At 41.4% G+C, this 72,089-nt stretch overlaps 1 protein-coding gene across 1 annotated transcript; it reads right to left on the reverse strand.

The window, feature by feature from the left end:
- Nucleotides 1-23,634: 23,634 nt before the first annotated feature.
- Nucleotides 23,635-58,948, reverse strand: Txlnb (taxilin beta). The gene is made up of 9 exons (XM_036169264.1): nt 58,516-58,948; nt 51,275-51,366; nt 45,807-45,977; nt 37,967-38,161; nt 35,328-35,447; nt 32,394-32,468; nt 27,302-27,394; nt 25,838-25,933; nt 23,635-24,473 (listed from the first exon to the last, which is right to left on the reverse strand). Exons 1-9 carry the CDS (start codon nt 58,946-58,948, stop codon nt 23,700-23,702), a joined length of 2,049 nt encoding a protein of 682 aa, XP_036025157.1. The 3' UTR covers nt 23,635-23,699.
- Nucleotides 58,949-72,089: the final 13,141 nt, after the last annotated feature.

The following is a 72,089-nucleotide window of genomic DNA, read 5'->3' on the forward strand; positions in this document are numbered from 1 at the left end:
AGTTCTTCTATCTTAAATTAACCCATTTCTATTAATCTATACTTTGCCACGTGGCTCGTGGCTTACCAGTACATTACATCTTGTCATGGCAGCGGCTGGCCATATCTCCCTGCCTCCCCTTCCCAGAATTCTCCTCTCTCCTTGTCCCGCCCATACTTCCTGCCTGGCTACTGGCCAATCAGCATTTTATTTATACAGATCAATATCCACAGCATGTCTGTGTATTAAAGATGTGGTTTGTCTTTCTGAGTCTGGCTTGTTTCATTTAACATAATGATCTCCAGTTGTATCCATTTTCTCGCAAATGTCATGATCTCATTTTTACTTATAATTGAACAAAATTTTTGTGTCTATGTACCACTTTTCCCTTCGTTTTGATTCGTTTCCTTCTCTTAGTCCTCACAGTCTGTTTTGTCTCTGTTTTTAACTCCTTTCTGTGCACTTTAAACATAGCCTGGCAGTCCCTCCACTCATTCACTGGAGAGAACCTTCAGTAAATGGAAATCCTGTGACTCATCACCACAAATGACTACATGCCATAGTATCTGGAGCCCTGGAATCTCATTCTGGCTTTTTTTTTTTTTTTTTTTTTAAATCTTTGAAGAATTGTTTGCTTTCTTCTGTTAGTGAAATATAGGGAGGTCATTGTTTTGGACTGGATGTTCACAATACATCCTAACAGAGTAGATCTATCTAACTGGGGTCACTTATCACTAAACTCCAAGTTACCATTTGGAAACTGTCTGAGCTTCCAAGAAATCAAAGGAGATGACAGCCAAGTTTCCAAATAGCCATTTCATCCAGCAGGAAATGACGTCTTCTGTGCTGTAACTCTTATGCAGAAGGTAACCCAGTGTCAACCAGTCTGTTCTCTGTACAGTGCTTTGCTTTAGTTCCTTTGCAGATACCTCCGAGTTTCCTTTCTTTCAAATTGGAGGACAACTGAATCACATAAGTCTACTGGCTTCATTTTTCCAATAGCATATGTTTACTTTATGCCTCTGTGTCACATCTGATATTTTTAAAGTAAAGTACGTCCATTTTTTAAAATATTTATTTATTACGTATACTGTATTCTGCCTGCATGTGTCCCTGCAGGCCAGAAGAGGGCACCAGATCTCATTACAGATGGTTGTGAGTCACCATGTGGTTGCTGGGAATTGAACTCAGGACCTCTGGAAGAGCAGTCAGTGCTCCTAACCACTGAGCCATCTCTCTAGCCCTTTTTTCTTCTTCTTGTTGTTGTTCTTGTTGTTTGGAGTTGAGGATCGAACCCCGGGCCTTGCCCTTGCTAGGCAAGCGCTCCACCACTGAGCTAAATCCCCAACCCTCCATTTTTTAATATACAAAGTTATTGCACACTTAATAGTAAATATAACTGTTGTATAGATTGGGAAACCAAGAAATCCATGTGACTCCCTTCCTCACACTATGCACCTTACCGAAGTTGTCTGAACCTGGAACTGCAGTACCTCTGAGGAATGCTTCTTCTAGTGCTCTGCTTTCTTGCTCACACTCAAGCTCCTTTATAAAGGCTGCTGTCTGCCCTGCCCAGCACTTTTCTGTTTTTAAATGAGACACTGCCCGCTTCATATGTTGTAAACAAAAGTCAATCAGTTCACCTAACCAAATTTGTTAAAATGTTTTTTCTCTAGAGTGAATACCCATTTTTGTGTCCTTCTGATGAACCACGTTGTATTTGTCTGGATTCTCCCATAGTTCTCTTTACTGGGCTTGGATTGTTTGTTTGGTTTTGCTTACTTATTTGCTTGTTTACCTGCTCACTTAACTAGTTATCTAATGTGTGAGAGAAGACAGAAAGTTTGACTCCCTGCTTATACTGGCAAACTCAAATACATTGGGGTTAATGCAGGATAGCCATATTAGAAAGAACCATCATCCTCATCTTATATCTGAGGCTTCCAAAGCAAGTTTGTCTTCCTCAGTGTAACCTGCCATTTCCAATAGTGCCCACATCATAGCTGCTGTTTTAAACTCCAATAGTGACATGCTTTATTTGTTTCATTTTTGGTTATAAAATGACATCACAGAATATAAAATTTCCATTTGAAAGTTTCTCAGTTATAGCCAATTTATGTCAGTATAAAACTTGACCAACACTTCCTGGGTCAAAGAGCAGATTAGAAACTGTCTGTGTTGTGATAGGGTAAATGACAAGAGTTAGGATAACAAAGAATGAATTCTTCCAGAGGCCGAAAGAATCAAAGAATATTTTAAGTCACAAGGAGGGTGATTGAACAGCTGAAAACATGAAATAGAAAGGGAATCCTAAGAAACCCAGCAAGCAGCACCTAGCCTCAGCCTCTGCTTCCTTCTGGTGGGAGAGGAAACTAAAGTCTCATCTAAAAGGTAAGCCGAGGGCTCTAATGAAAGAGAAAGCCTGCCAATGGGGTAAGCCCAAAGTCCTTTAAGGTTAGAATCATGTCAGGAATCCTGGTTAGACACTGGGTCCTTCAAAGATGGACAGCAGTGGATAGGAGGTTTGTTTTGGTCATATGTGGAAGGGCTATGGCTTCATGCCATTTGGGAGGGAACCCATTGTTTATGACTGGGCTATTCTGGGGACCTGGTGACAAGGAGCAATCACAACTCGGGAGTCTGAAATTAATTGACACAACCCCTGGTTGAGAGGCAACTTCATGACACATTCACTACTTGGGGAAGGGCTGGATGTAAATACTTGGCAAGTTCAGATGACAGGAAGGATGGGTAGTAAGGGATCATCAGTCGGTCAGTAGCTTCTCCCTCTTTCATAGGAGAGGAGAACAGTTGTTTTGAAAACTGATATCCCCGGGCCAGTGGATAGCAAACTGCTTGAGGCTGTTTGAATGATAATGCCCCCCCCCATAGTCTCTGTATGTTTGAATACGAGATCTCCAGTTGGTGGAACTATTTGGGAAGGATTAGGAGGTGTGGCCTTGTTGGAGGAAGTGTGTCCCTGGAGGTGGGCTCTGAGGTTTCCGAACACATTCTCATTGTGCTCTCTTAACCTCCTCTGTGCAGTTTAAGATGTGAGTTCTCAGCTGGCATTCCTTTGCTCTGCCAGCACAGATGCTGACCTCTGAAACTGCAAGCCCAATTAAACACTTTCTTCTCTGAGTTGCGTCGGCCATGATGCTATATCACAGCAAAAGAAAAGTAACTAGAACACTGCTTGAACTCCCCAGTGAGCCATCTGGTTTTCTACTAAGAGGACCAAAAACTCTAAAGCTCCAGTTTATGATATAGTCCCTACAGCATCCTTCCTCCTGTAGAATAAGGATCAGAAAGCATTGAGGCATATCCTCCAGGAACAGATCTCAGCATTCACCTGCCCCTCCCAAACCCCTACACACTGGAGAGAGACCTTGACTTCAACCTCAGACTTCTTAAGTTATGCAAATCGGGTAGCCTCTGGTGTGAATGGGAGCCTGCTTGGTCCATAGGCTAAAAAGCTAAGGGCAGTCAGAAGCGGGCCCTGCTATACTGCATCAGGTACCTTTCTCATCACTACGACCAAATACCCAACATAAAGGAGAAGGATTTTACTTTGGTTCATGGTTTGATTGCATAGTCCATTATGGAGGGAGGGTACGGCTGCAGGTGTGGGAGGCTGCTTGCTTAAATCTGGGTAGAGGAGGATACATAATGAGGAAAATGCAGGCATGCCGCTGGATTTCTCACTTTCCCCTTTTCATTCCAGTCCAGGGTGTTTGCACCCATCAAGGATACCTCTTTTCATTATTCTCTTTTTCTCACATGCAGGCTACAGGTGATTAACAGACTTCTGATAGTCATTTAAGGACACCCAAGAAAGTTCCATGAAAATAATGTAACTCTTTAAAATGTGGGGGTTTGGACTTCAGTGCATGTGAAACTCAGCTTTGAGATTTTAGTTGAAATTGGGGCAATAAAAAAAAGTTCTCAGCCAGGCGGCGGCGCACACCTTTAATCCCAGCACTCAGGAGGCAGAGGCAGGCGGATCTCTGTGAGTTCGAGGCCAGCCTGGGCTACCAAGTGAGTTCCAGGAAAGGCGCAAAGCTACACAGAGAAACTCTGTCTCGAAAAACCAAAAAAAAAAAAAGTTCTCATTTGTTGTCCTCTTTTACAAATGAATCTTTAAAAAAAATTCTGACTCAAAGTCTTGCTTTTTATTACAAGCTGTTCTCTGCTCTAATGCTTCTCTCTTCCTGTGGGAAATAGAATTGCCATTAATATGTCAGCTTTTACAATCTCCTGGATGAACATAGAAAGGTATCCTTGCCTGAGTGAATTACTAAAAGAGATTGAATATTTGATAATTCCAATAGTCAGGAAGAATTCAAGAAGAAATAATGGAAAGTTGATCTCATTCTATTTCCTTCTAAAAAGATTTTATTTTAAATTATGTATATGTATCTGTGTGTGGGCATGAGTATGCGAGTCCTCTACAAGAGCAGTATGCACGCTTAACTACTGAGCCATCTCTCCAGCCCCATTGTTCTATTTCTCTTGTTATTACTTTATTTATGCATTTATTTATTTATTGTTGGTCCTGAGAACTTAGCCTAGAGTCTCATGCATGCTGGGCAGGTACTCACCACTAAGCTTCTTTTCATATTCTAGTTCCAAACAAGAGTCTTTCTATGTGCACCAGACTGGCCTCAACAGAGAACTGCCTGCCACTCCCTGGTGACCAAACATTCAAACACTTGAGTCTATGGGGTCATACCTATTCAAACCACCTGAACAATGAATGTGTTTGTTGTGGTGGTTTGAAGGAAAATGGTCCCCCTAAAGGGAATGGCACTATTGGAAGGTGTGGCCTTGTTGGAGTATGTGTGGTCTTATTGGAGGAAGTGTGTCACTGTGGAGGCAGGCTTTGAGGTCTCATACATGCTCAAGCCACTCCCAATGAGACTGACCACTTCCTGTTGCCTGTAAGATGTAGGACTCTCAGCTACTTCTCCAGCACCATGTCTACCTGCATGCTGCCATGTCTCACCACAATGATAATGGACTGAACCTCTGAACTATAAATGAGCCACCATAATTAAATATTTTCCTTTATAGGAGTTGCCATGGTCATGGTGTCTCTTCACAGCAACAGAAACCCTAAGACATGGCTGCTTTGGAGTCAGCAGGTCCCTTCATCTCCAGGGAATGGTCACCAAAGTGTGGAGTAGGAGTATGAAGTTTGCTTCTCATATTAGAAGATATGATTGTTTTGACTTCGTTTTATGTTGATTTTTATAAAGATGGCTCTCAAGCCTTCCACATTTTTTACTTGGTCAGATGATAACCAAACCATTCCTTGAGGGAAGAGACAGGGGGACAAAAATGGATGGAAGAGAGATGTGCATGGAAGAGGAGACTCAGCCTGATTCCTAGTCAGTCCTTATCAGCCTTGAACACCTCAAAAAGAGAACAAGGTGAGCCACAGGCCTATTCTCAGAACAATTCAGAACAATATATATTCTGGCAAGAATGAGGGCTGTAGTCACTTCACATTTTTCTGATTTGGTGTTTGGAGAAACACGTTGTGTGTGTCGGAGGGGGGGGGAGAAGGAGAGAGAGGGGGAGGGAGAGATCTTTCCAGCTGCACAGCTAATACTTAAATGTGACTTTGTAGCAGCTGACACTGCCTGTCACTTACACACTTAGGGCTCTAAATGCCCCTTCTCTAACTGAATCACGAGAATTAAGCAATAGTACATGTAAGAAAAGCTATCACATCAGCAGCTGGGAGATCAAATATGAACACATTGTCAAAATGACTTCGAACAAAAGTCTTTGCGGGAAGAAGGGAGCAGGAGGGAATGGGAAACCTATGAAGGCCCACAGGTGGGAATACGAGCTAACAAAACTAGTTAATACACACCCCTGAGATTGATGATTACTGAGGCCACTTTTGTATGCTGTGATAAAATACCACAACCAGACAACTTATAGAAGATGGTTTATTTGGGCTTAGAGTTCCAGAGGGACAAGAGGCCATCATGGTGAGTAGGCATGGTGGTAAGCTGCAGGCATGGTGCCAGGAGCAGGAGAGATCTTTTCTAGCAACTAGGAAACCAGGAGAACAAACTGAAGTGGGTCACGGTTATGAACCCTCAAAGCCTACCCTCAGTAATATACTTCCTTATACGCAAAACCCTATGTCCTACACTTCCTCAAACAGTGCCACCCACTGGGGGAGCACATGTGAAATACCTGAGCCTACGGGGGACATTTCTCACTAAACTCACCTCACTATTTTAAAATAAAATAGAGGCGGGACTTGAGTAGGAGTAGTGGCAGCCTTGTCCTGCCTTCTGCCTAATTCACAAAGAAGTACTTTAAAATGGTCCAGTTTGTTCATACTGCAATCCACTTTAAATCTATGAATCTGCATTCTGGGGTTACCCTGGTTGTGCTGTTTTTCTCCCCATGTGCCTTTACCTGGTCTTCTCCTAGAGGAGAATCCCATGCAGGGAATTTATTTGTATGTTTGAATGACAGTGTGTGGAGAGGCTTGAAGTCCTATATCCATCTCCTGAGTAGCGGGTGGTGGTGGTGGTTGTTCATGCATTCAGATTCTGCTGTTGAGCTGCAAAAATGTGAACAATCATTGTGAGGTAGCTCCTTGGCTTAACTGGGCATTTACTTACTTATGGAAGCATGCAGGCATGTATATATGTGCATATTCAGGTAAGGGTTTTTTATATTAACTACTCAAAACAGTAACATGTATTCTGTTAACCATTGTCAGAAATGAGCTACTAGGAGTTTGTGAATACAGGAAAACTTTTGTACTTTGAACATCACCCTAGTAAAGTTTTCCAAAACTCAAACTGAGTGGATGCACAGGGTGTCTACTATTTTGAGAATAAAATTATAAATATGTTATTTGTTAATTGACGATTTAAAAACAAAACGAAATGTAACAAACCATCGAGGAACTCACCATGACATCTTCTTAATCTAAACTTGGTGACAGGGGCGATATAACCCTGGGGAAAAAAGAAAATGCAGATCCTTCACATTCTGTCCTGGGAGGCATATGTTTGGCCCCAGGACAGCTGCAAACTTACTTAAAACATTGAGGCGGGTGAGTGTGTGTGTGTGTGTGTGTGTGTGTGTGTGTGTGTGTGTGTGTGTGTGTGTCTATTGTGCAGTTCTCCGTCATAAACTCTAGATGACATGGGTCATATTCAATGTCAAAAGTTTGGACATGCCTGCATGCAGCTGAGTTCTGTGAGGGTAGCCTATCAGCGTGGGGCAGAGATGTCTGCCTGTTAACTTCCTCTAGCCTCTCTGGTGCGGGCATTTCTACTTGTACTTTTGTGCCTCACAGTGTCTAGCACAGAGTAAGTACTTAATGAGTCCATTCACTGTTTGACACTGCCTTGGCTGACTTGCCCAAGCTCGCACCTGGGATACAGCCTGGGTCCTAACTACCACGGGGTTTCATTTGTCCAGAGCAGAATACACTTCCTGCGAGCCTCCTCAGTGTGGCAGTAGCCAGCAATTCCTGACACGGCCGGAGGGAAGACCTACTTCATTGCTGTACAAGGATGGTTCTGGGTCCTGTTGCTGGGTACGGCTGTCCGGCCGGATCAAGTGACAATCTTAAGTCTGGAGCTGGCTGCAAACCCGGTTCTGCCTCTGGTGGTTCGGCAGGTGGCAGTGTGGCTCTCTCTGTGGGCTGAAGGTGGCTGCAGGGCAGAGGCTGTGTCTGGGCAGACAGGAATGCAGGCAAGCGACGACGACGCGCAGAGCAGCCTTCTGAGTTCAGTGGCAGCGCAAACCCACCATCAGGGCGATGGCAGCAGCCACCGTTATCTGCCCCTGCTTGTAGAATGGTTTAGAGGGTGGCCCTTGGAGTCCGACCGTGAGACTGGAGATGTCAAAACAGGGAGGGACCTGAGGCATCTAAAATAAGCAGGTTACACATCAGATGCCTGATTTCCTGCAGACACATGGTGGGTAGCTAGCTGGGAAGCTGAGCTAGCAGGCAGGCTCCTCACTTGGAAAATCTTACCCAGTGCCAATTTACTTATGACTCATCTTGGAGCCAAACTAGTAAAAATCTCTTAGACCGTCTTGAAGTGGTTCAGATTCTGTCTTGTTGGTCACTTTAATTTCCGTGCTGTGTTTTCTTCCCGATATAAGAAGAGTATTGGGCCTTGTATGGCAGTCTCTGCTTGGCATGTGGTCAGTCTATAACCCCTAATTTCCTGACAGCCACCTCTCACTTGATGTTCTGCCCTAAATGCTCGATTCCCTGCTAAATTTCTGTACTGAAATCCTTACCTGCAAGATGCTGGTACAGGAGGATGGAGCATTTGGGAAGGAGTTAGATCATGGAGATGGAGCTCTAATTCATGGGGCTAGTATCCTTATTGAAGGAGACCCCTGTGAACTCAGGCTGGTATCCCTACTGAAGGAGACCCCTGTGAACTCAGGCTGGTATCCCTACTGCAGGAGACCCCCTCGAGCTCCCCAATCCCTTCTTCCTGTGTGATGTTGCAATAAGAAGAAGGCTGTTGGTGAAGTGAGCCCTGACCAGACAACAAATCTTCCAGAACATCAGCTATAGACTTCTGGCCCCCAGAACTGTGAGCAATATTTGTTGGTTTGTTTGTAATCCATACAGTCACTGATATGTGTGTTACTGTAGCCTCAGGGGACAACAACCCACAGTTACACTTTCTTTGTTTCTATCTGATTCAGACGTCTATCAAACTCATATATAAAGTAATGGAGAAGTATGAGCCGATGGAATCTGGTTATTTGCTAATGACTTAGTTTATGGAATAATTATCCGCCTTATTAACAGATATGTTTCTTTAACCTGAAGTGAATACAGAGCGACTGCTGGGATGCTCTGCTTTTCAATCATTGCAATTGAGTCTGACATTCTTGGCGTGTATGTTGCTGCTGCATCCTTTCTTCCGATAACAGGTACTGTTAACTTATCATGGTACACATTCCTGCTAAACCTCCTGGGGCCTCGGACTCATTGCTTGGTTTCACTGACAGCATTATTCCCATTGTAATACGTCATGATAGAGAGGGAAGGAGGGAGGGAGGGAGGATGGAGAGACAGGTTGGCTTATCTGTGCTTACTTCTTGCACGGGAGGAACTGGTTGATGAGAAAGAGGACCAAAGTGATCTTCAGACTAGTTTTCCCTTGACTGAGCTCATCAAAGCTTCCTACAGTTTCATGCAGCATCAAGAACAAAAACTGGGCTGTAGAGACAGCCAGTGGTTTAGGGTCCAGACAGCAATATTCCAGGCTTTTAATTGGGACCCTAAAATGACTTCATCACAGGAGACAGACAGCTCTGAAAAGGCTGGAGCCCAGCTTCAAGCCCCTCACTTTATGACTCGTCACAGTAAGCTGCTCACCTATACTGTCTGTTGGTTCACACTACCCAAGATTTTCTTAAAATGGAAAATGCTCTGAAATCAAATAACTTTTTTTCTGGTATACTTATAGGCAAAATTGTTAAAAACCAAGATAAAATTTCTCAAGCAATCAGACGTTGTAATAATAATTAGCCATGGCTTTTAAATAATTGTGCTCAGTACATTCAATTAGATAGTTAATCAAGAAACCTAGAACATAAGTTAAATGGAATATCTACAACCAGAAACTATGATAAATTAAGAGTTCAAAGGATTGCATAACAATGATTTAGATAATAGTTAAAGAACAAGGGCCCTACATTACTTGGGTGATGAATCAGAAGATAAGAGAAAGGTATTAAGTGGAGTTTAAATGCCCTAAGGCCTTATTTAGAGCAGGAAGTTGCAAAGGCAACACTGTTGATTCGACATTAATAAGTCAAAGATGAATGTTGAAATCCCTATGGTAACCACAAAAGCATAATGGAAATCTATTACTAAAACTAGTTAACAGAAAAGGATGAGACAATAAAAATAATGTAAGATGGTGGTTTAAAAGAACATAAAGAAAGTTGGAACATAAAATAGGTGGGATAACTATAAAACAAGCTAGTCAGTTTAATTATATATACTAATTATATTACGCATAAGTGAATAAAAAGTCAAGTAGACCAAGATTGTTGGACTGTATAAAGCTAAACAATGAAAACAAAAGAGGAAAAAACTCAATTTTATGTTTTATAGACGTCTACATTGTAAATTAAAGGAATTCAGAAAAATTGAAAGCAGAAGAGTAGAAAATATTAACACATGCAAATATTAGCCATGAGAAACTCACTGTTTACATTTATATCAGACGAAGTAGACATTAAGGCAACACACATTACTAATTTTAAGAAAAGATATTACATGATAAAATGATCATTTTAATGCAGTTATTGCAACTATAAATTCATATATACCTAGTAATGTATAAGATAATATTTAATAGAGCAAAATGGATAACTATTAAAATCTGAAATAACAGTAGGAACTTTGACTCAGAACAAGTAGCCAAACGAATTAATGAGACTGAAGATTTGAGCAGCATACTTAAGAGAAGTGGTTCTCAGTCTGTGGGGCCTGACCCCCTTGGGGGTTGAAGGGCCCTTTACATATCAGATATCCTGCATATCAGGTCATTTACATTACAATTGATAACAGTAGCAAAATTACAGTCATGAAGTAGCAATGAAAATAATTTTATGGTCGGGAGTCACCACAATATGAAGAATTGTATTAAAGCATCACAGCATTAGGAAGGCTGAGAATCACTGGCTTAGAGAGTCCTCTCCATGCAGCACTACATAGGGTGCATTTGCCTAAACTGACCACGTGCTGGACTAGGAAGCCTGAAGATATTTCACACAATTTAAATCATACAGCATATGATTGATGAATATAGCAGCATTAACCTATAATTAAAAGCTAATGTAAACATTTCAGATGTTATGTATTACTTCTTAAAATACATTAGAGAAGATAAGTGAAAATATTTTGAAGTGATATGATGACATATTGATTAGAAGTGGTGGGTTATTCTTAAAACCATTCTCTGGAAGTCATAAATACTTGTGCTGGGAAGGAGGAAAGGGTGAAAAATCAATGAAATTGAAAACCCAGAAATGAGGATTTAGTGTAATGGGAGAAGACTTGCCCAGTGTGGTGGTTTGAATGAGAAGGGCCTCCATAGGTCCATAGATCTGAGCGCTTAGTACCCCCTGTTGAAACTGTTTGGGAAGGGTGAGAGGTGTGGCCTTCCTGGAGGGGGTGAATTACTAAGGGTGGGCTTTGAAGTTTCAAAATCCCACACCATTCATGGTGTGGCTTTCTCTGCCTTGTTCTTGGGAGTGAGTCAAATTGTAAGCTCTTAGCTACTGCAGCAGCCCCATGCCTGCCTCTGATTTGCCCTCTGAAACTGTAAACGCCCAATAAATTCTTTTCTTCTATAAGTTGACTTGGTTATAGTATCTTATCACCTGTCTTGTATAAGACCTTGGGTTCTGTCCCTAGCACTGAAAAACCAAACCAAACGAGTTGCACATCAAGGTACAAACACAAGTAGATGAGCTAGAAAGCAAATGTACAACAGGAAATGAAATACAGAAAACTAACAGTTAATGGCCATTTGGGCAAACAATGTACTGTCTTGATAAAAGATCAGGAAGAGGCAAACATTACTGTGAATGTAGTATGCACAGAATTTTAGAATTAAGAGCATAGCATAAACCATTTGTGCTAATAAATGTGAACTTTGAAATGCAATGGATTAATCTCCTTAGCATTATAACAAAATAACAAGGGGTACACACACAGAAATGGAGAGCTTCCTTTAGAAATCTAAATCACTAATTTGAATCCTTTCTATAACACTCCAGGCCGAAGATAGCTCAACTAAAGAATTCTTCCAAATATTTAGGGAAAAAGGAACACATAACATACACAAACCTTCCCTCTAAAATACAAAAGCAAGACACGCTTTCTAACTTGTAATAACAAAGGCATTCTAAGAAAAGAAAATTATAGATAATCTCTCATGAACATGGATGAAAGGTTGCTAGGCAAAATCTTAGCAAACTAGTTGCATAAAAGGGATATTACTTCATGACCAAATTGACTGTCCAAAGATGTAAAATTAGAGGAATAATTGAAAATCAGGGGCTGGAGAGATGGCTCATGGGCTGGAGAGATGGCTCAGAGGTTAAGAGCACTGACTGCTCTTCCTGAGGACCTGAGTTCAATTCCCAGCAACCACATGGTGGTTCACAACCATCTATAATGAGGTCTGGTGCCCTCTTCTGGCGAGTGTATACATAATTAATAAATTAATAAATATTTTTTAAAAAAAGAAAGAAAATCAGTCACTGGAATATATCACAGAAGAAAAATAGAAAACAGTTATACTTGAAGAGAAACAAAGGATTTTATTTTTAAAAATCATATCTAGGGTTGGGGATTTAGCTCAGTGGTAGAGCATTTGCCTAGCAATCACAAGGTCCTGGGTTTGATCCTCAGCTCAAAATAAAAAAAAAAAAATCATATCTAATCATTAAAAATACTAGAAAAAAGTAGGAATAGGAGGTTATATCCTTAATCTTACAGAAAATATTTATAGAAATTATACAGCAAACATTCCAGCTGCTAGCAAAATATAAAATTTCACAGGGGTTGGGGATTTAGCTCAGTGGTAGAGCGCTTGCCTAGCCAGAGCAAGGCCCTGGGTTCAGTACTCAGCTCTGAGAAAAAAAAAATTCACTTGAGATTAGGAATAAGCAGAGGCCCACCATCACCTATGTTATCAAAGTCTCATCAAAGATCCCTGTCTTATGCAAAACAAGTTTTGAAAGCTAAGGAGAGGCATGGGACCCTACAGAAGAGGGAAAGGAAGGATTATAGGAGTCAGAGGGGTTGAGGATACCACAAAAACATGGCCCATTGAATCAACTAAGCAGGGCTCATAGGGGCTCACAGAGACTGAAGTTACAATCACAGAGCCTGTGTGGGGCTGTGCTATGTTCTCTGTATACCTGTAATGGTTGTTAGCTTGGTGTTCTTGTGGGACTCCTAACAGTGGGAGAAGGAGGCTGTCTCTGACTCCTTTGCCTGTTCTTGGGACCCTTTTCCTCCTACTGGGTTGCCTCATCCAGCCTTCATATGAGGGTTTGTGCCTAGTCTTATTATAACTTGTTATGCTGCATTTGGTTGCTATCCCTGGGAGGCCTGCTCTCTCCTAAAGGGAAACAGAGGAGGAGTGATCTGGGGAAGAAGGGAGGTGGTGGTGGGGAGCTGGGAGGAGAAACTGTGGTTGGGATGTATTGAATTAAAGAAGAATAACAAATGATAAGGAGAAATAAAGTTATTATTTGTGAATAACAGTGTTGTCTACCTAGCAAATTCCAAAGCACCTATGGGTAGCCACTAGAATTTATTAGTGAATTTGTTAAGACTACTAGTTACAATATCAACTTATAAAATTTTTAACTCCATTCCTATATTCTAGCAACAATTCAAAAGTGGGCACCATATTGACTTCCAAAGTGGCTGTACAAGCTTGCATTGTACAAGCAGCAGTGGAGGAGAGTTCCCTTTGCTCCACATCCTCTCCAGCATAAGCTGTCTTCTGTGCTTTTGATCTTAGCCATTCTGACAGGTGTAAGGTGGTGTCACAGAGTCATTTTGATTTGCATTTCCCAGATAATTAGGGATGTTGAGCAATTCCTTAAATGTCTTTCAGCTATTTGAACTTCCTCTGTTGAGAATTCTCTGTTTAGTTCTATAGCCCATTTCTTATTTGGACTATTGGGCATTTTGATGTCTAATTTCTTGAGTTCTTTATATATTCTGGATATCAGCCCTCTGTCAGATGTGGGGTTGGTGAAGACCTTTTCCCATTCTGTAGGCTGTCCCTTTGTCTTGTTGACTATGTCCTTTGCTCTACAAAAGCTTCTCAGTTTCAACAGGTCCCATTGATTGATTGTTTCTCTCAGTGTCTGTGCTACTGGTGTTATATTTAGAAAGTGCTCTCTGGTGCCAATGCGTGCTAGACTACTTCCTACTTTCTCTTCTATCAGGTTCAGAATAACTGGATTTATGTTGAGGCCTTTGATCCACTTGGACTTAAGTTTTGTGCACGGTGACAGATATGGATCTATTTGCAGCCTTCTACACATTGACATCCAGTTATGTCAGCACCATTTGTTGAAGATGCTTTCTTTTTTCCATTGTACATTTTTGGCTTCTTTGTCAAAAATTATATGTTCATAGGTGTGCGGGTTAATGTCAGGGTCTTCAATTTGATTCCATTGGTCCACATGTCGGTTTTTATGCCAGTACCAAGCTGTTTTTATTATGGTAGCCCTATAGTAGAGCTTGAGGTCGGGGATTGTGATGCCTCCAGAGGTTTTATTGTACAGGATTCTTTTGGCTATCCTGGGTTTTTTTGTTTTTCCATATGAAGTTGAGTATTATTCTTTCCAGATCTGTGAAGAATTGTGTTGGTAATTTGATGGGGATTGTGTTGAATCTGTAGATTGCTTTTGGTAAGATGGCCATTTTTACTATGTTAATCCTGCCTATCCATGAGCATGGGAGGTCTTTCCATTTTCTGACATCTTCTTCAATTTCTTTTTTCAGGGACTTAAAGTTCTTTTCATGTAGGTCCTTCACATGCTTAGTTAGAGTAACCCCAAGGTATTTTATATCATTTGTGGCTATTGTAAAGGGTGATGTATCTCTGATTTCCTTCTCAGCCTCTTTGTCTATTATATATAGGAGGGATACTGATTTTTTTGAGTTGATCTTGTATCCTGCTATGTTGCTGAAGGTTTTTATTAGCTGTATCAGTTCCTTGGTTGAATTTTTGGGGTCACTTATGTATACTATCATGTCATCTGCAAATAGGGAAAGCTTGACTTCTTCCTTTCCAATTTGTATCCCCTTAATCTCTTTATGTTGTCTTATTGCTCTGGCTAGAACTTCAAGTACTATATTGAATAAGTATGGGGAGAGGGGACAGCCTTGCATTCCTGATTTTAGTGGTATTGCTTTGAGTTTCTCTCCATTTAATTTGATGTTGGCTGTTGGCTTGCTGTAGATTGCCTTTATTATGTTTAGGTATGTTCCCTGTATTCCTGATCGCTCCAAGACCTTTATTGTGAAGGGGTGTTGGATTTTGTCAAATGCCTTTTCTGCATCTAGTGAGATGATCATGTGTTTTTTTTTTTCAGTGAAACTTAAATAATTACATTATTTTCAATAAAATCACAAAATAATGAACAATTAGAATGAAACCTAACCAAAATGAACAAAGATATCTGTAAAACTGTAAAATGTTATTGAAAAACAATCAGACTGGAATAAATTGATATATTATCATATTCATGATTGAAAATTCATTATTTAAAATTAGTTCTACTCAAACTGGCTTATAGGTTAACTCCATTCTTTATGGAAGTCCCACTGTATGTATATGTAAACTGGCAGTTTGATTCTAAATAACAGATGGAAATAAAGAAATTAAGCATAGTAATACTATATCCTAAAGATCTTGGATATAATTAATACTATATTGAGGAATACTATTTTTAAAATGGAATACCACATTACAATAGGAAGACATAATATCAGCTATAAAGACTACAAAGTAGCAATAACAAATAATGTGGTATAAGAATAAACAGACCAACCAAACAGAATAGCATCTAGAAATAGACCTGCCCACATATGACATGCAATTTATGAGAAAGGTTTCACCAAAAAGCAAGAGGAAAACTGTTTGTCTAAGCAGATGATGCTTGATGAGTTGCCTCATTATATATAAAATTAATTGGATGATCTTCTATGTCACATTAACCCCCAAATCTATTCCAAGGAGATTGTAGATCTAAATGTAAAAGATAGAATGATGAGGCTTTCAGAAAATAACAAAAGATGAGATCATCACAATTTTGAAGGGAACAAAGGATTCCTTTAATGGGATACAAAAGTATATGTCAAAAAGGTCACTGATTGGCAGATTGGATAATCAAGTTAAAAAGTTCTGTTGATCAAAATGTCATTGGGAAACTAAAAAAGAGTAACCACAGAATTTACTGATATCTGAATCAAGCAAAAAGTACTCTTCGTGGAATCAGAAAGCGTTCCTTCAAGTGAAAAGAAAAGGGTGGTCCTGCAGGCAAAGAAGGGCAGACCTTGAAGTGCATGCAGTGACAGGATCTTCATGTGGCCAGACATGAATAAAGCGGCACTCTATTCCACTGGTTATGAGGGAGTGGCAAATCGAAACCACAGTGAACATTACTACATACCTCAAAGTGTTGGGGAAGACAGGAAGCAACTAGAGCTCCTACCACACTAGTAGCTCCATTTCCTTGGGAAAGTGCTGCTGTCTGTTGAATAGACGCCTTCTATGGCCCATCACTTCCCGCTCTTTGGAAACAGCTTCCGTAGACAGTGGTTGAAATGAATTTAAACACCAATATTGGAATGGAAAAATTGTGGTATAGATTACTCTGTGACAATGAATGAATAAACTATTCCTGTAAGACAAGATATAGGTAATAGTTGTGGGGAAAAGAAGCCAGGCACAAAATACTTTTGCAAAATACAAAACACACCTTGCACCCCACGCGTGCATAAATAGGCAAAGAAAGCATTCAGGATGGTTGAAAAGAGGAGGGAAAGCCTAAGACGCCAGTGAAATATTTGACTTCTTAACCCAGATCATACTTTGTAAGGTTTTTAAGATATTTGAAAAAAATAACAGAATAGAGTTGTTAAAGCAAATATCAGTTCTTTTGAAGTTGTTGTTTTATAGACCCCGCACTGCACATCAACTGTTGGTAATTCCTGTTTCCACTCCCTGGAGCTTGTCAGTTGCACATGACTGCAGCCCAACTCATAAGCTGTTCAAAAGACAAGTTTCTGGGCTGAAAGCACCAAGTGAACCTGTCAGCTCAAATGTGGTTATCAAAACTGTGTTTCTCAGAGCTCCACTCACACCCTCTTCAATGTTATGTTGCAAACAGGCTAACATTTCCCAGGACCAGGTAGAACTCCTGCAGAAAGAAACAACAGGTAGCATAGACTGGAAGCTTCTTGGCCTGTTTAGGCCTCCTTGATTGGAGGAGCTCCAATGCCTGCAAACCCAGATCACATACTGTTATCTTGAAGCAAATGCAGTATCAGGAAAGGCCAAAGAGCCTTCTGCTTCTTTTTCAAATGTGTTGAGCTTTTAAAAAAAGATTTATTTATTTTATTATGATTATGAGTGTTTTGCCTGCATATATGTAAGTGTATATTTATGTGTGCATGGTGTCCAGGGTGGCAGGCATAAGGAGGTACCAGATTCCTTTGTAACTGCAGTTCTAGACAGCTGTAAGTCATCATATAGGTGCTAGGAACCAAACCCTGGCCCTCTGCAAGATCAGCAATTGCTCTTAACCACTGAGGCATCTCTCCAGCCCCTGAGTTGAGCTTTTAAGAACCTTTTCTCACCCAGGAATGGATGAGAAGGAGAGACATTGTGATCAACAGCCCCACTCACACTGAATATATCCTAGATAAAGAACTTCCTTTGAGGATGGAATGCCAATACCATTTGTGTACTGTGTGCTAAGTTATTTTCAGTTTTGCACATCAGAAACAGTTTAAGAATATGACCAACTTGCCCATTGCCTGAATGAACTTCCAATGGATGAGCAACGGAGAGGAGACCCAACCCTTAATGACAGCGTAGGAGTGTGCCCATGTGCTACCATCCTTGCTGTCATCAACATCTAAAGTTAGGTTAGTCGCATGAGCGAAGGTGATGGCATCTGACGTATTTTAGTCATTTACATTTCTCCTACCTCTTCTCCAGCATGGCAGGAAGCTTACAGACAGTGATGAGGCCACAAGCAAGCATGATGGTCTCTGGGAAGAAGGGCAGCTTTACCCCTGGCATTATTTAGGGTTGATGTGAAGAGGAATAAAAAGGAGGATGGCTGGTAGTTGGATTTTATTATTTTTTAATTGTCTGCAGACAATGCATCAGCTACCTGTCCCTGGATCCACTGCCTACGTACTTTCTTCTGACTTGTTTGCTTTGTTTATTGCTCTGTTATATGACTATCTGTATTCTGGACACTTGTATCTTTTCATGGTTTTTTTGTGACTGCCTTTGTTATTACCTTTTAATTTTCTTTATTGTTTATTTAGATCTCTCCCTTTGACTTTTGAAGAGTTTCAATTCCTTGAATGGCAGGCAGTAGGCGTTGCTTCAGATTGCTCCCTGATTGAATTAGAAGCTTGTTGTATTGGTCCCCTAATAATGTCAGAGGAGCAGCCAGATGGTCCAGCTGTGACAGCACAGCCAGTCAATACTGGATATTTTTAGGAGATGAATTGTATCATGGAAAAAAAAAAACAAAACAAAACAGAAAACCTCCCCACAGAAAGACTGAGTCATGGGCATGGCAGATTGGCTGGAACTATTTGCAGTAAACTCTGGCTTACTACTTTCTGACTCATGATTAAAACATAGATGGATTCTCTTTGGCTTTTGGTTTAGGGAAACATTCTTAATATTCAGGGTTGCAGTTATAGCTGCAGGAAGTGAGGCAGAGATTGAGGAGGCTGTAGTTCAGCCCATAACATTGTCACTATGGTGAGAGACAGTGACCAAGGGGGAGCTGCTCTCTCCCCAAGGAGACAGGGATGAAAACAGTTGGCTCTCCAGCAGTGCACTCCTCCTGACTCCAGCTGTAGGCCTCCGTGAGGAATGGCAGAGAGGCTTTCTCAAGACACACTCTCTGCCTTCTGGGATGAGAGCCGTGCGTCAGCGGGAGCTGTCACCTCGGACTGGTGGCATGTGCCATTATTTAATGAACAGCTGCCAGTGTGCTTGCCGGGACTCACCCACCTGCTTGTTTGTTCAGAAGGCAGAGAGTCAGCCAACAAAACAAAACAACAAAAGCAACCAAAGCAAACAAAAACCAGTAAGCTTCGTGAAATCGTAAGCCAAGGGGGATTTATTGAGCAAAGTGCAGCAGGATGTGATCCTCTGAAAAACCTGTTAACCGCATGACCAAAATCACATCTTCGGAGTGAGCTTTCAGTCCCTACTCCCCAACACACATACATGAATACACACACACACACACACACACACACACACACACACACACTATAAATAAAAAATGTAACTACACATGCTTACATAAGTTTATGTTAATTTATGATGCATATGTAGGGCCATATCTGGTCATAAACATTCACAAATAACTACATGTATGTCACATACTTGCACAAAATTACACATATACACCAGAATATATTATGTATATATATATGCTAACATACACACACACACACAAATATATATAGCCTTACATATACACACAAATAGCCATGTACTATTAGAAACCTTCATTCTCAGGAGAATGTTCTCCACTTGGAGATTTGGGTATCCCATTTGTAATAAAAGTATTTATAAATGTTCTTTTTTTGTGTGTATTTTCCATTGCAGAACACTGTAAGATGAGGGGCACTGGATAATCTTTCCAAGTCCTTCCATTTGTATTGAGCTCACAAGCCATGAAATCATTCCTTTAGTCTTGTTATTATCATTACAGGGGCTGGCACAAAAACTCACATGTAGGAGAACCTCTGTATATGTTGGAAAAAAATCCTAATCCTTTTCTCGTCTGATTTTTAAAATTAAAAGGTTGGGGATTTCTTGTCTCCTTTTCCTTTTCTGGTCTGTAATAGAAGTGCCAAGGCCATGCATCCATCTCTTAGAATGAAACCCTCCTTAGAGAGTAGGAAACTTGACTTACTTTCATGGTCTTGAAGATTTCATCAGAAATACCCAAATCCTCAAAGATCATCCAGTGCAAGTATAATAGCCAACGGTTGCTGTGTACAACCCTGTACAACCCTGAGGTGTGAACTTACAGGGGTGAAGAACTGATTTTGCTATGGTGTAGAGGTGCCCATCCATCCCAGCAGGGCCAGGATGATGGAAGAACTCCTGTCACAGCCAGGAAGCAGACAGACAGAGAATGCCTTTGCGGCCTTGCTTTTTCTTCTTTTATTTATTTCCCCCTTTATTCTGTCCAGGCCCCTCGCCTATGAGGTAGTGCGACTCATGTTTAGAGCTGCTCTTCCAGCTTTAGTTAATCCTCCCTGGAAATGCTCTCCCGGTCTCAGCCTGTGGCATGCCACACTAAACCATTCAACAGTCAAGATTAGCCATCACAAATCCTCCTCTTTGGAAGTAAGCTTGATACAGCGGTACTTCCTTAAACTGTAACACCGAGGTTCTCATTTTATGGATACATGAACTGATGCCCAGAAATAGTAGACATTTCTCCAAAGTAACCCAGCTAGCTGGCAGCAGACTGGGGACTTAGGAATTCAATAGTGATTCTTGGAGTAGTGTCCTCTCTTAGAGCTGGGCAATGCTATGCTAGGGTAACTCTGTGAGGGGATAGAGGCTGTTGTTGTTTTTAGAACTGTGGCTCTACTTAGTCAATGCTCTCATGTATTCTTGTCACTTCATCAAGAAGAGTTTGACATTTTCTATTTTTACACTGCATGTGTATGTATGTTTCTAGAATTGGCCTTCTAATTTATTTATTTATTTATTTATTTTAGCTATGTCAGGTTTTATTTTTGTTTGATATTTTGAGACAAGGTTTCTCTATGTGGTCTTAGGTGTCCTGGAACTCACTCTGTAGATCAGGCTATCCTTGAACTCACAATGTAGACCAGGCTGTCCTAGAACTTGCTCTGTAGACCAGGCTGGTCTTGAACTCACAGAGATCTCCTGTCTCTGCTTCCAGAGTGCTGGGATTTAAGGTGTGTGTCACCACACTCAGTTCAGCTGTGTCAAGTTTAAATATCTCAGCTATCCGGTGTCCAGTGAGTAAGCAGGAAGGGTGTGGAATGGGAACCTGTGTGTGTGTGTGTGTGTGTGTGTGTGTGTGTGTGTGTGTGTGTTGCAGTGTTTAAATGCAATGCATGGTAGTCCTTTGTCAAACCATACATGTGGGTGTCCTGTTTGTAGCTTATTTCACAGAGCTCAGTGTTCTGGCTAGAGCCTCACTGCTGTGATTTCTTCCTCTATTCCTTAGCCCCCATCCCTCTATGCCCCCAAAAGATTTACTACAGATGCATTTTATTTAGAAAGCCTGAACTCAACCAACAATAGAATAATACCATATTTTTCCTTAACATCGTTGAATCATGGAAGACTAAAACAGGAAAAAAATTTAAAAGACTACTAGAAAACTTGGGCAAGAAAGCCTTTTTAATTGGTACAAACATTATGTGATACCACTTAGAAAACAATAATTCCAGTGTTTCTAGAAAGATTTGGCATCTCTAAAAATAGCTACATGAACTTGATAAAGAAGAGATAGGTTTTCTGCTTTCAGAGAGTATAAGTTGTTATGAGGAAGGCCAAGCTTGAACACAAAGAACTCTAATAAAACATTCTTTGACTATTAAAATAATTCTCCCAAAGCCAATATTAAAGCTTTACAGATTTCAGGGAAGTTATAGCCTCTGAAACTGTGCCAGAGGTACACACATTTGTGAGTGATGTGTTGCTGTGAAATCCTTTTGGATGAAAATAATAAACTTTGGATGTAAGAATGCATATTTATTGGACATCAGCACCTCCTGTCTGTCTGTCTTCCTAAGCTTTAGGATCGAGACCTAATTGTGATGATCTTACTCCATTCTTTGAAGTTCAACTCTTATAAACAGAAGGAATTATTATGGTGAATATTTGGCTTTGAGTTAATTGAATGTTTAATTTCCAGTAGTGTTGAACGTGGCTGGAGATCCTTGTGATTATAATATGCAAAGCCTCTAAAAACACATAGATTCTCAAATAATGGCATCCTTTTTCCCCCCCAATTTTTTTTTCTCACATGGTATTTTTGTTATTTCCCTTACTGTCTACTTCAAACAAATTTTGTACAGTCTTATAATTCTTTTAACATATGGATACTGCCTACCAGCTCCTTGTGTGCCTTGGCACACAGCCACATGCACCACTGACGAATGATTTCCTGGATGAGTAGTCAGGCAGCTTCCTTTATTCATTTTTCTACCTGAGTTCCACTTTTTGTTTTGTTCTGTTCTGTTTTGTTTTTGAGACAGGGTTTTTCTGTGTAGCCCTGGCTGTCCTGGAACTCGCTCTGTAGACCAGGCTGGCCTCAAACTCACAGAGATCCACCTGCTTCTGCCTCCTGAGTGCTGGGATTATAGGTGTGTGCCACTACCGCCCGGCAAACTCAACTTCTTAAAGTAGTGTCAGATTAGACATTCCTACCTTGGAGCTCCATCTGGCTCCCTCCTTCCCAACTCTTCTGTTTCATTAGGATAGTCTTATTTTAGCCTATGTCAAGGAATTTATGTTGCCAGTGTTATTAGAGGAACTTGTCAACAATGAGAGTGTAAAACTTGTCCAGAAAACCCCCAGGGCTTGTAGCTTTGATGTCTATGGAGTCCTCGCCTGTTGTGTTTGCATTAGGAGTAGGGTCCCCTCCCCTTTTTTAATTTTTGTACTTCTCCCTGTACAAAAATTCTTAGAGCAGAACATGGACTGGCTTTGTAAGCTTCATCACTCTTATTGAAAACTTGTGTGGATTTCTTCTGTTTTGGAAAAGTCAATATTACCTAACATTAGTTGAGATGTAGACCAGGCATGATTACTTATTACAGAAGAAGGAATTCAGAAGGCATAGATACTCTGAGGTAAAGACAAGGCTAGAGACATCAGGAAGTGGGTATTTTCTTGAGATCCCAGTAGCCAGACAGACAGAGACCAGGGCCAGCCTACTGTAGTCTGAGGACACTCAACCCCTCAAATCCTAGATTCTTTTCCTATTTCCTGCCCTCTGCTCACAGGTAGCCAGGAGAAGGCTGCTTCGTCCCAGGAAAGTGATGCTGGGAAGTTGGGAGGAAGATGGCCAAGATGATGATAAGAAGCAGTAGAGGAAGGGCCCCCTCCTTGTGGTTTTCCCCTGTGGTCCTGTGTGTATGCAGGCCATCTGCACAGGCCTTCCAACACGCTTGCTATGTCTATCGTTCCATCTGCTGGTTGAGTTTCTTTATCTTAAATTGGGTTACCTTTTTTGGCCAAAGTAGTGATGGCCTAAATATTTGTGTTCTGAATCTACTTCTGATTTATAGAGCATTAGTCTACTGTAGTACAGAGTGTAAGTAAGAGCACTTTTGATCAGCATGTAAATATCTTGCAATAGAGAAAAAAATCTGTAAGGAGTGAAATATACTTATAATGTATGATGACTTTATATACATGTACAAAAATACATGTGTATATGTACACACAGATGTATTATTTAGCCATACATGTAGATATGTGTATTATTTACACACATAAGCACAGTGTATATTATGCTATTTAAAAGGAATCTGAATAGTCATTATAGCTCTTATTATTTGTGGAAATAAATGTAACATCTCAGAATATTTATACATTGTAAATAGGAGTCCTTAAATAACAAATATTACTGTTAATAAACTGGGTCAAGACACCAGCTTAGTGGACCTGAAATATATATATATTTGCTATTGATGTTTGGCTGCCAATGGGAAAATGATGCAATTGCAGAAAATTTCCACGTTAGTTATAAATTGCGAACAGCAGCAAAGGCTCAACATTAAAAATGTCTTGACCCTAACTCTCTTCCTAGTCCTTGAAGTTTCTTTCACAGACATTGTGCCGTGAGGAAGATTCAGCAGGGTGAACAGCCTGAAGAATCCCTAAGTCTTAGTCTACTCCATCCAGACTGGTGTCAGCCTCTATGGGGAGCCCGGTGGAAGGGTCTGGGATATTCTCTGTGGCTGCTGGTGGGGGCTGCTCCCTGGGCTCACAGCCAGGTACCACAGCAGGGACCCCCTCACTCCCTGGAGATAGTGGAGCAGCATATTTTGCCTCCACTACAGCTAGGGAGCCCTGGGCTGGGGACAGTGGGGCCTGGCCAGAAGCTTTTGCCTCCGGCTCCTGAAGCTTCAGGTCCTGGAGGTTCCCAGGAGGGAGTCCCGGGCTTTGGATCTCTGGCCCTGTAGGGGTACAGCTGGCTGTAGAGGCAGGTGCAGCCTCAGAGACCCCTCCGCCCCCAGCCTGAGAAGCTACAGGAGGCTCAGGACTCCCTGAAGCAGCAGAAGGGCTCAGAAAGGCAAGTTCGGGCTGCTGGGGGATGATGTCACTTCCGCCCTGAGGACCAGTCACTGCGGGCTGTCTTTCCTCTGATTGGTCCAGGGTGGACCCCGGATGATGAAGAATGGTGAAAGCCTTGGCCAGGTTTTTCACAGCGCTTTGAACACTGTTGGCTCCCTCTGCATCTATTTCTTTATCTTCAGAGACATTTGACTCTGGCTCTTCATCAGAGGTGTGCTGACCCTGCTCTTCCTTTTCGGACATTTTCGCTTCTCTAATTTTTTTGTAAAGTTCCTTTCTCTCTTCTTGTAAAGCACGACAAAGGTTCTCCAGCCTCTGGATTTTCATCACGAAACACTCGTATTCCTTAGCTCTTAGGGCTTTCTGTGACATAAACATACACAAATGACATGAGCCGTGGATTCCCTAGAATGCTCTCCAGAGACAAAACCATTTGTCTACTAGGTCTGAACAAACATTTATAGAGATCACTTGGTTTTTCTATTGCTTTTGGGTTTTGCACCCATTATTAGACTAAGAGAATTTTAATCACCATTGCCTGTTCTTTGGAAAAGCAACATGGTGAGCCTTCTTTTTGTTTCAATGCAGAACCTGTCATCTTAACCTACATCAGTCTTCTAAGAACTGGGGGGTATAAGCAAGAGCTTGCATGAAATGAATAAGAGACTGGGACTTCACCCTCAACACTGCTTTATGTATTCTAGGGAACACGTCTTCTTGATAAATAAACTGCTGTATGCTAATGCAGCAGCCATTTGACTTGTCTTGATGAGTCATGAACACATCTTGGGAATTGGTTGTGACTTGGGATGAATAGTTAAAGTGGTACTTATAACCACAGAAACTCACCACATACTAATTCATGATGTCAGGTCCTTAAAATGTTCAGTCCCCCCCCCCCCACACACACACACCCCACCCGGTAATAGTGGTGTGAGTGTGAGCAGGAATCTACTCCTAATCAGCTTATTACTTACTCTCACTCCAGCTACCGTACCTACAAGACCCTTTTTACTTGTTAACATGAAGGGGTCTTCACTTGTAAGCCCTGTCACTCATGTCAGAGCTTATATATCTTTGCCTTTAGAATTGGAAACTTTGCATAACATCAGAAATATAATACCCGCTGAAGGAGTTTTTAAAAAGATTTCTTCAAGCCGGGCAGTGGTGGCGCACGCCTTTGATCCCAGAACTAGGAGGCAGAGCCAGGCGGATCTCTGTGAGTTCCAGGCCAGCCTGGGCTACCAAGTGAGCTCCAGGAAAAGGCGCAAAGCTACACAGAGAAACCCTGTCTTGAAAAACAAAAACAAAAACAAACAAACAAGCAAAAGATTTTTTCATATCTGTCTATAAAATAATATGTATGTGGGCTACCTGGTGTCTTCTCTCAGTATGGTCAAACCAATGCATCCATTGTACTTGCTGGGTGCTGAACAGTAGAAATTTGAGGTCAAGTAAAACCTTCATCAAAACCATTACAGTCCAGCAGGCATGGTGGCATGGCTTTCTACTCAATAATCCTGTGATTTTAGGTTTACAAAGGTCTTTGACTCCTCCTTAGATTTCTAAATGACCCTTGATCTTATTTTCATTATATTTTAATGTATCACATCTCTCTTGAAAGGCAGCCTATCTTCAGACATAATCATTTGCACTAGTAGGCTATATTGATTATTCTGACAGGATTAGGGAAATGGAGAGAAAAGCTAAGGAAAGAATTTCCTCACCTCTTCGATCATGTCCAACAGAGCTTTGTTACAGTTCTCAAATCGGGCTTTCCATGTGGCTGTATCCTTCTCCAGCTTCTTCATTTTTTTGGTTGTCTACAGAAATTAGAATGTTTCAGTGCTAATCCCAAGGAGTTAATGTATCAAGGAAGCAATTAGTTCCACAAGTGACACCAAGGCCAGGCCTTCTACTACCAGCAGGCAAAGCAAACAAATGTTCGATGTCAGCAGTGCAGAGTGCAGAGGAGGAGTGATTTATTTCCCAGTCCTCTAGATCAGTAATGAATAAACTGATTTGCACCAGAGCCAATTCAGGAGGAAGGAAACTGCTTAGGAACACGTTGTTGTTGTTGTTGTTGTTGACTTTTCTTTCATTTAAAGTAAAAAATGTGCTTAGTGAGACCCATGAATACGCTTGCAATTTAGAGGAGTTACTTTATTGAACAGAAAGCTGTATCACACTGAGGAAGCTGGCGTTGCTTTTAGGAATTAAACTGTAGATAACCGTTCGTGTTTACATAAACACTGCTTTCCACCTTCTCTTTATTTACGCTTATAGGGTGAAGGTGAGCTCAGAGAATGTGATTAGTACATATTCATTTCATCTTTGAAAGAGTCCCATGAGAGAGGCTTCATTTTCACCCGTTTTATAAATGGGTGTACAGATGTACCCCACAGATGTACCCCACCTCACTCAGCTTTGAACATGGATCCAGGGATCTAAACTCAGATCACCAGGCTTGTACATCGAGTGCTTTCACCCTCTGCCCTCAACGACAGAATGCTGGCGCTGACTGTCTATTGGGAAGATACTATTCTGAATATCACGTTAATGCTCTGTCCATCGGTAACATTTGTGCCTTATGTTTGTAAAAGACTTGTAAAAACTTCTAATGCATTAATTTATGTGAACTCCACAACTTTGTGAGTTATACAAAGAATATAATATCTCAGGTTATAATAAGAAAAATAAAAGTTGAGAGGTAAGTAAATAGCTCAACAGTATGTGGAGGATAGTTACAAATTCAGTACTTGAACTTGCTCTTCTATTTTCTTATTTAGACCTCAACAATTATATTACAATTATGGGAAGGAGTCTATCAACTCTAACATTGTACTTTTAGGTATTTAAATGTTTGTTTTGAACATTAGAAGGTGGGACTTTTTAACTTAATGTTAACTTCTGTCCTTTTTAAGGCTAGCTATCAAGAAGAAAAATATTGTTCATTCTGGTAAAAATATATCCTAGCATTTTAGGGATGTTAATCAGATTAATTTACTGGAAAATTTTTAAAAGACAAACAACAATAACAAAAACCAACCTACTGAAAGTCTCATTCCTGCCTATAAAAATTTCTATGTATCATGAAATTCATTGAAGTATCTTAGCCTGAGAAAACCTAATGCAAAGAGCTGCCTGTCAAAAGAAAAATCTGTCAGTCTTCATGGGTACGCAATACTCACTTTATCCATTTCCTGCTTGAAAGTGGCAAACACTTCATTGCTTTTTGACAGTGTACCCTGGAACTCCTCAAACCTTCCTGAGTAGAGGGTGAGCTGTAAACAGAGCAAAGAGTACATCTATTTTAGGCTGCTTTCAGAATGCTTCCAGAAAAACAACATGACATTGTTTGTTATTTGAGGAAAAAAATGGTTTAAAGGTATTCTCAATACAGGGTTAGCCATACGTTTAGTTATTCTTTTTACTACATGGTCAACCTAGCTTGGTGAACATGATTGAAATTTTTCATTTAAAAATTGTGTGTGAGTGTCTGTCTGTGTGTCTGTCTTTAGGTGTCTTCTAAAGCTCTCCACCCTACCGTTTGAAAGAAGGTCTCTTGGTGAGTTTAGAGCCTGCCATTTCAGCTGCACTGGCTGGTCAGGAAGGCCTGGGGTCTCCTGTCTCTTCTCCCCATCAATGTTGCAGCTATAGGCACTTGTACCATGCCTGGCTTTTACATGGGTGCTCGGGATTCAAACTCAGGTCCTTATCCTTTTATAGCAAGTCCTCTACCCACTCAGCCACCTTCCCAAACCCACCACCATCCCCTCCCCTCCAGTTTCTCCCTTATCCCACTCCATAACATTTCCCTTCCAATTTTTTGTGCTCTATCTTTTGAAGAATCTATGGAATCCTCTTATGTTGCCTAAAATCTTTTTAAAGAAAAATAAAATGATAAGATCTATCATTACAGATTTATTACATTTTAATTTTTACAAACATTTGTTGGTCACTGAACATACATATGCACCATATATATAACGATATTTATTTAGCACATGGGTCCTGCTTTTGAAATACTTGTACTCCTAATGGAAAGATAAACTCAATGACAACTTGACTATGAGATGTTCGATACAAACTACCATGTCAGAACTTTATTTTCCTTGGATTTCCCATGTAATCAACTCTTACAACCTAAGATAATAACCTTTCTGTGCCACTGACCCAAGAGTAACACATGTGTTTGTGCATGTGTTGTGATAATCATTTGGTGGAAACAGCGAATAGAGATCAAAATCAGTCTTACACATGACTATCTCCCATACATACGAAAAGGGACCTTTGGATATTGCTTGATAGTATTAGTTTGTTTGTTATCTGAGTCGGTTGGTGTCACCTGGGGTCAGTGACTTAATCCCTAAGCCTTTGTTAATGCTTTCTGTAAAGGCGCTTCCCATTCCTTCCCCAGCTGATGCTTTCTGTGCTATTCAATAATTACACAGCAAAGCCCTTCATTGGAGACAGACACAGGGGCAGGGACAGATTTACAAGACAGTTTTCAGGCAGGCAACAAATTCAGGCGCATACAGCAGATAAACCAGGATGACAGAAGACACAGAGCGTGTGAAGTAGAGAATTCAAACCTGGGCTCACTGGGCTGGAGTGCTGGCTCAGAAGTTAAACACCTAGGGTCACAAATGTGATTTGACCAAACGTCAGCTCTGGACTCACTCTTGGTTAAACAACAGCAAGGGTCAGTCTCTTTCTTTCATGTGACACTAACGCAGCATTATTATTGACTCCGAGTTTATTACTGTGTTCAAACCAATGCACTTAGTGACAATAGCAAAACAAACCCTTTAAAATATGTATTTAGTATGTGGTGTGTGTGTGTGTGTGTGTGTGTGTGTGTGTGTGTGTGTGTGTGCACATGTGACACGGTATGCATGTGGAGGTCAGAAGAAAACTCTCAGGAGTTGCTTTTTCTCCTGGCACCTTATGAGAGGATGCTATGGAGCAAACTTAGGTTGTCGTATTTGTGCCAAGAACTGGGTGTTTCTGCATTGTCTCCTTAATTTTTTTACTAGATTCTTCCAACTGATCATTTTGTTTTGCTTTGTTTAAAAATTAAATTTTGTTTGAACACACACATAATTAACCACCCTAACCTGTTTGAAGTCTACAGATCAATCTTGTTAGGTTTACATTGCTGTACAGCCAATCTCCAGAATATTTTCACGTTGCAAAATGGAAGCCATGCACACATTCAACAACTCCACAGACATCAAACAACTTCTCATATCCTCCTTCAAGTGGTCAGGTTTTAACATTCTCCTTTTCTTCCTATTAGATCGCTTGGTCATAGACAGTACAATTTATGTGGCTTATCAATCGCTCAGGTAGCCAGCACCAACGTTATCTTATTCTAACTCAACTTTTGTACTTCTCATTTCCTTAGTGGATGTTTATACATAGAGTTGACCTTCTATTAACATGTTGACACATTGTGTGCTTGATTTGACAGGAGCTATTTCCACTTTTGCTTTGGGATTTCAGAGAAGTGTGGAAAGGCAATCCAGAAGTCATGCCAGGACAGAAATAGAAGCATACTACTCCATGGTTAAAAGTAACAAAAATTGCTGCAATATATCACCTTAAAACTGGCCAAAGGGCTCACTTTTTGTTTTTATATTCAGTTGCGTTTGGAGGTTCATACATGCCTCGTGTGTCAGTGGAGGACAGAGTCTAACTTCCCAGGCTTGGGAGTCAGTTCTTTCTACCAAATGGGACCTGGGGATCATCAGGCTTGGCAGTGAGTACCTGTACCCACTGAGCCATATCAAGTCGGTCCTCATGCATTCCTTTAACTGAACACTGAGTTCTAGTTAGAGTAGGAAATGGAAGGCACTGTGACTAGAAATTGCCTTAATAAGATCATGAGATTTGACATGGAAACAAGTTCCCAGAGTTGTTGCAGAGGGCTCTCCCCTCATCTAAAGATAAGGAGAGGATATCTGAGTCTAGACACTATGGTTATACTGAATCCTTTGGGTGGTATTTTGTGTCTGTGTTCTTGGATACTGCTGATATTCCATGTTTGCTACTGTCTTCATCCTTACTGATCTGATGATGCTCTATTAGTCATGACATTTGTATCTAACTGATCATCTATGATAGCAGCTCTATTGCCTCAGTTTATGTAACTGAAAAAGCCAGACAGCATTTTTCTTGCTCAGGTCTTAAAAAATGGGTATTAAGGCCTTAGCTTCCTGGTGTTCCTTCTCCTTTCAGGACAATTAGAAACAAGAGGAGTATGTGAGTAGAATTCACTTGTGTAAGTTGGAAAGGGTCACACAGCATCTCTGTGTAAAGAGCTAGTACTCTGATCTCAATACCTCATTCAGGATCAGTGGGTGAGTGAGGAATTAGAAATGCCTGGTAAATACTTCTGAAGTTTGAATGGATAGAGTTGAGAAATAGTATCACATCTTTATATTTTTCCTTACCACACCATGGAACTCCCAGATCCTTGGTTCTATTGAGATGGTTTAGTCAGTAAAGTGCTTGTTATGCTAGCATGAGGATCTGACTTTGGATCCCCAACCCACCTTAAAAAAGGCGGGCATAGCAGTGGGATCTAAGCACCAAAGGAATGGAAAGAGGAGGCCAGGGGTGGGACTTGAGGGCCAGCTAGTCTGACCAAATTACATAGCTCCAGATTCATTTCAAGACGAGTTTCAAAACATAAGGTGGGCAGTAACTGGGGAAAGATGCATGATGTTGACTTTTGACTTCCACATACTCATGCACAAATGTACACATACACACATGGACATGCCACATAGACATACCCTGGACTCTAATGGCAGCTGAACAAATCATTCTCGAGGCTAGAATCTAATATTAATCTACTCTTTTCAAGTTCATGATCTTCCTTTAGCGAAGCGATTTCTTGTAGACAATGTAAACAATGCCTTGCTTCAAGTACTGTCCATTGTTTCTCTCCAGCTCTGTGCTGTTAGTGAGCAGAAATGGTCCATGGGCTCTGGCTCGACTCTGCATGTTCTCTATCCCTAGACAGTAGAGTCACACCTTTCCCCCCACTATCCACAGCTTAGAGACCCAGCACGGCTTGATGCTCCTGACACCATGATGTGAGGGGTCTTACAACTCACTCAAACGTGATCCCGAGCCTGTAACTCTGAGCCCTGTGACTCGGTGGAAATCCAGAAACATTATGTTGTAAACCTCTAACTGGTTTGAAAATTTTTCTTGAATGTTTTCAAAGAATATTGGGGAAAACAGTTTTCCATCACTTTCTCTGTGCACATTGCATACCTACGCCTTATGAAGACTATCTGTGACAATGTCATCTCTGTGTATGTTTGCTGAGATTTGTTATCTGAAGTTTACTCTTGATGTATTTTACAGTGAACGGTATTTGTTGAATTTGTTCATTCATATGCTAAGTATGTACCTTTTATTTTTTTTTAATTAGTAGGATTTTATAGTCAGTTCATAAACATTTACAGTCTCAGTGCCAGCATGGAAGGTTTCTGATGCTCTCACCTTGCATCCATTTTCTCTGTGAACTCACCAACCCTTTAGGGCTTGGGCAGTTCTCCTAACAGCAGGCCAGAGTCCCTCTGTGGCCTGTGACAGGGAATGCTTCCCAGGAGGGCCAGAACCCCGTGCCAATGGGGAAGGTAGACAGGACTGCCTTTTGCACAGAGCCAGCTGTGGCAATGTTTTTGAGTCTGAAATGGGACCTCTAGTAATGTGACCAAAAAGAATTCCAATGACGCCTGAAGCCAAATCAGAAGGATTCTGATTTCCCCACCACGCCTAGTCAGTCACTACTGACAAGGTCAGTCTCTGCACAGCACAGAAACGTGGCCTCCATCTTTCTCAGTTTCTTTGTGTTATCGACAATATCAACATGTGAAGACAGTTCAGGACTGACGGTTATAAATGGTGTTTCTGAACAGTTTTACATTTCTTCTCACCGTAGCCAGGCAATGGGTCAGGTGACAGAAAGGAAATGTGACAGCGAAGTGGGAAGCTGGACATTAGCTTGCTGTGACTGACCGCTTTAATGGCATTGGTTGTCTGCAGACCCTTGGCTACAAAGTGTTGGTACGCATCATTTCTCTTGCATAGACCCAATAGACTCGATTTTCTTAGATACAATAAACATGAAGTTGGTCATGTCTCATGCCCTCCCCATGCCCTGCCACCTCTAAAGCTTTGTACAGGGAATCTTGGGTCCCAGGCCCTTGGTACCAGAAGGAGGCTCCCCCAGCCCCCCATGTGTTGGTCTCCCCAGCCCACCTGAGCCTGCAGCACTGTCTCCTGTTCCTTCAGCACTTTGGCCTGGAGTTTCCATTCTGCTGCCTGGTTCAGCAACTATGAGAAAAGAGAGCAAGTGCATGGGAGAAAGTCCAGTTATTTTTAAATTGACATCTGTTTGCCGTATATGGATAAGACTAACTTTCTTCTTACTCCTCTCTCCCTTATGTATTTTTTGAGGGGAGACTTTTGCAAAATACACGTTAACAAAGTTAAAGTTAAGAAAATAATTAATTTAATGGGTTTGATTCCCAAGGAAGCTAGTGGCTTTAATGAAATAAAAAATTAAGGATCCAAATCAAGTATCAATCACACAAAATCTAATCTCTTACCAGTCCCATTGGTGAAAAGCTTCCCCAGCAATTAAAGGAGCTTCCCAAGCAATCCTGTCCTACCACCATCATCAACCTTATATTGAACATCTAGACTTTCCTTCCTGGGCCTGGCTGTGTGTGACTGGTCCATTATATTAGCATTGGATATAAGTTGGTAGAGATAGTCTCCAACAAAGCACACGTGAAGCCTTTAGAAATACACATTTTTTTAAATCCCTGGTTCTTGACACAGCAGTTCAAATGTGTCTGACTTTCCTCAGTGAATCACGAATGGGTACATTCCCCTTTGGAGAATATAATCTAGGATGTATAGAGCATGGTTGAAATCTGTGATTTTCCAACACCCAAGGTGCTTTGGCTGTCAGTGACCCATGCAGCACATTTGAGAAACAGAGAAGTTTGATGGGTTTCTCTGAACTTTGCCCTCTGGTCCTGAGAGTCCTCATCCCTCTCCCACAAGGAAGCTTTTCTTTCTTTTTTTTTTTTTTTGAGCTGAGGATCGAACCCAGGGCCTTGCGCTTGCTAGGCAAGCACTCTACCACTGAGCTAAATCCCCAACCCAGGAAGCCTTTCCTATATAACCACTGCTGTTACACAGGGTTGAGCTGGGAGCAGATGGGTAAATGTGTTTTAACTTAAGATATACATTTATTTGTCAATCCATTTTGATGTACAGTTATAGTCTTAGGTTTGGATCTTCTGGTCAGAGCTCAGGAGGGTTTTTTTGTTTTTGTTTTTGTTTTAATAAAAGTCATGTCTACAATGTACCATGAGAATTCTAGTTGTTGACTTCCAGATAATTGTGCAGTGGCCTAGAAATAATAGTAAAGTATCCACTGTCAGTCTTAGGAGAGGCCCAGGACACTGGAGTACCAGACCTGTAGGCCCCTCTGGCCATCTGAGGGTGTGGTAGAGGTGTGCTGGTCCATGCTTTTGGAGTCAACAGTGGCAGCCTGTTGGATATCCCTGATTATTCTGTTTGCCTGGACTTGATACCTCGCCAGAAGTGAAAACTGGGAGTGGGGTGGGTGGGAATGGGTGGGGATGGGTGAGGGTAGGTGGGCTCTGAGAACTAGAAGTGAGGGTTTGTCGTCCACATTTACTTTTTTCTGCCATATTTGAAAACTGGTTATCTTGCCGTTGCTACGCTAGCAAATTCAGTGACTCTCGTCTGGTTTCAGCTAAACAAAAAGCTTCTGGTCAAATGGTAAGTGGCATCATTTGAGTAACTGGCCTAACAGCCCTCTCAGCCTTCACACACACACACACACACACACACACACACACACACACACACACACGCACGCACGCACGCACGCACGCATGCACACACGCACGCACGCCCCTCCTCTCTTCCTCTCCTATCTCTCTCTTCCTCCAGCAGCTGGTGCATGTTTCCACGCAGCTGAAACACACCTCTGAATGTGATGTAGCGCCACAGAGCGCTTAAGGCTGGGGACAGATGCATGTGGTTTTGAAACATATTGCTTCCCTTAGCAGTGTGAAACCTTAAGCTGTATGTCCTCCTTGAGCCTCAGTTTTGACATCTGCACAATGGCCTTGCAACTTTTGGTGGTTCCTTGGAGAGCAATAAGCACTACCATTCAGTGTCCTCAATCCCAGACTCAGGAGTCAGCCTTGGTAGCACACCCCCCTCTCCACACTGTCGTCCCCTTTGGACTGATGGCTGCTTTTACTTTGAAGTAACTGTTCCCTGGCTCCATCTCTTCTTTCCAGCAGCCACCCTTCTAATCCACGTCATCATCACATCTCCCGTGGACTGTGCTGGGAACCCCTGCCTTTTTTCTTGTCTGGTCCACTTTCCACTCGGGGACCACATTAACCTGTACATATGGGGAGCCAATCACGTCCGCTCCTTTTCTGAAACTCTTCAGTCATTTCCCATTATATTCGGAATAAAATCCAGCCGCCTCTCCAAGTCCTACAAAGCTGCACAGTTGGACCCCAGTTACCCCCACATCTTGAGCATTTCTCCCCTTGCTTCCTTCTCTGACCTCCCCCTGAGCGTGGAGCATGCCATGGTGGGTCTAACATCAAGCCTCGTCACTAACAAGATACCACTACTGGAGAAGACTCCCATGAGGCAGTTCTTCAGAAGGCAGAACTTGGCTGCTACGTCATCCCTGCCTGTCCTGATCACTCAGTCTAAGTACTCCCTCCCCTTCAGCCCCATCTCAGTTCTTCCTTGTTTGCCTAAGGACTTACTATTATCTAGCTACCCTTCCGGCTTTGTGTGTTACAGCTCGTCTCTTCCCACTCAGCCTCTAATCTGCCTGGTAGGAGATGGCCCTTCTCTGTCTTATTCACAGCGATAATCTAGCACCTCAGATGCTCTCAGCAGATAATAGGCACTTGAGAAACACTTGTTGAGCATGTTGAATGACTATTTCGTGTGAATAATGGTCAAGGCCCAGTGTCTCCTACTGGGCTAGCGCATTGACTTTCCCATAGATGCATGGGCTTTTATGTGAGTGTGGTGATCTTCTGCCGTGGTCAGACAGCTTTCCTAGAGAGCCCCCGACAAGGAGATGGATTGCATCTGCACAGAAAGGATAAATACATATTCCTTTTCCCGCCGGTGACGCTCCTCCGCTTCCTGCATCAGCTCCTGAGCCTGCTCCAGTTTCGCATCCACCAGCTTCTGCTGCAGCTCTCGGTGCTTAAATATTTTGTCCAGATGCTGAGGGAAGAGGACGCAGAAAAGCCAGGCTTAGGATCAGGGCTTAGAAATGCAAAAATGCAAAATGACCCCCATGAATACAGATTTCCTAGTTTTCAACATTCTAAGGAATAAACACTCTGGCCTCACTGAAGACTTTATATTAAAGCCGTAAATTGGTGAGAGCCACCCCCCACCACACACACACACTTTGCACTATTCAGAGGTAGCTTCAAAAGGTGGAGGTGCCAGAGGTCATCAGCATTAATGCCTAAAGGCACCAACATGATTTTTCTCAATTTGGTAGCCAGTTGGTATGATGATATTCCTTAGGCTAGACCTCCCAGACAATGCTCCACTGTACTCTGGCTTGGTATGATGGCCCTTTTCATGACTGTACAACCAACCTCTTTTTGGTCAGGGGTTGAGACAGGGTTTTTCTATGTAGTCTTGGTGCCTGTCTTGGATCTCATTCTATAGACCAAACTGGCCTCAAACTCACAGAGATCCACCTGGCTCTGCCTCCTGAGTGCTGTGACTTAAAGGCATGCACCACCACCACCCGGCTGACTGTACAACCTCTTTTAACGATAAAAATGAATATAATTTATCATGGTGAATTCTCTGTGTACCTTCTCAAGAGTTGTAACAAAGCCTTGGAGTACCAGCATGCAGTCCCTAGATATGTGAGACTGAGGCCCAGGTCCCTGAATGCTTCGCTGACTTTGTTTGAAGCTAATGCAGTTTGGATCTGAATGTCCCGCCTCCAAAAGGCCCAAAAGTTAAATGCTTAGTATCCAGCCTGACACTATTGGGATGCGGTAGAAAATTCTAGAGGAAGGGATTGCCAGGAGACCCTCTAGTCTTTGGCAGTTGGTACCCTCCCTTTCCAGTTGCTATGAAGTGAGCAGCTTGGCACCACCACACCTCTCCCACCATGGTGGTGTGCTGCTTTGCCATAGGCCCCAAAGTCACTTGCTTCACATCTGTAGCCAGGGACATCTTGTTGAGCTGAGTGTCTCATGTATTTCTTAAAGTAAAGGAAAGCTTAGGAAAAAGAGCTGAAATGACCTGGGCTCACTGATGAGCTGATAAGCAGTCATTTTCTGGCCTCCACATCTGGACCTCTGGACTACCTGTTTCTGATGGGATGCCTCATCAGAAAGGAGACCTAGGAAATACTGGATTGGGCTTTACACAGAACCAGTGCTGGGAATGTACAACTGGTATTCCAAGACTTTCCTGGCTGAGCTTTCTCTGGATCCTGGATGGAATTGAACCTTGTGAGAAGAGATGGTAGCTAGCCATTATGGATTGCTGGGAGGGCTTTCCTGATTTACCCAACTGCTGTTACCATGTGCTACTGACTCAAATATTGTTTTCTTGATAAAATCTTAGCATATTGCCAACCCAGATGCTTGTTGTCTCATTAATGTAAAATACTGGAAATTAAAATCTTTGTGACTAGAAATAATACCATCTCCAGGCCACTGCTTTCATACATAAAAATGTAGAAAAGGTACTGTAGGGGCTAATATTGATGATTTGATGGGGTCCAGAATCAATGGGAGAAAAGCCTCTGTGCAAGCCTATGAGGGACTGTCTACACTTGGTTAACTTCTGGGCTTGCCTGTGAGGGACTGTCTATATTTGGTTAACTTCTGGGCTTGCCTGTGAGGGACTGTCTACACTTGGTTAACTTTTAGGCTTGCCTGTGAGGGACTGTGTACATTTGGTTAACCTCTGGGCATGCCTGTGAGGGATTATCTAGACGGATAGGTTGATTGAGGTGGGAAGATCCATCTTAATTGTGAATTGTGCCATTTCATGGCCTGGCCCTGGACTGAATGAAGATAAGAGAGTGAGCCGAGCGTGAGGATCCATTATTCTCTGTTTCCTGTCTGAGGACCTAGTGGTAACCAACTGGCTACCTGTTCTGGTCACAATGCCTTCCCCTCACACTACCATACCATGATGGAATAATCCTCCAAAATGGTAAGCCAGAATTTACCCTTCCAGCCTTATACTGCTGCTTGTTAGACATTTGGTCACAGCAACACATAAAGAGACTTATATGGATAGTGTTTTCTGCTTGATAGTAAAGTCGATAGTGAAGTGTACTACCTAATACATTGCTTGACACAAATTAGCCACTAAATAAATGATATTATAATTATTACATTGTTAATACTAGTATCAGCTTGTTAACTGAGATGACATGGGGATCCTAATGAAGAGAGTGGGATTATCTTTTGTCTACATGGAAAGGATTTTTAAAGGACCAAAGTATTGTGCGGGATAACTGTGCCCACAGCTGACCACTTTAGGTTTACTGCTTTTATTCTGAAGTGAGTTCAGCCGGGTGTTTTGCAGGACTCTCTGTTTTTTGTTGTTGTTTTGGTTAGGAAAAGAAACCCAGTCTTAACTATTCATCGGTTGTGAGGGCTGGCCATGGATTGTTTCTTAACCAACCTCTTCGCTTCCACAAGCCAGATCTGGGCCTGTGTACAGTTCTGCCAGGAGTTTGATGTGGTGCTCACCTCTTCTCGAAGCTCATACTGGTCGATGATGCTTTTCAGTTTTTCTGCGAGCTCTGTGTTCTCCTGGCAGAGTTTCATATTCCGCTCACTCTGTTGCTCTATCTGAGTCTGGATATCTGTCAGGGTAGTCTGAAAATGACTCGTGATCTCTTTCCTCTTCTCTTCTTCCTCGCGTGCCCGCTGGAGGGTTTCCTCCTGTGGATGAAGAGCATAACATTTTGTACTGGTTTAGAGAACTCAGGGAAAGGCTGGCAAAAGGAGCAGTGTGCAGAGTGAGTGGGGTGTTTCTTTTCAGCTCTCTACGGCTAAAGTTGCCCGATCCCCAAACAAATGCATGAGCAGGGTTTCAGCTGTGAGTGCAGTCACAGGCAATGGCCATGCTCAGGGAGCAGGCTTCCTTTAAAATGGCAGTCGCCTGCTGAGTGAATGGCCAGCAGTGACTTCTGACAGACAGTCACATGGTCACACGACTTTGATCTCTTAGATGTGGCCTGAAAAAGGATTTACCTAGTGATGGGACACAGATCATGAGTTGTTTGTCTGGTGTGTGTGTGTGTGTGTGTGTGTGTGTGTGTGTGTGTTGCTATGGGGGTGGAAAGCAATAGATGTAATAATTACTCCATGAAACCATGGAATATTAACCACATAGTTGTATCACCCAGGTTTTTATAAGAATAAGTGAGCATAATACAAACTGTTTTTCTTTCTTTTAGGTTTTAGTTCTGTGTGTGTGTGTGTGTGTGTGTGTGTGTGTGTGTGTGTGTAGTCACATATGTGTGAGTACCCAGAGAGGCCAGAAGAAGGTGTCAGATCCCCTGAAACTGGAGTTATAGGTGACTGTCAGATGCCTCACATGGATGCTGGGAACTGAACTTGGTCCCTCTACAAGAGCAGCAAGTGCTCTTAATACGAAAAATATATTATCAGAAAGCTTTAATACAGCATTCAAAAATATAAAAGGAATCTTCCCAAATACACTGGATATTTTATTTATGGACAGAACAATTATTTTATGTGTCCCCTGGGATAATTAAAATACTTGCAGTGTAAATTTTGAATCAGAAGGCAGTAAGTTTGAAATCTCCTTAACTCTAAATAGTAACAATGAAACATATTACCACCCCCCTTACCACTTGTTACCGTAAAGGAATTGGCAGTTTGCTTTTATATTATTTCTGTTCTCTTTTCTCTTACATCAAAACTCCACATTCATTGCTAACCACTAATCATGTGCCTAGATTCCTCTGTCTACACCAAGCATTAGCTGTGTTGGAATTAATCGTTCCTTTCACTCTTTTAGAATAAAGGATTTGCTCTTGCTATATTCTCCCAAAGATAGACTTGTTTACACTGCCGAGAGATGATACACACATTTTCAGATTCCTTTCAGTCCTGGTTAATTGTTAATAGGAAAGCTTGCTTCATTGTTGGCAAGTAAAATTACCCTGCATTTAGTTGCCTACCAACTTCAGATAATGTAACAGGATTTAAAAATAGAGAATTATTTTAGCAGAAGTAATTGCACAAGTCTTTATTAGGATAGAACAATGTGATCAAAACAAAAACTGATCTGGAAAAATATATGCTCTGGAAGTATTTTAATTGATCACTCATTCCCATCTTTCCTACATAATATCAACACATTGCCTAACTTGTTGGCCACCAGAATTATAATTTCATCATACTGTGGCTTCTCAGAGATATTATAAAAGATACTTCCTAAAGACTATTTGAGATAATCTTTATCTTTGTATACCAATTCTTACTACATGTATCACTAAAAGTGATTGAAGCTATCAGTTCAAGAGTAACTGAACATACCTGCCAGAGTGATTGCCACCTCCTTGCTCCTGACATACTTACAAGTCCCCAAATTATGAATTATTGAACTACAGACCAGGGTCTTAATTTCATTTTCATTTATGAAGATTCCATGTGTGAGTAGAAAAAAAAAAAAAAAAAACTATGTCACGCTCTTGAGAAAGTTTGAGATTTTTGCAGATCTTAGCAACATGTGTCAAACCACTCAGTTGTGGCTCATGAAATGGCAGCTTGAAGTTTGTACTACAGAATCTCCCCCTCTCCCCTTGAAGAGGAGGAAGAGCACAAGGTCTTGTAAGGTAGTCCAGACTGTCTTTGAACTTGTGACCCTCCTGCCCCATCCTCCCAAATAACAACAATCCTAGCTATGTTGCTATTTCACCTAGGCAAAAAATAATGTCACTAAATGTCATGAAATTGAGTCCATTGATAAATAATTTGCTATGACTTGGACAATGTCTGAGATAATTTTCCAAATTAATCAAGTATATGTGCAAAGTGGAAATGACTAAGACAAGCAAGACTGAGAGACAAAAGCTGAAAACAGCTTTACAAGCAGCAGCGTGTGTCTTAAAACTGATGCCATGCCTGGCACATAATTCATAGGTATTCAGTAAATGTTTATTTAATGATTAATACATTACTAACTTGTGTACAGACACTTGAGTGGCTTGGGCGGGATGATTTCTATAGTCCTTTCCACATTAAAATTCTTTGATATTCTATTAACAAATACCACTTATTTCTTTACCAAAATCATGTACCCTAAGCCACCTACCCACATTGTACTAGAAAGTTCTCTTTCAGTATGGTTTCAGGCTTGAATTTACTCCTTTAAGTGCTTGTAGGTGTTGCTAAAACAAGTACCTGGCCCAGACCTTCACTGGCCTTTTTCTAAACTATCCTAAATTGTTAAGGCTTGTATTTGTGTTTCACTCACCGACGAAAAACAAACTTTTTGAGGAATATAAGTTAAAATGTATGGCGGTAGAGAACCCTGACTACATATTCTTTTTCCATGCCCTCCCAAGCTCCTAAAGCATGAGCTTTTCAGCCAGGTACTGAGGCTACCCTACTGGCTTGGACAAAGAAGGCCATGACAAGTTTAGTCTTCTACAAATACCATCTGTGGACTCCGGAGGCCAATTGGCACTTGATGTAATATAATTTAAGTTTCTCACCCTTTTCCCCTTTAAACAGATTTTAGCTTGTAGGAAGACTTGGAAACAGAATGAGATGTGTTAAACTTCCCTAGAACATCTACCATCTTGCAGATAAGAACAAGAGTGTGAAATTCTGGGAAACTGTATAACCACTGAAAGATGAGAGGAAAGCTCCAAGAAAAGAGTTGGAGAGGGAGGAAAACCTGAGTTCTGTGGAGAAAATTCTCCGATCTCCGCGATCTCCGAACAACATTGACCTACACTTCTGCAGGATGGGCTCTAAGGAAAAAATTGAACGGACGTTTGGACTGCTGTCCAAGAGACAAAAGTTTATAGTTAAAGCTCACCATAGTAACCAAATTAAAAATCATCAATATTTTTCAGAAGAGTATACTTAAGGTTTAGATATGTACTGTACACTCCAAAAGCTTGTGTCTTGAAGATATGTCCCTCAGACAACTGGATTTTGAGAGGTGATTCTACCGTGATGGTGCTAATTTCATCAGTGAGTTAACCCACAGCTGCCTTTGTAGCTGAATCAGTTGTTCAGAAGTGGGGCTTAGTTGGAAGAAGTAGGCTCCTGGTGCATGCTTTTGATGGCTCTATCTTGTCTCTAGAACCCTTTTCTGTGTCTTTCTGCTTCCTTGCCACCTTAAGGTGAACAACTTGATGTTCTTCATCATGATCCAGAAACAAGCATCAAGTGACCATGGACTGAAATCTCTGAACCTGTAAGCCAAGTTAACCTTCTCTTGTAAGTTTATTTCATTTTCGGTAAGGCGTTTTGATAGCATTGGAAGGTCAAATAACATCATAATAGGATCTAGGGTCTCCACATTGTCATACCATCTAGGATATTGTTGGCAATGACCTGTCATATGAAAACCCTACCCCCAAATTGGCACAGTATCAAAAGAAAGACAGTAAGCAAATAAACATCTTGTTCTACAATGGCCCAGATGGGAAAATAACAGGAAAGAATTTTTTAAAAAAATGGGCTTTATAATTCTGTTCAGTGATGTAAAGGAAAATATTATCCCAATGAATTAGGAACAGGAAGTCTCAGACAAGAAAAACAATCTATTAAACAAGCAGGAGTCCTGGAATTTAAAACTCTGTAATTAGACATTAAAAAAATCACTCTGTGGACCCAGAGCATAAGAGAGATAACAAAGAAATAACTATGAAATGGTCTGATCAGAAGATTGAGGACGGCATGAAGAGAGCTAAGACACACTCACAAGGTTAATATGCAACAATTTGCCTCGCGGGAGAGGGGAAAGAGGAGAGCATGAATTAACAAGTACATTTGAAGAAATAACGCTTGAAAAATTCCAAGTTTGGTTACAAAAATACAAATACATAAAGCTCAGCAAATATTAAATGAAATATTTGTAAAGAAAACCTTTAGAGATTGGAGAGATGCCTCAGTGGTTAAGAGCACTGGCTGCTCTTGTAGAGATGTTGGGTTTAGTTCCCAATACCCACAGGGCAGTTCACAAGCATCTGTAATCCCAGCTTCAGGGGATCCATCACCCTTTACTAACCTATGTAGGTACCACACACTTACATACATGAGGGGAAACACTCATAGCATTTTTCAAAATTAAAAATAAAGAAAACCATCAGTAGATATGAAGATTTTAAAAGTAAAAAAAAAAAAATCACTAGAAAGACTTTGAAAATAGCCCTAGAAAAATGACGTGTCATATGAGGAGAAGGAGCCCAGGTTACTGCTGTCATCAGAATTATGGAGGTCAGAATAAAATGGAAGATCCATAAACAGATCCCATCATCAGACAATATCAATATCCAATAATTACAGGTCTCAATTGGAAGATGGGAATAATGAATAGCTAAAAGACATCTTAAAGATAAAGGATGACTAAGAGAATGGATTGCCAACTAAGCTGGAATCCAACAGACTCTAATGGGGAGCTCTTTAGGCTGAGAGGAAATGGTGCCATACAGGGCGTTCAAGTTTTAGGCCAAATAAAAAAGACATCAGGGCTGGGCGGTGGTGGTGCACACCTATAATTCCAGGACTTGGGAGGTAGAAGCAGGTGGATCTCTGTGAGTTCTCGGCCAGCCTAGTCTACAGAGCTAGTCCAGGACAGGCTCCAAAGCTACAGAGAAACCCTTTCTTGAAAAAACAAACAACAAACAAACAAACAAACAAACAAACAAAAAAAAGGCATCAGGAAAGTCCAGTATCTGGGAAAAAATAAAAGGCAGTTTTCCTTTTCATTTTTCAAGGAATACAGATGATAGTAAAGACAAAAAAACCCCAAACCAACCATTTTTTTGAATGTGAATTGTCATCTCATGGGCTTTATAAGTTCATATAATTGTTTGCTTAGAAAATTCTAGCTTAAAGATAGAAATAATTACTTAGCTTTAGTGTTTTTACATATATGATGTGCTATAACATTAACTCTAGATAGACTAGGCATTTAACTAAAAATGTTGATTGCAACCATAGATTAAACCACTGTAAATATGCTGGGCGGTGGTGGCACACGCCTTTAATCCCAGCACTCTGGTGGCAGAGGCAGGCGGATCTCTGTGAGTTTGAGGCCAGCCTGGTCTACAAAGCGAGATCTAGGAAAGATGCAAAACTACACAGAGAAACCCTGTCTTGGAAAAAACCAAACCCAAACAAAACAAAACAAAACAAAAACAAAACCACTGTAAATAATGTAAAGAGGTATAAGTTTAAAATCTGGGAGATAAATTAAAAATATAATTTAAAGAATCTTCAAATTGGAAGGTACAAAAAAATAGAGGAGCAGAAGACAGAGAGAGAGAGAGGTATCCGTCATTTATGTGTTAATGGACTGGCATCCCAGTTAAAGACAGATACTGTGCATATGAAAAGAATCAATATACAGTTTTATCATGTCTTTATGAGCTGTATTTTGTAGACCCACATAGGAAATGAGTAGATGAAAAGAGATGCACTGTGCAAACAAGCAAACAAAAAAAAGTAAGAAAAATTAAGGACTTGTATCGATGTCAAATAAAGTTAAATATCAAGATAAAGATCATTACCCGAAGAGATACTCATCATGATAAAACAACCAGTTATTCACAAAGACAGAAGGTGAATGTGAATAAAACTAACATCAATGCTTCAAGAAACAAAAACTGATGTATTTGAAAGAAGTAAACCATTCCACAATTAATACTGGGATTGAACTGACAGTTCCAAAGCTAGTTATTGCTTATGGAATACCTCATACACTGGTTTTTCATCCAAAGGGAGTATACATGATAGGCTCTACAAATTAAATACGCCTCAGCCCATGGTAAATAATCAAAGATAGATTAGTATTTTGGATTTGAATACTTGTTTTGACACCTCCAATATTCGTGGCTTTAAATGACTAATTAGAGTTTCCTTGCCAGTAGAGATCCGAACTCTCAGGCCATTGTGCAAACCTAATGACAGAACATGCAAAGTCCTAAAGGGTCAAAGCCACACTCTTCTCCCCTGGCATCTTTTCAGTGACACATTCCCCACCCCATCTGGTTTAATTTCCATTTCTTCCCTGTGTGACCTTGTAGAAAGAGCGGAGTCTTTTGTAAACACAAAATACTACCCCCTGAGTTGAAGATGACACTCCCATCTCCAGGTCCCCATCTAACCTGGACTTCTGGTTGTTCCTAGTACAATCGTTCAAAGTCCAGATGCCATCCTCTGGGACTTGCAATGTGAGGATCACAGTTCATAGAACTGGCTTAGCATTTCCCAAACATGACAGGATAATTGAGCAATGAGGAACCACACTATCTTTTCCTGCTCGCCAAAGTAGTTAATGATTTTAATGTTTGTTGTTGTTGTTTTTAAGTATCTCCTTGTAAACACATACAGTAATAACTTCCTTGCGGGAATATTGTCTGATTAATTACTGTGTGTCTCCAGCTTTGGAATCTACCACTGGAAAGGGGACTATAGATGCACATAGACTTATTTGGAAGAACCCTACATCTTACTTTTGAATGGAGCTGGTAATCAAATTAAATAAACTGCTAGGGACCCATGCTGTAACTAATGAAACCCATGCAGACATAATGAACTGATCAGTCTGTTATTTTTTTAATTGGGTAATTAAGTCTTAAAGAGCTCTTTGGTGTTTTTTAAAGTAGCTTCTTAGACAATTATTGACATTTTGGCTCTCCACCTTCCTTTAGCATGTCAATTAGCTTTGTGTCTGCCATGTCATGTAGAATTCATTGAATCAAAATATAAAACACTGACTTTTTACAAATTTTTAAAGAGAAAACTAAGGGATGGAGAGATGGTTCAGGGGTTGAGCACTGGTGCTCTCCCAGAGGACCTGGGTTCAATTCCCAGCACCCACACGGCAGAGCACCACTGACTGTCATGCTAGTTCCTGTGTCGCCTTCTGGCTTCCTCAGGCACCAGACACGCATGTGACACACAGACGAACATACATGCTGGAAAAATACCCAAACACATAAAGTAAAAATAAAAGGAATTAAGTAGTAAATGAAGGACTATCTAAACAATCAGTCAAAACAAACACAAAACCTCAACCCAGCAAGCAAGAAAGAGGCATGACATTTATTTTACTGTGGGCCTGCATGGCTGTCTTGTGTAGGTACCTTGCACATGAAGTCTCATTTAGTTTTCCCCTTCCAACCGTACAATCAGACGGTGGGGGAACATTCATGGAGATTAAAAACTTGGAGATCACAAATGAGCAAGTAGCACCACTGGTATTTTACTTCCCTGCTCTCTGGTTGTAACTCATGCTTTCTCCAGGTAGCAGAGGCCTGTGTCTCTGCAGCCCGCTGAGAAAGGTGTCATTCCAAGGCAGGGTGCCACCTACCTTCAGTGTCTTGTTGTGCCTCTGCAGCTCCCGGCACAGACTCTCAAGTTTGCTCCGAGCCAGGATGGCTCGGTTGTGTTCACTCTGCAGCTGGTCCTTCTCTCTCTGGGTCTGTGCCTGCTGCTTCTGCAGGAGTCTTAGTTTCTTTTGCTCCGTGCGATGCTCATCCAGCTAGACGTGGGGGTGTAAGCAGCGAAGAAATCACAGGAATGTCTCTGAGGCTCACAAAAAAAGAAGCTAAGCCAAAATACTTTCTGTATGGTTGTTTGGAACTATTTTCATCATTATCTGCCTCTCTGGCAGCTCATGATAACTGCCACTCCGGTATCATGTGCAGATATAGTTTGTAGAGCATAACATATATATGTATATATGATTTTTACATAACTATTACTTCTATTAGCCTCTTCTTTGACTTTTTTTTAAATGTCATACAATGTTTTCTTTGTTTCTGTCTAATGATGTCATCTAGTGCTATCCAAAAAAGAAAGGTAGGCTCGAGAATCTGGGAACCGCTAGAGTTTATGGCAGCATCTTGTGTGCAGACCATGGCCAACAATTTGTTTGCTTGGCTCACATGTCATTCTTGTAACTCTGTCTGAAAATAAGCTAACAGTGAGACTTTTAAAAATAGGAAAGAGAAAAACGGCCCCCTGGTAAACAGAAGATGGATTTGTCTTACTTATAATTTGGGGCTTTAGATGTGTATACTCTGGGTATGAGAAAGCATAATACCCATACACAAAAGCCTTGATGGTGAATTGCTTTTTTACCAAAGCATTGGAAATAGCCACAGCACAACAGTGGCATAAAAGACAAATATTTATAACATTCCCTGCTGCCCATCTCTGTCCCTGACCTCTCTGTGCTTACAATAAAGACATCATGACCCTTGTTTCTGGCAACCCAGATGCACTTTATTCTCATACTGTCCATGTTGGGATGCTAAAATATGAGTATAGGATTGCCAGATATGATACCAGATACTTGAGTAAATAGAAATTTCACATATTAAGGAATAATTTTAGTATCAGTATATATTCCAAATATTGGATGGGCCATATTTTTACCAAAAAATATTCACTATCTAAAATGTAAAGTTAATTGGATCTTTTGTCTTTATTTGCTAAATCTGGTAACATTATCATAAGATCTTAGTTCTAATGGAAGAAGCATGGGAAACAGCCTCCAGAAGCCACTAGAGAGAGACCAGTAGACCAATGTCAGTCTGAACATCAGTGGGGCCACAGGCAAGCAGCAGACTTTGGTCTGGAATTGTTCACTCTACTGAACTTGGTTTCTCCAGTGCCTGGCTGTTGCCTAAGCCAGGATGGAGCTGGTTCTATTAATAACCATATTGGCTAAGAGCAAAGAAAATCTTTGGGGAGCCAGTGGGTGCTTCTAGATGGCAGGTGTTCCTGGTGCCTCACAGAGCCTGATGGAAATGGATATATTCCACAAGGACCTTGACCACATCTCAGTCTCCCTGTTTTAAAAGTCCTTTTGTTTTTCCCCTGAACTGTTTGAAGATTGTCACACTTTCTTCAATTCCTCACTGGTTTTACTCCTTTTCTTTTACCGTGTTGAATAACTATTAAAAACCCTCTTCAGATTAAGGCAAGAATACGCACACTTGATATTCTAAGTTTATACCCACGTGCAATTTCTACTTTTTAGAAATTAACATTGGCAAGAGCGAGCCATGTTACTAGAAATAATGACTGGCATTAACATCCTTCTTGAAAAGCCAGTGAGCCTGCATTAAGCATTTCTCATGCTGAACTCTTACATTTTTGAAATATAGTGATTAGACAAGGTAAAATGTCCCATGATTATAGCAAGAGTTTTCTTCCTTGATATTGATGTATTGTTGTTGCCATTGTAGACTAGACTTTACTTTTGAAGAGTAAGCCATATATCAAAACTTTTCAGGTTCATCACTGTTGACAAAATGGGACATATTTTTCTATTGTGCAAAATCCTCCATATTTGGGGCCCACCAACCTGGGCCTCTCTCTCTATTGTGTGGCAGTAGCATACCTAATTGTAACACGTAGAAATATCTCCAGGCAGAGACACCTAGTGCTCCTTGGTGAACAAGACTGCAGCTTTCTTTGTGTGTCCTGAAGCAAATATATACTTTGTGTGCTTTATAGGTTGGAAGACAGATGATTTATTCTTTGCCACATTTAATCTTTGAATGTGTTATAAGATTGTGCACATTAAAATGTTAGCCAGATCTATTTTCCTTGGCTTTAAAATGAAAGACTCCGAGCTTCTTGCACTTTTTTAGTGTCTGGATGATTTTGTTTTCAAATGGGTCCGACTTCTGTGCTTGTGTATGAATGCAAGGGTTTTAAGGAATGAAAGCAAGAGTATTACAACCAAGTCAACCTCAGCCCAGAGATGGCTGTGAGGTTCAACGGTTCATGCAGGCACAGTTCTGGAAATTTGTAACAGCTATGTAAGATTTTATCTGATTCTTGTTCTTTCTTCTTTGCTAAGTTAAAAAAAATAAAATAAAAGCACAGTTAGTGCCAATGGCTAAATTAGAATTGTATTAATGATTCGTCTTCAGTATATAGAAGTTGAGAAAATTTCCAGAAAATATTTTCCTAGGGCTATTTCTTAATGCAGTCATGAAGTATCCTTACTTATTAATGAACATGTCCTTATTTATTGATGAACACAATGGCAGATGGCATTACAGGCCTCAGGCTCTGTAAGCATGAGTGAGCTAGAGTGGCAGTTCGAATTAAAGAATTGGAGTTGACAATTTATTCCATACTAACCATTGTATTTCAGACATTTTCTATGGAATATCCTAACCAATGAGCAAGGAAATAGGCTTTTATCTCCAAGTAAATAATTATTTTTTTTCTTCCCTGGAAAGGAAATGTAGTTGGTCTTTTGGGTCAGTTTTCAAGAATAATCTTTTAGGTCTTAAGTTTGTTATAGGGGATAAGACAAATAAGGCTTGAACTGGCTTATTTATCTCTGTTGGGGTAATTGTCTGGTTATAACGGTGAGTAGGGAATTTCCTGGGACCAGCATGAAGAGCCCTGGCTCTTGGAGAAATCTCCCTCAGACTGGAGTTCTCCAGTGTACTGTTGTGGCAGTGTAGCACTGTAAGACGGTGTCAGGTGCCAGTCAAGGATACTTCCTAGTCATGCCAAGTATAGCATATGGTGCTAGAAAATGAATAATAATAGCCTTGGTGTATAGTAGTTTAGTGGAAGGGATGATGGACAGACAGCACAGAAAATACTGGGAAAAAAATATGATTAAGTGAGAGTCATGTGGTGTACAAGAGAGAATGGGGCCCAGATTTTGGGAAAAAGATCTTTGACTTCCAACTTATGTTACGCTAATTTAAATTGCTAATAGCCAATGTTAAATTGCTTTGTAATTTTCTACCCTTCCTTTGGCAGGCAACATGGGCATAAAACTGAAAAACAAAGAAAGCTTCATCCTAGTTGATCCAGTAATCCTATTCCTAGAATTTTTTCCTAAACTCATACTGGAGAAGGAACAAAGCTATAAATGATGGCATTCTCTGCGGCGGTGTTCTCTGAAGTGGGAGGACGCTGTCTCCCAGATGAGTGAATCAGCACATAGAGTCGCTTAATGGAATATGATACAGTTTTAACAAAAGGTGCTTATGCAGACTGAACTACACAGGCAGGAAAATGCCACATGAACCCCCCCCCAAAAAAAAAAGAAAGAAAGAAAGAAAGAAAAAGAAAGAGAAAAGAAAGAAACATCAACTTGTCTTTGCCGTATGGCAGGAGCGACTCCATTGCTGGCTGCATCCTCTGGAGAGGAGCAGGCACAAAGCAGAACTTGTGTTTTAGATGATGGTTTGGAGACAATGTTTTGTGCCTTTGGAACTCTCACGTCATCACGATGTGGTTTGCATGATTAAAAATAACTAAAAGCTGCCAGGCGGTGGTGGCGCACGCCTTTGATCCCAACACTCGGGAGGCAGAGGCAGGCAGATCTCTGTGAGTTCGAGGCCAGCCTGGTCTATAGAGCGAGATCCAGGAAAGGCTCCAAAGCTGCACAGAGAAACCCTGACTTGAAAAAAAAAAAAAAAAAAAAAAAAAACCAACCAAACAAAAACCCTAAAAGCTAAGCAATCAGCTGAGCACTCGGGGTTTCAGAATTGTGCTGTGTTGATGACATCACAATTCAGCATACCAGGGTGTGTCAAGACAGAAGGGAGGAAGGGACATGTAGGGATTACAGGGCTAGAGTCACTGAAAAACAAACCATCAACAGGCATGGAGTTTGTGGGCCTGATGCTTACTCAGTTTGGGAAGCTGTCATAAAAACGTAATTTAGACAGTGACATTAGGCCCAAGGCCTCCTGGGGTGGGGCGAGCACACTGCTAGCAGAGGCCCCCAAGTGGAGCATCCTTAGCTGTGAAATACATCTTCCCAGGGAGGGAGGTGGTTCCACTCCTGCCGGGAGGAAGTTCTGTGGTGTGTAGAGCCTCATTTACCTGTTGCTACTTCTCTGGAGGAGACAAGTCAGTGGCTTTCTTAAAGAGTATGCACACACACACACACACACACACACACACACACACACACACACACACAGAGGGGGGGGGGGGAGGGAGGGAGGGAGTTAGAAAGCAGCTTGCTATCTCGTTTCTGGGGGTAAAGGAAGGAGTGATGCACAGAGCTCAGATGTTTCTGTTCCCATTGCCTTTTCCTGCTCTTCTTATCCCAGCCGGTCGGGCTTCCTTGGTACCAGAGCACTGTCCTCACCAAGCCCTTCCCTTTTCTCCACTGGCCAATCACAGCACAGAAGAGGAGACCATGGCCTTCGGGAGTTCTTGGATGGTTTCAAGCAGCTTCCCTTGTTCCCAGGACCCTAAGTATGGAGAGTGAGGCTGTCCGTGGAGGACGCAGAGCTGGGCACGAAGCAACCCCAGAGATGAGTTTGTCATTGTAGGGAAGGAGAAGAATGGGGACCAAAGAAGAGAACTGAAAAACTGGCTCAGGCCAGACAAGAAAGTGCCGTGAACTGTGGGATGGCATTGACTCCACTCTGAAGTTTTCTTGTAGCCCTTGAGAACCGTGAGTGTAGAAGCTGAATGAAAATTTATTATTCATTCATCTTAATAGAGACAGGCTTTTTTTTTTTAACTTTAAAGTTGACAAGAACTTTAAAATGTCCCTAGATTTAAATTATCTGTGCTCCTCTTTCTTGCTCCCCGCCCCAAACTATGCACATAACTGAACACAGAGACCATTACCTTCTTTTTCCTTTTTCGTTACATCTCGGGATTTCTTTTTCCTGAAAAATACTTTCCTTCTAGAATCCTGTGAATCTCGTTTTGGCTTGTTTATGACAACTAGCTGTGTTCTATAATGAAGTCCATGACTAGCTTCCATCTCCTCTTAGAAATAATTAGAGCTGGGAGTTTCTGACAGAAAGAACCGATCAAAGATCTTACCAACTCAGCGTACTTCTTGAATAAAAAATCAAGCTTTTCTTCAGCTGTTGGCAGCTTGTTCAGGTTCTGCATTAGCAAGTTAGCTTCTTTGCCTGGAAAAAAAAAATTTTAAGTCAGTGTTGAGCTTGTAGGAGAGTGATAGTGCTATTCCCGACTGATCACTTGTAAATTAGGACCACCCTCTTGCAAATTAGGACCAATCTCAGCCAAACCACTAACTTCCCTGAGCCTCCCATACGATTTTCTCTCCCTATAAGAAAGGATGACCCCTGCCTTTCAGAGTGGGGTGTCATTCATGTGGTGCAGGGTCAAATTCATGGTAGAATTTCAATAAATGTTTGCTAAAACAGTAGTCCCCAAGCTTTCCATCAGTCCCCCCTGTGTATCCTGAATATTTTAATGGTAAGTGTGTCGCAGCACTGACTTTATGAAATGATAAATTACCCATTTCCTGTGTCAACTAATAAAAAAGAAACAGAACAGCCCATCAGAATTCACTATGAGCAAGAAACCACCAGTGTCGGTACATGATGTTGCCAAGCAGAGCCAGCTTATCCTGTATTGTCTTGATACTTCCTTTTGAACCAATCCTCTGCTCTTAGCCAAGCCTATTCATCAAGCTTGGGTGAGAATAACTAATCATATTGCCTACCAGAGAATAAAAACCAGTACATAAGAGAAAAAGATCCAAACCCCTCAGAGATGTTCCACAGGTGTGCGTGTGTGTGTGTGTGTGTGTGTGTGTGTGTGTGTGTGTGTGTGTGTGTTTTCCATGACTTTGGGCTCAGCCTTCCCATGCAACCATTTCTTCTATCCAGACCTTAATCTCTGCTAGAAGCTTATTTCTTTTTCTCCCCAGCTGGACATCAAGCTGTATTCTAAAACTCATATGTTCCTGATTATTTAACAGAGAGATTTAGACTCCCCCTGTCTTTTTCCTTCTGTCTCCTTTAGTTTTGAGTCTCTGTGGTGCTGGTTAGCCATCTGGTCAGTGTCAGGAGGGATGTCTGGGATGCTTGGGCCCACATTTACTACTGATTACATTTTTGCAAGCCATCCTGTCGAGGTGGAGGATTTCCCCCTTCCTCTCCTACCTGTGACAGCCACTCGGTCTACTCACAGGAAGGAGGTCAGGTCAGTGAGCCCATGTTTCCTGTTACAAACGAGCTGAACAATGTGAACAACTCTGCAACCTTTTCCCTAAGAACTGACATTTCCCCTGGGCTAGAATACTTGCTTTCATCCTGGAGAAGCAGATCTGTCAGGAATTAGGATTGCCTTCAAAAAGCAGGGCAGGGGACATGCATATATACAATTACATTCATTGTTAACTCACGACTCAATTCTAGTCAACACATAAATATTCTTATTTGTGAAATATGGCAAGCCTACATGGGAATACAAAATCTTAGGTCTAGAAGGATCTTCAAAGATATCCAGGCTAGTCAATTCAATTTTCTAGATGAAATATCCAAGGCCCAGAGAACACCAACCACACATGATTCCTGCTGGCATTGCAAAGACTTTACTCCAAGGTGACTTGCTCTAAGATCTCACTTGGGTGATAGAGAAGCCTAGTGAAACAAAGGGGAATGTCTTTAGAAGAAAATGGCTTCCTTCCTAATGTTTGGTCTGTCTTGGTCCAGTGAGTCAGTTCAGCTCTGAGGCTGGCCTAAGACAGGAGAGAAGGTGGCCGTGAGTGGGGCTCTACCCTGCTCTTCAAAGCCCTTGCACAGTGTGCTGCCCTTGGCAGCTGATAACCACGATGCTTGCCTCTTCTGGGCATGTACTTCCAGCTGCTCCTCTGGCAGTTTGGGTGATCTGTACTGGCCAGACCATCCTTTCACCCTTGACTGCAGAGCCAGAAACGTAGGTTAGAATTTCTCTCCTGGGTCATTTTTACCTGTTAAAGGCAAGGAAGCGTTCTGTTCCTCAGGTTAGGGCCGGGGCCTAGCATAGTGTTTGGTCCACGACAAATGCTTTGTCACACTAATAATACAGTGAGATAAAGCCAGCTTGCAGACACAGGTATCAGGCAAATCAAATGACAATGTGTTGGGTAAGTAGATGAAGGTAAACATTTACCCTCACCTGGAGATTCAGTGTGTGGGAAGCCTTCTCGTGTTGAGCATGAACATATGAGGCCATTGCGTGTCTTACTGGAAAGGCAGACATGAGTGACTCCAGTGTTTTCTTCTTCTCAAATGGTTTCTCTGTTGTATTTTCTGTAGCTAACAGGGCATTTTGCTGTTCCTGTTGTATAATCTTCATGTTAACTGAGATCTCATTCTGCTCTAGTAGTTTCCCATTTTTTATAGATGTTTATCTATTGTTCCAGTGTATCAATACACCTTCAAAAATTGTTCCCAGCTTCAAAAGAAAATTCAAGACACTATCGAGAGGTGTATTGAAATGCATCAGAGACATTAGGTGCTAAACCTACATGTGTTCTGGGGGGCTAGGGTGCTCTGTGGGGCACTCATGGAGGAGAGGAACAGACAGAAATGGACTCACTCTCCAAGAGAACCGTTACTGCATCTTCATGAAAACAGAGCTATGTGCTGGCATATTAGCCATAAGAGGAGAACCTGGCTCTACTCCAGAACATTTTATCAGGTGGGCATCATCTGCCTTCTCCCGGATGGACCATTCTGAAGGAGGACTCATTTCTCCCTGTAAGAGCTGAGGGAGGCATGTGGTGGGCATATGATTACCACAATGCACAGCGCTTTTATTGGGACGCTGTGTGAAGCTGAAGTACCCATAGAACAGGACAATTCTGCAGCACTTGGCTGTGGCCACTGGTGCAGTTGTATTGCAGGACGAAGGAGGCTATTTTTACATCAAAGACATTTTCAAAATCGGCTTTTGTCCAGCATTTGGGAAAGAAATTAAAAATCTTAACTTTTAGACAATTGAAACAGCTGTAGAAATGTGAACCAGGATTTTTCTCCAGTACAGTGATGCTTGCTTTTACTAAATGTCAGTTTCTTGCAGAGATCCAATGTATCCCTAAACTTGGGCTTTTTCTCTCCCAAAGGGTTTCTTTTTATTTTATTTTTGGTGGAGGGGGTAAAATTTGTTCTGTGTACTTGTTTGTACAATTCTGTGTTTTCTTCTTCTTCTCCATGTATTGTGGAAGAGTGTGTCCTCTTTCAAATGCTACACCCAGAGTCACATTTTAATGTTAATTTTTGTTCTCCTAGTCATACAACTGAACATCAGTAAGTGTTAAACAAAGCATTTTTGAACAGTAATGGGTACCTTTTCAGGGAAGTTCACATCTAACTAGGAGACCTAAGTTTTAGAACCCATACTTCCATCAACAAGTTGAACCACTTTGTAGCCTCAGTTTCCCTGACTATCAAATTAAATTACTGAGTTGACTAAATGGCTTGGGAATCCAGTCTTTAAGGTTTGGTGTCTCCACGAGTGAAATGTCCTTAACCACTTGCAGCCTGGTACAAACAGCAATGAAGGAGAAAGGACAACATTGGTGGGTCACATGTTTTGTCATCCTGGGATTTTGAGTGTTGATCTACATTTCGCTCTTACCCTCGCTGTCTCCTCTCACAGTCCCAGCATATGATTATTTCCCTTGGTTTTAAGACCACAGTCAGTTTTGACAGGTCTACCCGGCCTGTGTTTTCTAGTCACAGCATCTTCCCATATTGACATTTTGTGCCTCTGGAATTTTAGTGACCGCAGTATAGTTGTGTTTGGAACTTCAGCCTTTCACTCACTTAGACAATAGACCTGGGTTTCTCATGAGGTCCGCTGGTGATGTATTTACACTACTAGTAATCATGAAAAAAAAATTCTGAAAGAGAAGGTGTTAACATGGACACTGTCTCCTGTGCTCAGCAGAGAGAACAAATCGCTTTGCTCGAGACTTGTCTTGAGCCTGACTCTTGTTTCTCTAACACCTGTCTCTACTCAATTCTGATCCAAGTTTCAGTTTCTCTGGGAACCTGCTCATCTATCTCTGAGTCCCACCAATTCCTCTTCTCCTTGAGTTCCATTGGTCTCTCATCCTTTCTTCAAGAATGTTTAGAATTTATGTCAAAACTATGGGTTAGTTTCCTTTTGTATAAATCAACCAGAAATGGATTAGACTGTAGTGGGTAGCCATCCCAGCCTTGGCCTGGAAGTTCCAAGCCCCAATGAGGCTTCTGTAATGGTCACGCCCTAGACGCTGGAGGTAGACCGAGCAGAGTTCTCCAGAGAACACTGCCGGACTGCGCCATACCTTTGCCAGAGTCCAGGGTCCCAGAGCCAAGAGAAACCTCTCCTCTCGATCCTGGGTCTTCAGCGTCCTCCCTCAGCCCCACCTTGTGGGAATGACCATTACAGAAGCCTCAATGGGGCTTGGAACTTCCAGGCCAAAGCTAGGATGGCTACCCACTACATTAGACCATCTGGGGTGTGTGTGTGTGTGTGTGTGTGTGTGTGTGTGTGTGTGTGTGTGTGTGTGTGTGTTTGAGTGTTCTAAGGAAGATGAGGAGAAGTGAATGGGTGTCTGAAGATGTTACAGAGTTAACTGTCTTTCTTATGGGTTTCTCAGTGTATGTATTGAAACTTACCTGTAGTCAGGTAGGTGAAATATCCCACAACAAACCCGCTTCTCTGGCATATTTAGGATTTTTATTCAGAGAAAAGGCAGCCCTCTGCAGTGACAGGGATGCCTCTTATAAAAAGGCAGTTACAAGTATCTACTTTGGTAAATGGCAGATGCAGGCAGAGCCTTACCTGTCAACCTCCTTCTGCCCAAGGAAGCTCTTTCACTAGGAAGAAGCCTGCAGCCCAGACTTTATTACCTCTAAGGGAAGAAACAGTTTCTGAAGCTGGAGCACCCTTTCTTCCACAACCTGCTTTCTGCTGAATTGTCATAGTGCCTTTGGCTGGCTTTATGTACACCAGTTCTGAATCTCTGTGTATGGCAGAGTTTTGACCAGTTCCGAATTTGATTTAAACACACAGTGATGTTTGTAGACAATATTGCAGCACCATGTAATTAACAAGTAGCCAAGACATTTCCTAAAGCCGCTTGGAGGCAGCTAAGTTGGAAGTGGCGGGTTTATGTGTAGGCTTGCCCAAAAATGTTGTTGTAACTGTGAGTGGAGCTGAGACCGTACTGTGTGTAGAAGAATGTGTTAATGATATAGAGTGGGAGAGCATAGAAAGGCCACCAGCCCACATAGGCTGAGAGTTGGCCTCTGATGCACAAACAGGAAGTCTAGCCAAACACATTGGACTGGCAGGGGAAAAAAAAGGAGTGTAATTTTTTTCCTCATTCTGAGAAACTGTCCTAATTATTGGATAGATGTAAGTATTATACAGATTTATAAAATCATTCATGGGAGAGAATGTAGACACTCTAATTGGCTGCCTTTGGTTTCCCCTAATTTTCTTCACAGTTTGTCCCTAGTAACAGCCAATACACAGAAATCCCTATAGAAACGGTTTAGGAATGATATACACAATGGTTCAGAGACATTCTGGGTCCTTAATGGGATAGTGCCAAGAGGCACATCCGAGATGATTTGATTGGAGAAGTGAAAAAATTGTTCTTTAACACAGAAGAATGTTATAATGACTCCCAGTGTTTTAGAATGATTCAGCCTTGCATTTTGGGAGTGTGAAAATGTATTAAATGTTGTTGTGACCTTTATGTTGGGGGCGGTCAGGTGTGTTACTGAAAGGTATCATTTAACCCTTTCGTCAATCCCTTTCATAATGAGTTTTATGCACCCAATGGTGCCCTACTCTAGTGTAGACTGCTTGGGTTTACACATAGAAATCTGTTGCTGGAGTGTGTGGAGTGTGGATGGTGTTCTGACGCGGTGCCCTTGGTGTTTCATTCCACACACTGTACAAATGAGCGAGGTGTGGGTTCTTCCCTTGAGCACTTAGCCATCTAGCATGGAGGTGGAGAAAAGGGAGGCAGGAGAAAGGTGATGCTAACAGAGTCTTACATAGGAAGTCATCTTTGACATGAGTTTCCAGTGCAGTCACTAGTGGGGATGGACTGAGGGAGTTTACTAGGCAGAGTAATATTTTTTCAGCCATTGCTACAAAATCAGCATTTTTCCCTTTCATTCACAGTTATTGGTGCTACTAACCCCCCATGCTCTTCAAAAACATTTTCTCCTCTGCTTGTTTTTGCTCTATAATGGTTCATGTGTTAGCTTTTTTCTCTGTACTGAGAGACCTTTAACCAAAGGGATTGTCTCTTTTTGTGCTCCCAGCATAGTGCATCATAACCAGGCATTAACAAATAGTCATGAGACCAGTGAGTGGATGAGCACAGGTATGTGTCTTCTGTCTTTCTTGAGAGATGTAACCATATTTTTGAGATCTGTTCTTAACCGAAAATATTTTATAATAAGTGGCCTAACTGACAATCATTTTATCAATGAACCATCCCTGTTTATTATATTTTGCTTATTCCTAGGTTTTCTTTGAGTTTCCCATTTCCATTTCCATTATTTATTCATCCTTATAGCAAATATCCACTGAGCCTTTAATTTGTCAGCTCTTATCTTCTACCACAGGCATCCAGTGATGTTCAAAACACATACGCACATTGTTCTTTAGATTGAAAAAAATTCAACTGGTAGTTAGATACATTAACCAAATACTCTCCCCCCAAATGTGTAATTCGAAATGCTGGTTAGTACTATGAAAATGCAGACCCAAAGAAGTTACCACTTTAGAATTGGGCTAAGAGATTGCCCTTTGGTTATGACCAAATGGTAAGTAGGAGTTTTATGCTCCAGAGGCTGGAAGGGTGGCTGGGCATAGTGGGCAGCGGTTTCCAGGTAGAGTGTGCACAGGCCTTTGGAGAAGAGAACATGGAAGTTCAGAGAACCAACATGGAAGGTGAGAATGACCTCAGTAGGAGTGGGATCAGGGGTAGAAGGGTGAAGAAAGATGCCGGGGGAACACTGGGAAATGACATCATGCTTAAACTGGTTAGGCTTAGATCGGTTTAAGGGGCTAAAAAATGTCTTAAGGATTCTGATGTTCTCTCTAAGAGCAGTGAGGAGCCCTGGGAGTAGAGCAGATAGGCATCGTGTTAAAACCTTTCCTTTAGTTTTATTTAAAGAAGGGGCTAAGGACAAATACAGCTCCCAAAGAAGGCTACTATATTAATTCAAATGCATTAGATATGGCTTTCAGTGAAGTTGAACACATGGGGTAATTAAGAGAAAAGTCATATATTAGAACATAATACTTGCCTAATCCTTTTAGGATCTTCTTCTCCAGCTTTTGCTCTTTATTGCTGACAGGCTCTTTGGCTGCGGCTGGCTCTTCAGAAGCAGTGGGTTCTCTGTCTGTCTCTTCAATGGTTTCCTCACAATCTCCATCCTCATTGTCCGGCGCCTCCGTGTTTTCAGGCTTCTCCTTTGTTTCAGTGGTACCCTCGGTTCCCGAGGGACTGGCAGCAGACCCATACATGCTTATGATGTCTTCCAGTTGCCGGTTCAACTCTTCAGAGATGTCGTGGGTTCCCTTCTCAGGGTGTACACTTGTCTCCTGCTCTGGTGCTCCAAGTGAGGTGGAGGGCGACTGGCCATCTTGCTTTCCTAGGCCGTTGTGATTGAGTGATGAGCTGTCCCCGGGAGATTTTGGCTGTTCAGCTGAGGGCTGTCTAGGGTGATTAGTCTCCATATGAGAGTGGTGTCTAGTGGGAAGCACAGTTAAGTTTTATGTATTGAACCCACTTACAGATTAACGATAAAGATATCTCTCAGATAGGTACCAACTAATTTTGGCTTCTATTGTAGAAAAAAATAAACTTTCATATACTGCTGACACTAAAAATCAAGTCATGTTACTGTTGTATTTTGAGTGTAATCTTCACATTTTAGTAGTGTCTTTTATTGCTGAAATCATTTGAGTTAACTCATGGTATTGTTTTTTATGAACATATTTGTCAATTTGTGTTAGGATTTTCATGTGTGGACCTCACAGTCCTCAGAAGTACATGCATATAGACATTCTCTTTCAAAGCTAAAATGTTTAATACAAGAATCATTGTGCTTACTGAAAATCATTCATAATACTTACATCCCTAAGCTACATTTTTTTGTAAGTTTTTTGAGACAGGGTTTCTCTGTGTAACAGTCCTGGCTGTCCCCCGGAACTCACTTTGTAGACCAGGCTGACTTGGAACTCACTAAGATCTGCTGGCCTCTGCCTCCCAAGTGCTGGGAATAAAGGTATATGCACCACCACTGCCCGGCCCTAAGCTACTTTTTAATCCTTAAGTAAATATTCAATTTGCATACTTTAATATAAACACATTATTAAGTAAAAATCACTTTTCTAGTATTTTCTCCCTGATAATGAACAACATGCAATTACCAAGGAGCAGAAACACTTTTTTTTTTAAGCTTTGGCCTACCATTAGTTTTGAATTAAAATGGGGAATGATGGAATGTATAAATAAGTCAATAATATGGAAGAATGATGGTGCTTATAAGTGTATTTTCATGTGTGTGTATATGTGCATAGGTGTGTGTGTGTGTGTGTGTGTGTGTATATGTGTATAGGAGTGTGTGTGTGTGTGTGTGTGTGTGTGTGGAGGACAGAAGAGGATGACAGATGTCCTGCTCTGTCACTCTCCACCCTATTCCTTTGATATAGGCTCTCACTGAACCTGTGCTAGGTTGGCAGCCAGCAAGCCCCAGTATCTTCCCGTCTCTGTCCCTAACAGCACTACAATTCCAGGGGCATGCGCCTACACTCAGGTTTTTACCTTGGTTGTCAGGATCCGAACTCAAATCCTTGTGTTTGTAGAGTAAGCGTTCTTACCCACTGAGCCATCTCTCCAACCCACTTATAACACTAATTCCTTACATTTCTATACCACTCTACTCCAAAAATTGACTTTATTTTAGAAGAAAAGAAATTACAGTTTTCTAAGACATAAAGTTCTGGGAAAGGGTAAGAATTTTAAGAAAAAGAAATGTCTAGAGAAATAATTCAAATACAATACAGGCTCAAACCAGGCATAGTGGGGCATGCCTACTATTCTACATGGAGGCAGGAGGATCAGAAGTTCAAGGTCATCCTCAGCTACATACTGAGTCCCAGGCCTTCTTCAGCTTATGATCCCCCATCATCATCCCCAGCAGCAGCAGCAACAACACCCTGATATAATACAGACTCTGGGAAATATGGAGCAATACAATAAATTGCATTAAAGAAGTCAGACTTTGCTCTTACCCCTTAGAGGGGTGGATAGATTTGGCTTAGGTTTTTTAAGTTCTGGTACATTTTGTTTGCAAATAGAATTTAATAACAATGCCGCTAATTAGCAGCTTCAAAATATGGCGAAATCCTCAAGCTGCACAGGTTTTGCTGTGCTGGCATGAAAGTAAAAACAAAAACATGCTGTTCTCCAAACTGCACAGCTTCCTTGTCCCATTTTTAGGGCGGTAGGTGTCAGAACACTTGAATGCCAGAGAGTGGAAAATCCAGCGTACAGACACCCCCACCCACCTGTGGCTCTCATTCACCCTTCGCTGACTTAGAAGGAAGTTCACTAGCTCTGGTTCATCAACTTCTTATCACATAATGTGGCAGTGTCTTCATCATGGCAATTTATACCCTGACCTCTCCTTACTACGCTCTCATCTATATATAACTCCTGCCTCTCCCGAGTGCAGAGAAAGACACGTGTCACCTGCTGTCCAGCCAGGGGTTATTTTAAGCTCTTCTAAAATGGGTCCTGACATTTAGCCCTCCATCCCTCAAGTCAAGAGAATAGGGGCTAAGTCAGACTGAAAATAGGGAACATTTACTGGTTTGAACCCATATGTGAGCTTGTAAGGGCAGGGGAGATTATCATTGGATGAAATCTGAAGTCAAGTACACTTCAAGGCAGCTGTTTCAAACAGTCCCCAGGCATGTTTCTGTGATTAGGCCACATGAAAGTGTGTGTGATCCATTCACCCATCAGCTGTTCTTTTGTTTTTATACTTACTTAGGTCCATGGATAGTCTTTAAATCTCGGTTCTGCGTTAATTGATGTGTGTGTGTGTGTGTGTGTGTGTGTGTGTGTGTGTGTGTGTGTGTGTGTGTGTAGCACTGGGGATCGATGCCAGAACCTTAAATGCTCTGCTATTGTGCTATATCCCCAAACCCCAACTTCCTTTTCAAACAGAGTAAGCTGCCTTTCTTCACAGGACAATTTACTGCCTTAAAGAAAGCCCCAAGAACAAATTAAACAAGAAGGAAAACCAAATACAATACAAACAAAGCCGAAGAACTTTAAATGATCCCTTTTCTATAGTAATTTATTTTCTAGCGGAGAAACTCTAAAATCTGTCTTTTAGAAACTTTATTGGCTCTGCGCCCCTCCTGTGAGGAAAAACCAGTTCCCTTGTCCTAGAGATCCCTGAGGCTGCTCACACACACATAGTCCCTTCCTGATCCACATGTTGTCTTTAGAAGTTGAACAATGGAAAACCTGCTACCATTCACTGGCCTCCACAAGTTTTGAGCACTACAGACTACAGGCTGCTTTGAGGGAGTGTTTGCCACACTTACCAGAAGGAAGGGAGCTAAGCAGGAAGAGAAAAGAGAGGAGAGAGATGGCAGAGAGTCAGGGCAGCAGCAGCAGGAACAGGCGGCAGGGCTGTGTTCTTACAGTGAGCAAGAAACTGCACACACACACACACACACACACACACACACACACACACACACGCCCACAAAAGGAGGGGATGGAAGGGAATGTCCCATGACGCAGCAAGAGAGAAGTCTGCCCACGCTTCAGCAGGTATCGCCAGGGAAATCTCCCCTTTCAAAGAAAAGCAGCTGCTGGGCTGTGAGATTCTTCACGTTTAGTCCTCTTCAAAATGCAAACCCAGATGAAGGGGGTCCTGGTGCAGATTTCCACCAGCGTTCTTCGTTTGGATAAACCAGGGTTGGTTGGTTGGTTTTATTTCCTGGTTTCTCTCCAGCGTGGCTTATGGTTCAGTCCCTGTCCCTCGGGATGGGCTAGTTAGTGTCGGGTTTCTTTTAAGAATCACTGAAGATGAAATGTGGCACAGCACACAGGCGGTGGCAGAGACTGGTTCCGAGGCTACTACCTCCTCGCTGTTGCTATTGTTTTCGAAAAGTTTGAAATACACTTTTGGGTGGTTGTTTTGGAGCTTTGGTTTAGGTTGCCTTCACAAATGTAGTAACTAGTGTATCCAAAGCTGACATGTCCATGAGCCACTCACCCTAAAAATGCCTTCCTTGGGCCTGGGGCAGAGGCATGTGGTTCTCTGTGAGTTCAAGGCCAGCCTGGTCTACACGGTAAGTTCCTGGACAGCCAGGGGTATGTAGTGATATCCTGTCTAAAAGAAACAAGCCTTCCTTCCTAATTCACAGCCCTTCCCTGGTTTCCTGATTTTTCTGGAGAATGTATTCCCACACTTTACCAAAGCAGATTTATATACATATATATCTGTCAAAGTTTCTGCTCTGGGAATAGTCTGGGCACAGGATCTCTAAGAAGAACAGTCACCCCAAAGATGTCTAGGTCCTTGTGGGGCAGCTCATGAATCTGTTACTTTACATGAAAAAGGGGCTTGCAGAGATGATTAAGGACTGGGAGAATCATCTAGAATTATCTGAGCAGGCCCACTAATCACAGAGTCCTTGTACATGAGCCAGGTGGGCTGAGAATCAGAACGGCAGATTTGTTGATCTAAGCGGGGTGTGTAATGGCATGAGCTCCTGGACCAAGCCTTGGACGCTGGGAAAGGCAACCAAACACTGTTCTCTCCGGCCTCAGGGTAGATGCAGCTCTGCTGACAGCTTGACTTCAGACCCCATGAAACTCGCTTTGGACTTTTAACCCCTCAAACTGTGAAATAGTAAGTTGGTTGTTCTAAAGCCCCCACTTGGTGGCAGATTGTTAGAACAAAAAGGAATCGAATACATCCCACTCCCAAGCGCTTCCTAGTGTTCCTCTGAGCTCAGGGTGTAAGCCACAGAAAAGGGCACCAGAGCTTTCAAGGACACAGAGAGAAGAACCAGCCTGATAAGGAGAAGCTACCACAAAGCTATTGTAGGGACAGACACAACGAAGCTGGTAAAGGAGAATAATCCTCTCTCCAAACTTAGTGGATATTTGGTAAACACCAGGAGTCAGGAGACAGCGCATCCTGGATTGGAGCAATCAACACAATCAGGTCTCCAGTAAACACAAATGACAAATCAGTACTAATCAAAGTTAAATAAGGTACAGATTCTTTTCATAAAATAACACTGAAACTAATTGGAAAAGGAAATCTAATGACTGAACTGTGTTATTATGTGATTGTGTGTATCAGTGTGTCCTAATATGAAAACAGGCAGATCTTCCTTATGCCTTTCTTATAGTTAGTTTAAAATATCCATTTTCAGGTATGTCTTATTTTAAAATTCTACAAAACTGAATCACAAAATGACCCAACTCTCTCTAAAAAATTTCACATAGAATTTGGGCACTGTTAAACACAGTTAATGTCAATTCCCTAGATTTTTATTATAAACATCCTTTGATATTTTAAGTGATATTTTAAATGACAGGTGTGGGCCAGTCAGCTGCTTGCTTGATTGACAGCTGACATATTCTCTGCCCTATATGGCTGCCTGGAATAGGGAGCATCCCCGCTTCCCAAATAAGGTTCATTAGCCTTCGAGGTTTAGGCAGACTTTTCTGTCCCTCTGGCCAGCTCCCAAATAACCACACAGAGACTTATTATTAATTATAAATGCTCAGCCATTATTGTTACTAACTAGCTCTTACAACTTAAATTAACCCATGTTTCTTATCTAAGTTCTATCACATGGCTCAGTGCCTTTTCTCAGTATGGCATGTTCACCTTGCTTCTCTCTGTCTCCTAGTGACTCCACCTTTCTTCATCCACACACTCTCTCCCTATTGGTAAATCCCACCTAACCTCTTCTTGCCTAGCTATTGGCCATTTAGCTTTTCATTAAACCTCTGAGAGCAACACATCTTCACAGTGTAGAAAAAGATTGTTCCCCAACATCCAAGAGTCATTACCTCAGCTTCAAGAACCATTACGATCATGATTGCAACTGAAGCCAAGAAAGTCTGATCTGGGAGACCATGCTCAAGCCATGACCTCTTTCTGCATGATCTGTGCCAGCTACGGAAGACTATAAATGACAAGGTTGGACAAACCTTAGTGAACTCAGCAACTCCTCATGCTGCGACTCAGCAGAAATCCTGTCATTGGCTCAGTGGGAACTCATCATAGGTCTTTGTAGGGACTGTTGGAATTGGAAGCTGTGCATCTGTGGAACTATGAATGGTGGGATTAGAACATAAGCATCTGAGGCCCTCTTTTGACCTTTTAAACAGACCACTTTATTCAGGTAAGTCTGGGTAGCTTCCACCCTGCTCTGTCCCCTGGTATTGCAACATTAGGCACTGATAAAGACTTCACTTGAGTGGTGTCTTTGCCTACTTGGAATCTTTATCAAAAGTAGAATAGGCTGGGATGGTTGCACAAGAAGTCAGGTATTCTAGCTCTGGTAGCAGCAGTGCTGGTGTGGAGGCCACTAAGAATTCCAGAGCTAAGAGCCTTGATACCCAAAGCCCTGAGCTAGATCTGTAGAAGGCCACAGAAAGAGTTCAGAGGGCTACCAAGGACAGAATCTGCAAGAGATTAAGGACATAAAGGACAGCAGGGAAGTTTTGTTCATATAATATGCCATAATTTCATTGGACAGATGTGTGCCCTTGCTCACTATTCTCTGTTTATATTTCCTCTAAGGTGGCATTGGGAGGCTAGGCCTTTAGGAAGTCATTAGGCAATATGGAGACTATATAATTTCAGTTGGGAATGCCCTTCTGCAAGGACTTGGAGGAAAACCCCTCCTCTCATGTGAGATTACAGTGGCAAGATGGCTGTCCTTTGAGTCCACACCAGACAAGGAATCTGCCTACTCTTTCATCCTGGGCTGCCAAGACTGCTAAACTGTAACAACTCATGATACCTTGTTAGTGTGAGTTAAGTAGACAAGGGAAAAACACAGCCATGTGATAGCTATCCCAAACATCCAGAATAGGTTCATATGTTTCCAAAGTTCACAAAAGTATGGTTCACAAGAATCCACCTGTGGCCCAGAATTTTGAACAGGCTAATAAATGAAGATTTATTTTGATCAGATTTTGCTCACCTCCCTACCCACCTAACTTTACTCACTCAAGAAAAATTTTTTTAAAACCCACAAAAACACAAAAGAAAAAATCAAAACAAATAAAAGTTCAAATAAGACAATAATAATAATAATAATAATAATAATAATATAGCATTTTTTAAAAAGCCAAACCAAGAAGAAACAAAAATGCACAATCACACACACACACACACACACACACACACACACACACACACACACACACACACACACACATTGAGTTCACTTTGTGTTGGCCAAGTGCTCCTGGTCATAAGGCCTGCTCTGGAGTGTGGTTGATAGACCCACTGCATTGAAGAAAGCTGATTTTCTTTTTGTTGGTGGACAGTGGTTGCAAAACCCTTCTTGGTTGGGGATGGGAGCCCTTGGCTACTTTCCCTGTCGGTGCTGGGACCCTGTCTGGCTTGAACCTGGGCAGGCCCTGTCCACGTTGCCACAGTCTCTGTGAGTTCCTATGTGCACCAGCCCTGTTGTGTTTGGAGGACACCATTTCCTTGGAGTCATGCATCCCCTCTGGCTCTTACAATCTCTCCACCTCTTCTTCCATACAGACCCCTGAGCCTTGAGGGGAGAGCTTTGATGAAGACATCCCATTAGGACTGAGTGTCCAAAGTCTCTTGCTCTCTGCACATTGACCAGTTGTGGGTCTCTGTGTGAATTACTGTCCTCTGCAAGAAGCAGCTTTTCTGATGGTGGTGAGTGGAGCCCTGATCTATGAGTATAGCAATATGTTGTTAGGAGCCATTTTATTGCTATATTCCTTTAACAGAATAGTAGTATTAGGTTTCCCATAGGCCCATGACCTATCTAGTTTCAGGTTATTGGCCACTTAAGTAGTATAACATTTCTTGTTTGTGTTAATGTAGACAAGCCACCTGACAGCCATCCAACAGTCCTCTCATGTCTGATCTTCTGCTGTGTCTTTTGGTAGCATTTGAGTTCATTTCAAAGTCCTTAACCTTTTCAGCTTATCAGCCTTTCATGCGTGGCCTTTCTGCTGCCAGCCAGTTCCATTCCTATGAAGCTTGCTCGTTTTTTCCTGTTGGATCATTTACCGCTCTGTCTTCTAGTTCGTACCCACTGCGGCTTAGGGTTTTCAGATTCAATTCTTCTCTTTTCCTTGATGTTATGATTCCTTTTACTGCTGCTTTCTGGTCTGTGGTAAATTCTAGTGGAGAAAGAGGTTGTAAACATCATTACCCTACCATTTGTGAGTCAGAGAGATCTGTTTAACCATTTTAGTGGCTCAGTAATAAAATGAATGTCCTCCAAAATAACAAACTTCAGCAATGAATGTTTCAGGGATACTGGGGTAGAGATCCCTGCATGGAGCTAGCTGAAAAGAGGGGTAGATAAATAAGTGATTCATTTAAAGATCTCTTCAAAATATCCATTTAGAAGCTCTATAGTTCTCTACCATGTCCTGAAGTAAATTAATTATTATGATTATGTTATATTGATAAGATTTATCATTAAGATTCTAAGCCTGGGGCTGGTGAGATGATAGAATGGGTATGGTGAGTTCCGTCCCTGGGGTCTAAATGGTAGAAGGAGAGAACTGATTCCTGAAAGTTGTCCATTGACTTCAACATCCAAGCACTTCCATCTTCTAGCCTGCCCACATTAATAATAAATAAATAAACTAATTAACTAATTAATTAATTAATAAAAATAATGAAAAAGACGAAAGATAAATGTTGGTGAGGATTTAGAGGGGGAAGACCTCTTATACAATGTTTGTGGGAATATAAATTAGTACAATCAATGCAGTGACTTTTCAAAAATGACAACTTGTGGCTGGAGTAGTAGTTTTGCAGCTAAGAGCATGTCTAGCAGGGGACCTGAATTCAGTTCCCAACATCCATGTCGGATGGAGCACAGTTTCCTGTAACTCCAACTCCAGGGGCATCAGGTGCCTCTGGCTTCCATGGACACCTAAACTCATGCACATATACACACACACATACCTTCACATAATTACAAAATAAAATAAGTTTTAAAATTCTTAAAATAACCATTATATAACCCCAAAATTCCACTGCTAAGTCTATATTGAAAGGGATCATGTTATGAAATCACAAATGAAAATCATAAGCAAAATCATTATGTTATAAAGATTCTTGCAATCCCATGTGTATTGCAACACTTTCATAAATGCTACAATAATGAATCAATCCAGATGTCTTTCAGTGGATGATATGATATGGGAATACAGTCTGTGCTCAGTGTGATACTGTTTAGTCATAAAAATGAATGAAATTCTGTCATTTGCAGCAGTGTGGGTGGAACTGTACATTATTATGCTAAGTGAAATAAGCCAGACATGGTATCAGCATACGCTCTCACTCATTTGTAGAAACTCATGTAAATCTCATAGAAGAATGAGATGGAATCATCATCCTTAGAGACCGGAGGGCCAGCATGGGAAAGAGTTCATCAAGGGGCAGCAAAACCAAGGGTGAAGGAGTTTCTTTTGGTTCTTCTAAAAAAAAGGATTTGCTTTTACTTATATATTTGTGTGTGCACGCATGTGTGCTATAGTGTCTGTGTGTGGAGATCATAAGACAACTTGTGGGAGTCAGTTCTTTCTTTCACCATGTGGGTCTTGGGACCAGACTCTGTCTGGCTTGTGAGCAACAACCTTTACCTGCAGAGTCATCAAGGATCCAGAAGTACAAATCATCGAATACTTTGTACTTTCTCAGGGAACAGCATCTCTGCCTTTCTAAGAGGAAGCCGACCATGGGCTTATGGCCAAACGTAGATTTTTTTTTATTAGTTTAAATAAAACCATGCTCTGAATTATAATATTCATTTCCTGTGATTATAACTCTTTAATTGGTGCTACTTGTGTGCAGTCAATCTCCAGATGTGAAAAGAATTTGGTTTTTATTGCTTTTAAGCTGCAATTAGGCAAACAAAGACTATTTCCAATAAAGGGTAAAGTGGACTAGCTTTCATGAGTCAAATAAATTGTTAGAAATTTGCATGAATATTGGGCTTTCTAATTGCATTTACCTGGAAGATCTCCACTTCTTAAGCAGCCTTATTCAATTGCACTTTAACTTTTTCATGCTAACAAATTAATCATGGACATCTGATAAACAATGCAGGTAAGCTCTGGCTTAAGCTCTTTTTCATTGATTCATTGTTTAATCAGAGTTCAGATTTTGCTGCTAGCATTCTTCATTGGAGGGTATGCACATGTCAGTGTTTTATCACAAGGACAGAGTGAAGTCTGTCATACTGCAGTGATACTGTGTCTCCTCCATCTTGAAGGTTCCTTGCTGAGACTATTGCTAGATGCCATGGAGACTCAGGAGCACCGTGGGTCAATGCCATCTGGAGTGAGCCATCAACCTTTGGTAGGTGCTATGTCCTGCAGCGAGGGCATGTTCTAGAAACAGACAGTGATGTCATCCCCTACCCCAACTCCTAATACCAGAAGACTCTAGGCCACATGACAGAGGAATGGAGAAATTTCTCCTCCTGGTCCCTTTAGAAACATACATCAGTGGCTTGTCCAGGAATGTTCTGGGCTACCCTGTGCAGGGATCTGGTTGTTTATGCAGATGGTAAGAAAGACCCAATGGCATTTGTACATTCTTAACATAATCTTATGGTTCCGTACACAGCCTCCTGAGCAAATGTTATTTGCTGGGAAGGTGTCATTCCTCCCCATTGAAATAGTACATTTAGGGCAGCGATGTAATGGAACAAAGTCTCCCAAACCCAATGAGCCATAGTGTTGTGCCATACAAGATCTGGGGCTCCTTTCCCAGGATTCAAATAGGAATTTCAAGAATTTCTAACTGCCTGGAAGATTTCTCTATGTGGTATCATACCTTTTTTTGTTTGTTTGTTTTGGTTTGGTTTTCTTCCACAAAGATCACAAGAGCTTCTATCCCCTCCTTGAGTACCTCGTGAGGCCCTTTCTTCCCCACTGATCACAAGGCAATTCTCCAAAGGAGTCTGTTGACCTTATGTCTAAAGAAAGGCCTATGATGTGATGTGTTAACAATCAGCGGTGTGGTGGCCACTACTTGCGAGCACTGATAAGTATTTTTCCTTGTTGCAATGCCTAGGGCCTAGGGGAGAAATAAATATTATTGTCCTGCCAAAGGAATATACCAACAAAATGACCCCTAATGACATACTGCTATAACCCTAGATCAGTGCCTCTCAGTCATCAACAGAGAAGCTCTTACAGTTAAGTGGTAACCAACACAGAGACTCACAATTGGACAATATGCAGAAGGTTAGAGACATTGGGGCACTCAATTCTAGATGGGATATCTTCATCAAAGTCGTCCCCTCATGGCTCAGGGGTCTGTCTCTATAGAAGAGGAAGCACAGAGATTGTAAGAGCCAGAGGTGATGAATGACTCCAAGGAAACAGTGTCCTCCAGACATAGTACTCCTGGTGCACATGTGAATTCACCAGGACAGTGTCAGCATCTACAAGGCTTTCACAGGTTCAGGCTAGACATGGTCTCAGCACGAAGAAAGGGGAAGTGGCCATGGGGTCCTGCCCCTAACCAAAAAGTTACGTGCAATTTGTACCTACTTGCAATGAAAATTTATCTTCTCTAGTGGAAGCTTCCTGGGTATATTAACAACCCTTCAAGGTAGGCCCCATACCTAGCAGAGATAGCCAACACAAAACAAGGTCTAGGACATTTTTTATAGACTTTTTGTCTCATATTGCTTAATTTGGGCAATTGTTTTTGGTCTTACTGGTCTTTTGCTTGTATATTTTGGTTTCTGATTTTGTGTTTTTGTGAAGTTGGGTTTTTTTCTATGTGTGCTTCATTTACATTTTAAAGAGAGAGAAAGAAAGGGCATAGAATTGGGTAGGTAGGGAGGTGGGGAGGGCCTGGAAAGAATTGGAAGAAGGGAAAAGTATGATTCAAATATATTGAATGAGAATAAAATGTTTTCAATAAAAAAAGTAATATGTGATATGTATATATTATATAGTAAATTGGAGAGAGATTAGGGTTAATATCAATATTTTTAAATATCTATATAGAATGTGGTTAATGACAGTTTGTTGATAAACATTAAGAAGGAAAGTCAATAGAAAATTTGCAATGGATTATAACTATATACATTTAAAATTTTATAGTATTCTATTAGGAATGTTTTATGAATAACATGAACTGAACATTGGAAAAAAATCTCAAGTGTGAAAAATCTTTAAAACAATTAAGTTGAAAGTCATCTGTATGTTTTATTATGCTATTAATGCTTAGCATGGAAAACATTTCCTATGTAGAAGTCTCAGTCACACTGAATCCTGGGTAGGAGGTATGGATTTCTATAGGGAGTTGGGATAAGTAAGTGTTATGTATGATGTAAACTCAAGGACTCAGGTTGAGAGATAAAATGATAACTGTAAGTAGAGGTTTGCACATATCAGCAGTGCTGGGAAAGCATCCAGAGCCTCCATCTGTCTCTGATAGTAAATAATCCCAATTAATTAGGAAGGCATTCATCTTCTTAATAAGTGTGTATCTTTTAAACCCCAAAAGATAGGAATTAAGTATAGATAAATGTTCAAGAATCAAAAACAATCTATTGATATTTGTCTCAAGTTTGGGATGATACGATCAACTTAGGTGAATCCCCTGGTCACATGTTCTATTGCTTCTGTCTCCCTATGAGACTAAGTTCTTTGAAAATAATAATGATATTTGTAGTTGAATTTTTCCTATGTCCCAACTGGTCCACAGCCACTCAGACACAAGTGAATACACAGAGGCTTATATTAATTAAAACTGCTCAGTCATTAGCTCAGGCCTACCACTGAGTAGCTCTTATATTTAAACTCAGCTCATTTTTGTTCATCTATATGTTGCCACATGTTCTGTGGTGTTACCTGTGTGCCATTACATGCTGCTCCCTGGATGGCGGGCTAGCATCTCCTGACTCAACCTTCCTTTTCCCAGAATTCTCCTTGTCTGCTTATCCTGCCTATACTTCCTGCCTAGCTACTGGCCAATCAGCATTTTATTTATCAACCAACCAGAGCCACATATATTCACAGCATACAGAAAGACATTCCCATCAGATATTTTTCAACTCAGCATTCTTACTACAGTCCCTGGCCCTGCAGCAATGTTGAGGTTCTGAAGGTTTTCGTGAGATTTGGTTTTTATCAGCCTCTCCTTCGGAGGAGATCAGAGAAAGTTTGTCTTTTCCCAGTACCACTGAGTGGGCTCCCTGAACCTCTTTTCTGTAGCCATCTCAGCATGTTGTAGAGAGGTAGCCTCTGGGTTTTTAAGTTGTTGTTGTTGTTTTGTTTTTTTTATGTCTAGTCTAGGGCATGCTTATAGATGGAAAGGGTCAAATTTCTGGAATGCTCCAGAGACACAGCCCTCAACCTTTTCTGCGAAAGGGTACATTGTACAAAATGTGCCTGGCAGCATCTGAACTTGAGTTGAGCATGGTTTCTCCTCTCAGACTGTGGCTAAACTCTTGTTCTTAGCAGCCACAGAGAACAAACCCACAGCGGTTTCTTCATGATGGGCTTTCTGATGTTTGAAAGGCACGTGGGCTTTTATGCAATCATTCCTTTGCTTCACTTGTACCT

Source organism: Onychomys torridus, chromosome 19, assembly GCF_903995425.1.
Source record: "Onychomys torridus chromosome 19, mOncTor1.1, whole genome shotgun sequence".
Classification (NCBI taxonomy): domain Eukaryota; kingdom Metazoa; phylum Chordata; class Mammalia; order Rodentia; family Cricetidae; genus Onychomys; species Onychomys torridus.

Excerpts from the sequence above, each read along its gene's own strand:
- Txlnb (XM_036169264.1), bottom strand. The coding sequence starts at position 58,948 with ATGGAGACTAATCACCCTAGACAGCCCTCAGCTGAACAGCCAAAATCT. Across the intron at positions 27,395-32,393 it reads AGACAGTGCTGCAGGCTCAG|CTCACCCTCTACTCAGGAAG; the intron begins GTGGGCTGGGGA and ends CTCTGTTTACAG. Across the intron at positions 24,474-25,837 it reads TGTTGGACATGATCGAAGAG|AAAGCCCTAAGAGCTAAGGA; the intron begins GTGAGGAAATTC and ends TTTATGTCACAG.